Source organism: Strix aluco, chromosome 3, assembly GCF_031877795.1.
Source record: "Strix aluco isolate bStrAlu1 chromosome 3, bStrAlu1.hap1, whole genome shotgun sequence".
NCBI classification, from domain to species: domain Eukaryota; kingdom Metazoa; phylum Chordata; class Aves; order Strigiformes; family Strigidae; genus Strix; species Strix aluco.
In genome coordinates this window covers 21922354-21982289 of record NC_133933.1, presented here as the reverse complement: position 1 = coordinate 21982289, position 59936 = coordinate 21922354, and the positions used below count along the sequence as shown (strand labels likewise).

Genomic DNA, 59936 nt, shown 5'->3' with positions numbered 1-59936 from the left:
TGTGGATGTAGTTTACCTCGACTTCAGTAAGGCCTTTGACACCTTTTCCCACAGCATTCTCCTGGCGAAACTGGCTGCTCGAGGCTTGGATGGGCACACACTTTGCTGGGTAAAAAACTGGCTGGATGGCCGGGCCCAGAGAGTTGTGGTGAACGGAGTTAAATCCAGTTGGCGGCCGGTCACGAGTGGTGTCCCCCAGGGCTCGGTTTTGGGGCCACTCCTGTTTAACATCTTTATTGATGATCTGGACGAGGGGATCGAGTGCACCCTCAGTAAGTTTGCAGACGACACCAAGTTGGGTGGGAGTGTTGATCTGCTCGAGGGTAGAGAGGCTCTGCAGAGAGACCTGGACAGGCTGGAGCGATGGGCTAAGGCCAACTGGATGAGCTTCAATAAGGCCAAATGCCGGGTGCTGCACTTGGGCCACAACAACCCCCAGCAGTGCTACAGGCTTGGGGAGGAGTGGCTGGAGAGCTGCCAGTCAGAGAGGGACCTGGGGGTGTTGATTGACAGCCAGCTGAACATGAGCCAGCAGTGTGCCCAGGTGGCCAAGAGGGCCAGTGGCATCCTGGCTTGTATCAGAAATAGTGTGGCCAGCAGGGACAGGGAAGGGATCTTACCCCTGTACTCGGCACTGGTGAGGCTGCACCTCGATGACTGTGTTCAGTTTTGGGCCCCTCACTACAAAAAGGACATTGAATGACTCGAGCATGTCCAGAGAAGGGCAACGAAGCTGGTGAAGGAGCAGCTGAGGGAACTGGGGTTGTTTAGTCTGGAGAAGAGGAGGCTGAGGGGAGACCTCAGCGCCCTCTACAACTACCTGAAAGGAGGTTGCAGAAAGCTGGGGATGAGCCTCTTTAACAAAGTAATGAGTGATAGGACAAGAGGTAATGGCCTCAAGTTGCGCCAGGGAAGGTTCAGACTGGATATTAGGAAGCATTTCTTTACATAACGGGTAGTCAGGTGTTGGAATGGGCTGCCCAGGTCCCCATCCCTGGAGGTGTTCAAGAGGCAGGTTTACATAGCACTTAGGGATATGGTGTAGTTGGGATCTGTCAGTGCTAGGTTAATGGTTGGACTAGATGATCTTCAAGGTCCCTTCCAACCTAGATGATTCTGTGATCTCCTTGCTGACAGGGTGTGGCTGCCGCAGCCTCGCAGGCCACTTGCCAACATTGAAAAAATTGCAATTGTTGGGAAGCTGTTAATAAGGTTTGTATAATCATGCACACATCATACGGAGTTAATAAATTTGCTGTAAAAATATGCTGAATGACTGAATTAGTATATGGTGATTTTAACCCATATTGTGCTACTGCTAATTTTGCCTCCTTAATCATTTTCCAATCTCAGGCCTCCCACTCATTGCTGTGTGGGGTTACTATTACCAGAAACACCATTGGTCCAAGCTCGTTAAACTGCCCCTCAATTATTGCATCCCGAATAACTCCCTGCCATCAGTGTGCTGGATTACCATTACCACCTGCGCCTCCCAGTGTCCCCCCTCCCATTTGAGCCAGCGGCCCGATTGCCACTGTTTCCCCCTGACCAACCACCCTCCCCACCAGTGTCATGAAAAAAGGTGTTAATAGGAAGAGGGGGTGGCGGCGGTGCCGTAGGAATAGGCTGAGCTGATTCCTTCATTCGCATTTCAAGTTGCTCTAGTTTTCTCGTTAGTTCTCACAAGTGTGGATCTTGTGAACCATAACAAGATTGTTCATGCACCAATCGGGGTGATGGAGGCGAGGACGGGGGCAGGGGTGGGTCGGCGCCTTCCTTTGGCGAGGCGGCGGCGCGCGCGGGGTCGGGCGGGAGGCAGCGGGAGCGGGGTGGGGTGCTCAGGTGATTGTTCCCTTGAGCTTGAAAGGGGGGAATCAAGCGGTGGTGAATCTGTTGATTTTTGCTCTTGACTTTCCTGCCACACGGGTGCTGCGCATGAAGCTTCCCCGCCCCTCCTTTTAGGAGCCGCCTTGGGGAACAGGGATCCCGCGAACGTCACAGCAGTAGCGGAATCCTGAGCGCCAGCGCTTTCTGCCTCTGCTGACAAGGCAGCGAAAGCAGAGGTGGGGGTCTGCCGTTCTGCTTTCAGTTCTGTCAGAGTCTCTAGGATCAATCTCCACAGGGTGGAGAATTTCCCACTGTCTTTAGAGCCTGAGCTAATGTCGTCCCACAGTGCCGTGCCGATCTTTTCCCAAGTAGCTAATTCAAAGGCTGCGCTCACTGAGGGGATTAATCCATGCTGCCGAGCCCATGACAGCAACTTCCTCAGGTTTCCCTCCTCATAAGATGCTCCTCTCTCAGAGACTATGTTGGAGGAGCTTAACCACTGCCACTTCTTCTCTGCTTAGCGTGGACCCCATCTCCTCCCCAGCCGCTCACCTGATCAGGGCGAGATTCCCGACGATTGCGCGTGCGTCTTCCCAGGCGCCGGGGCAGCGCCTGCTACGGCTGCTTCTGCCCCCTCTGGGCTGTCTTCTCTTGCTCGGGCGAGCACCGACAGGAGGGTCCCTGTTCGGGCACCACTTGCTGATGCGGAAGTCCCGGACACAATTTATACAACCAATGTGATCGCGTTAATGCCACTTTATTAAAGGACACACAGCCATTTATACAGTAGAATAAAGTACATGCGTTGCTATTTTATCACTAATAGGCAATTTCCAGCCATTCCACATCTCTCCATCAGCTCCCTGGAGCACACCAAGTCTTCACCTGATATTCAGGCCCAAAACATTCCAGAGGTTCTTCACCACATGCTGAGGCTGAGTGGCGGCGTGGTCCCTCAGGCTCAAGCCCATCACTTGGTTGAGGGTCTTTGCAAGCTTGGCAACCACAGCCCTGACATTGCTGCTTCCGACAGGCAGGGCTCTGTTTCCCAGGAAGAACCAGAGTATGGGCAGGACGTAGTGCTTGACAGCTTGGGGTTTCGAGGGATAAAGAGATGCCACGAGCACTGCCAAGTGAGAGAGACAAGCTTCTTAACAACCTTAATGCAAACAAGAACCTACCTTTATTTTTGGCTCTTGGAAGCCTTTTCTGGCTAATATCAGCAAGCACAAAGAGCCTGATGATCCAGAAACAGGCAACAGTGGCTGATCATCCACTGAACAGAACAACCAACCTCTGAGGACCTTTAATTTTTCCAAATCAGAGGCTTTGCATCCGTGACAGACTTAGTAAAGTGAATCACACACATTTTGTAAATCATTTCACTATCCACTTCTGCATTACAAATGACAAAAATGTCAAATCGCTGTTTCCTTCCATTCAGAAGTTGTCTAAACCAGCTGCTGAAGATTCTGAAATGCAGCTTAGAGAGGTAATTGAAAGATTTCTAATAAAAAGGATGATTACTTTTTTGGTGACCTTTGATGAAAAATGCCAACAGTCTAATCTGGCAGTTCCCTTTGCTCAGTGGCACACAGTAAACGGCAGTGTAATAACACACTTCAGAACTCCAGCCCACAAAAGATGTGTGCCACTTGACAGTTTTATTAGAAACATCAGTGACTAACTGATGTCTTTGGCACAATGGTCTAACCTGAGGTTTTTTCCCTTCATACTTGGTGGCTTCTAATGAACAGCTGTTTCAAACGTCAGGATGTCTTAGATAATTACCCAGACCCCATTGCCATGGCATTTGGACATCTCGCAATTTTAATGGCATTTACCCTCACAATGTTCCCTGAAATAGGGATATAGAGATAGAAAAAAATCTTACGCAGGGAGCTGAAATCTAACAAAACCCAAGCGTTCCCTCTCATTCTCTCTGAAGTCTGCTCTCAGCTCATTTTCTGAACTGAACTATATTGAATACAAACAAAAATTTATGACCAATAGGCTCCTTGCACGGCAGATTTTGCTGAGAGATCAAAATCTGAAATGGTCTGGAGACAGAGTTCTTATTTTCTTTTCAGTGGAAACGTTAATGTGATTCTGTTATAAAGTAACCATTTCTTACTCTGTAGTGGAAGGACCTCAATTTTCTCTATGCTGTTAATCTAGCATAAGTCATCAACTTTTAAACAGCTCCTGAAAGTACCTAAAAACAATTCTGCTAAGAAGGGTTATGGTACCTATTTTAAAATGGGAGTTAATTTGAGTTTAAATGCTATTAAACACAGCGGTCACTATGGAGCTTCAGAAGAGACAGAGCTCTCTGTTTCCAGTAAATCGTAGAGAGAACATCTGCTCCCTCTAAAGCAGTCCCAATTTATGTTCAGATGCTTTATTTGAGAAAAGATTAAAATAACTGTAAAACTAATTCGATGTTTATGGAGATTTACTTTATGCAAATGATCTTTAAAGGCCCTTCTACATTCACTATGGCTAAGCATGCCCTTTTGAGATTCATAATGAAGAAGCAAAGTGTATTAAACCTTGGATTAAAAGATGCTGGCATAATTAGCAGTGGATTCAGCCCTAACTGAAGCAAGGGTATAAATAGTCTTTTCTAGTATATATTGAGATTATCATTTTTTCCATTCCCTGGCTATTGCTGACATAGCAAGCTACTATTCTAAATCAATTATCAGCTGCCTTTGTAGTGTGTCGGGCACCACTGATATAGAAATAGACTGTTTGCACACCCTGAAATGCTCGGAGTCCAATGTCATATCTGCAACACGGGCAGGGAGCCTCAGTGGGTTGGGCTAAATGGGTTGGGCTTCTGCCCCTCCGTCCCCAAATTCTGCCTTGCGCAAAATCCTTGCCTGTAACATGTGTGTTGAGTTTTCACCTACGCTATGACCCCCAGGCTCTGCAGAACTCAGCGTCAAAAGTTTCCGACAGAAAAATGAGAATCCTGTGATGACAAACCAAACTGATTGTCAGAAATACCAGTGACCACAATTTTTTCTGAAGGATGGTTGTTCACGTTAGAAAAGGGACCTCTTCCAGGTCCATGACATTTACGGTACTGTCCTTCAAAGAGAGGAGCCAGCCAGGGTATTTTTAGCCCCTCTTTTTCCTGGAGGCAGCTCCTGAGATGCCCCAGTGAGAGCTCAGCGCCGGAGCCCGAGTGCTGTCCTCATCTCACATGCTGCACACCTCTGCAGCAGCCAGGCAAACCCCTGCCAAATACACCTATTACGTGTATCTCACAGGAGAGACAAGCTCAGAACCTTCCAGTGTTTGATGAGCTACTGCACCGTCTATTCAGAGGCTTTCCCTCTAAATGTTCCCTCTGAAGACTTCTTCATTTAGAAGTGGAGATTAGCTGAAGCAGGCAATACCTGAGAGATGTTCTGTGACATCCAGCAGAGCCTGGCCGCTGAGGAAACGCACTCGGTGGCCAAAAGCTTGCAGCATCAGTCTGTTATCTGAAAGAGAAACATTTCTTTCTGCTCACGCTGCTGAGGTTACAAGAAAAAAAAGAAAGGGGGAGGGGGAACGGCAGAGGTAACTGCATTTTGTAAAATAAAGTAAATTCCAATCATTTTCTGAGTTCTTTTCTTCTTCTCTCCTTCCAGCTTACTTGGGGGGATTTTAAATTCAAAAAGAAAAGCTTTCATTTCACATTTGTAAATACAAAGTTGACCGCTGTACAAGGAGCTATGTTAAACATTTCACATGAGGGCCCTCAAAATTTAAGTCCCAAGTAAGCAGTGAAAAGGTTTTGTGTCCCGGAGCTTTGCAGAAGTGACCTCCTCCCTCCTCTAAGGAGAAGGGTGAGAAGGCTCAGAAGTCCACACATCCATTCACACTTTAAAGATAAGCTGGTGTTAAAGATTTAAGTTACCTGTTGGGATCTATGGACAAGACTCCCAAGTTACTCTTACAACAGAGAATTACTGCTTATTGCCAACACCATCCACTCTCAGGGGCTCCTGTAACATCTCTCAAATCAGATCTTGGCAGAGAGACTGGAAAACAAACTCATTTTCCAATACTTGACTATCATATGTATTTTAGTTTTCCTATGCTGCCTGTTGTTGATTTGGGGTCTTGTTTGAATTTATGAACTGTTGCCCGGATTGGTCTGCAAGCCTCCCGTCTTACTGCTTCGATAAGCCAAGCAAAGCTTTTCTTGGAGGCAGAACGCACGTGGGATGCGCTACGATACCTCGCAGTGTCACCAGGAGTGGCACCGATAAAGCGAGCAACCTACTTCTTTGTGAACCGCTACAGAGACAAATCCCAAAGTGGTTTTAAGTAGCACTGTGCTATTAAGTGCTCCTTTCTGCATGAGATATAAAAAGGAAGACCCTAATGATCTTCTTGCAAGCATGCAGTAAAGAACTGATCCCGCTATCCTAATTAAGCTTCTGCTTTGGTAATTACCCTCTTCTCATTCACCTTTTTAAACACTTCACTTTTTGCTTCACACACTTGCAGCATTGGCAGACACAGTTTCATACTTGCTGTTCCTCCCCAGAAAGTTACCTTACAGCTGCTGCTTTGAAAAAAACACCCTGACATCTGGAGATCTTGAAGGAGCACAAAATGTTAATTAATCATTAATATCAGGATCTACACAGATTTTCAGGGGAACACTTGGGTTTTGGGCGGGTGAGGGGGAACTGTTTGTTTCCTTGGTTTTTAGGAATCTAAGCATATAGGCACTATTGACCTTTCAATTTAAGGGTTTCAAATGCCCCATGCATTTTGAAACAGTAAAGCTCGAGTCAATAACAAATTTACCCAACCATTACTTTCGCTGCCTTGAGAGACCTAAAGACAGAGCAGCTTTTAATGGCTGTTAGAGAAAACAAGGCAGCAGGCAGTTCAATTCTTATTAACTCAGCTTTAATTCTCTGCACTACATAGTAGCTAAACCTGCTGGCTACAGGACAGGCAGCCCAGCATTTGCAATAAAAGCAAAAGAAGAATCTGCTTCTCCACACTCTCACTTTCACTGTGTCCCCCTCTTTGCTACGTTAACACCTACAGGAGAAACATCCTTCCCCTCTTGTAGAGGGCTGGTTCCTCCGGGAGCTACTCAGGCTGCTGGCCTGATTCCGCACCCTGGCGTCAGGCAGTGGCCATCTGAAGGGCATTTCTCTCATGACAGAGAACAGGGTAAGACAGATGTCAGAGCAGAGCAAGATCTACGTCATGGTCCCATTGCAGTTGGGCTTGATTTGCTGATTTGCCCCCATCTACAAGGTGGCTCCCTTGAGTGGGAATAGGTTCCCAAGTCACAGCTAAGGAATGTGTGTGGCCTTCAGCTGCAGACATTCAAGCCAATGTCACAGTCCAGCTAAACAAATTATTCAGGAGTTATTTGGAAGCAAATCAGTTTGTTTGTAGGTAGAATTTTTATCTTGGAGATGGGGGTTTTTGTTTTGGGTTTTTTATTGAGTGTTTGGTTTTGTTTTTACATCAAGTGATCAAGGCATTTTCTAATCAGCTTGCATTTTTGCATGGATGATTAAAGGTGATAAACGAGGAAGCCTCAGAATCTGAGGCATGACAACCCAGTCTCAAAGCAATAGCTGGGCTCTTAGCTATGAAACTCAGTGGAGCAACGGGACAAGACATTGCGCTCACTTATTCTAAGCTACGAGCGCTGCACAATCCTTTAGAGTTCTGGGGGGGGGGTGTTTGTCATTTGCCACTTGATTTTCAATTGTAAAGGCAGACAATTTTAAAGCATGTGGGAAGGTTTCGCTTGTGCATTTTTCCAGTAGAGCCTTCTTTCCACCACTAATTGAATTTTGAATTATTTGAGATTCAGCTGCCTGTTTGAATCTTTGCAAACATTCACAAAAATGAGCAGAACCAAAAAAATCTATCCCACCTTGTTTGCTTGAACGTGTCTCTGGGTAAAGGCAGTGTGATGCGAGACAGATGTGCCTTGCTCCTGTTCTGACATCTACCAGCACGGAAAATTTACAGTGCTCTCTCAGAATTGGTGAGAAGGGAATGACAGAAAGCTCCATACAAAACCCTGAAGGGATCTGTTTGCCACAACCTCTGTTAGCAGGATTCTGCAACTTTTCCCCAACCTTCTACCAGGCACCACAAAAAATGGGTAAGGGCCAAAAGCAGTACAGCTCTCACACCCTTCTCCCCGCTTCATGATTGGGAACAAACCTATACTTGGGACACGGAAAGGCGGTGGGTCAGCAAATTCACTGAGTTCACAAAGCAGCTGGTGTGGAGGAAGTTGTTCATTCCCCTTTAAGACCTGCCTCTTCAACACTAAATTTTTCAGGCATATTCACCCAGTGCTGCATTTTCACAGCTGACATAAATCTGCGTGGCAAGGGAATTTACAGCAGACCTTGGCTATGTAGTTATTGGCTATAGCAATCTTGCCCCATGCAGAACAACATGTGCAACAAGCCATCATTTACAGCTGGATTTATACCTGTTTGTTCTAAAGAAATGAACTTGGCAAATCATAAATTCCCTTTTATAAAAAGAAGACAAAGAAGAAAGGCGGGAAATAGATGGGACCAGCTAATGCCTGTAATGTAAAGCCTTCCAGAAAGCAGTTCTGCAGAAGCTCTGATGGGTCAGTGTCCCTTCACGCCAACAGCAAAGCAATTCATTTGGGAAGTCAAATTGGGGCCAAACAACCTCCAAAAATCCCTTCGTCCCTGAATTCTAGCAAAGCTGTACTCCAGGATTTATTGTTCAGCTCCTTCTGCACCAAAGCAGACAAGCAGCGTAGAGCCGAAGGCTCCTGGGACTTTGGGGAAACGCTGGCACACAGTCAAGCCTGTCTGGGAACTGGTGCATAAGGACTGCATCACCACAGTTGCTGGTTACCCAGCTCACCAGTTACAGCTGGCAGGAATTCAGGTCCTTTGAAATATGGCATAAATGACACGAGTGAGTCGCAAACCTGTCATCAACCATAGAACCCAAACACTTCATGTGGAACCTGCTTGTCTATAGTAGATTTTAATCAGTGTAAAAACACTCCTGGTGAACACTTCTATTGATGGCATTCATCTTTCCAAAACCAAATTCCTTGCATGCCTAGGTATGCACACACCAGCTCTCATCTCACATTTCAACAGAAGTCAGAGCTGGAGTGAACAGCACATGAAGAGCCCCAGGGACCACAAACTTCTGGTCACAGCTGCAGCGATGACAGTGGTAACACAAGTATTGCCAGTGTGCTGCTGAATCTACACCAGAAGATCAAAAGGGAAATTCAGGCCTGGATTCCTCTCACCAAACGTTAAACACTTCACTGGGGTTTCAGTGGGCAGACGTAAACACCTCCAGCAAGCTACACAGAGCAGTCTGAGTCTCCCTACACAATGGAAATGTGTGCAAAAAGAAAACCAGTGAATGTCAACACCTCTCCACTACATCCTTGCAGCTGGATTCTCCAGGGGATCCAGCTGCCTAAAATAAAGTGCCTAAGAATAACCTACGAGTCACAGAGAACACCACTTGCTACACACTTGGGTCTGGTTTTCAACCGTGTCCCCTGGCTGCAACCAACCCCATCAGACCCTTCTGTACTCACTGGTGTGAATCATCAATATCAACCATAAAACTGGTGTGAGAGAAAAAAATCTTAGTATAATCCCGTTCTAGTTTACTCCTGTTCTTTCATTTCTGCTTTTCTGACTCCCTTCTTTTTAGGTTACTGCCTCCAAATCAAGGCAAATTGAAACCTGTGGCAGGTGAGGGAAAGCAGGGAGCTGACTTCAGGACAGCTTCTAAGAAATACATCCTACCCACATGCGTACAATCAGTTTCTAGAGCAGATCACAAGGGAACAATTCCAAATACACTGACCAAAAAGTAGCTGTTAAAAAACTCTTTTGATGAACTATGAAGACACCAACGTAGACTTCTGTAGTACTACCCATGAAGGTGTTACCGAAAATCCAGAATAAAGAACTTATCAACACCAATTTGATGCAGATAAGCAGACACTTCTTTATTGACGGCCGGGCGCGCAGGGGAGTATTCTCACCAACAATGCGCACCAAGCACTGAAATCACACATCTTATATAGAACTTACTCATATACAATTCCCAAGGACACAGTTTCATACACAAACACAATTCCCAAGGACACAGTTTCATACACAAACACAATTCCCAAGGACACGGTTTCCTTGGCAGGTACTTGTAAACTGTTATGGTTGTTTCCCCCAGTTCCTGTTAATCCTAAACTTTGACAACTACTTGTATTCTCCTGGTCCTATATATATATATTATAAATCAACTTACAGATCAGTTTGTATTTGGTTACCTAGGTCCCAAACGTTTCTACTAAATGATTATGACCAATCTCTTCGGCCTTGGTATGGGACTGTATAGGTGATTTTAAAGCAGCAATCAGTTGCTAATACAAACCACAACAAGTAAAAATTTTACTATTTCTTATGATTTTATATTTCTATTAAATCAAACACAATTTCTTCTACTTATTGGTAAATCGATAACATTTCCCCCCTTTGAAAGTGTTGAAAATTATTTCAATACTTTCACATTTTATTCATTTTCATTTTCAAAGTTAGTATTTGTTTCACCATATTTTGGTCGTGGACTGTATTCAGGTGGCATATGTGGTACTTCTCTCATAATCCTTTGGTGTGCTGCAAGTCTATTAATAAACTGTCTTTTAAGACAGGCATAAATTAACATGATCATCACAAAGACAATTAACAGCAAAAACAAGGTCTTGATTAGGGATTTCAGCCAAGAGCTCAGGTTCTATCCTAATCCACTAAAAATCTTTCCCAACCAATCTTCGGACATATCTTCTCGAATTGTTTCTGTTTCTTTTTCAATTTTGCCTAAGAGATCTAAATCATGCTCTACATCCTGAGTGACATTAGGAATATGAATGCAGCAATGATCTAAGCTATCCTTGAGAGATCCACACGCTCCATGCTCCTTTGGCAGAAGCATGTCTAATGCCATCCTATTCTGAAGTGTCATTCGGGAAGTTGCCTGTAATTGAATGTTTAATTCTTTAAATCCTTTCCTTGTGACGTTGGCCAATTTTTCTACTTGTCCTGTTAACTGATAGAGCCATTCCCTGTTTCTATATGAAGCTATTGGGTTCAAAAGGGACTCTAAGGCCCAGCCAATTTTCACTCCTGTTGATGGTTCATTCCATGTGTCATCATCTGTTTCAGACCTCTTGGTTCGTTTTAATCTTAAATCTTCTAAGGGTCCTTTGAATGGTGATTTCTTCCAACTTGGACACAATGTTGGCAGGCCTAAAGTAACTTGTTTCACCTTACCATCTACTGGTAAGTGAGTTGTCCAGGTTCCATCACTTAATGCCCAAACTAAATGTCCTGGACTCTGAATGGTAGATTTCTTACAACTAAAAAGGTATCCTCTCCTGGGTATAAATGTACTTGTCAAAGTGAGGTTATTATGAAAACCTCGACAGTAACAACCAAACTTCAAAGCAGCTGCTAAGGGAGGAATTCTTTGAATTATTGAGTCTGCGTTGCTGCAATCATACACCTTTTCACACTTCCACCATGGTACTACATGTTCCTTTTCTATTTGTGTAGTACCTTTATCTACTATTGAAGGAAGAATTGCGAGTACACCTTTAATCCAAGTACGTCCCAAGTAAAACACCAGGGAGTTCTTATGTTCCAGGTTGGTCAAATTCACAGTTGAAATTCCCCAAGGAATAGATTCACTTACTGCTCTTGGTATTGGTAAACAAGCAGTAATCTGTGTAACATTCTGCAAATTGGCAAATCCCTTAATCAATCCTAACATCAAATTTTCTTCAGACATTTCTTTGGGAATGTTAATCAGTTGTTCTGTGTCTTGTCTTTTGTTTCTCACCACCAAATCAGTCCACACCAGTGTCACCTGCCTAGCTAACACAAAGAGAATAATCACAAACTGGTATAAATAAGTCTTTGGATCACGGCTAATAATCTTCCATGAAGTGGGCGCCTTCTTCACCCGGGTATAGTGTATCCAAGCATCTGATTCTGCAATCTTGATAGCCGTAAAGGTGGTTAACAGTATCTGGAAAGGTCCCTTCCAGCGTTCTTGCAGAGGTTCGGAAGTCCACGTCTTCACATAGACATAGTCTCCTGGTTGAAAGTCATACACAGGGTTTTCCAGGGATAATGGTCTGTTCCACAGTATTGCGCTCCGAATTGCAGTCAAAGTTTTTCCTAAAGAAAGTAAATAGTTATACACATCTTGTTTCCCTTTCACATGCATATTTGGATTTGGTTCTGGGGATTCATAAGGTTTCCCATACAATAATTCATAAGGACTGACTGAGGTTCCACCTTTTGGTTGTACTCTAATTCGTAACAATGCCAGTGGAAGCGCTTGAGGCCATTTTAAATTAGTTTCTTGACAGATTTTGCTTATTTGTCTCTTTAAAGTTTGATTCATTCTTTCTACTTTCCCACTGGATTGTGGCCTCCATGAAGTATGTAAGTCCCAAGTGATACCCAAAATTTTGCTAACATTTTGGACTACTTCTGCAACAAAGTGTGGACCTCTGTCAGAGGTAATTCCAATAGGAACTCCAAATCTTGGAATTATTTCTCGTAGTAACCACTTTACTACTTCTTTTGCTTGTGTGGTGCGACAGGGAAAAGCTTCTGGCCATCCTGTAAAAGTATCAACCCCCACCAAGATGTATCGATACCCATTTTGTCTAGGTAATTCTGAAAAATCTGCTTGCCAATAATCTCCAGGTTCCGTACCAGATTTTAACCTACCCATTTGAACTCTTTTCTTGATCACTGGATTATTTTTCAAACATACTTCACATTTTGCAGTTATTAATTTAGCCATGTCCATCATTTTCACTGATATAACTTGTTTTTGTAAAGATGTTACTAGAGCTTCTGCTCCCCAATGACATTCTTGATGTTTGGTTTGTATTATTTCTCTCATTAATGAAGGTGGAACTACTACTCGTCCATGAGGAGTTATCCACCATCCAGCTAAATTTTTTCTTGGCATCCAAAACTTGACCTAGTTTCTCATCTTCCTCCGAATATTTTGGCTTTTCTCTAGGAAGGGTTACTGTCTTGGAGGGAATTAATGCCATTTGGAATGCTCGTTCCTTTGCTATTTTCTTTGCCATTCAGTCAGCCAAATTATTTCCAACAATTTCTTTTGTGTTCCCAATTTGATGTGCTTTACAGTGCATGATTGCTACTTGATCTGGTGTTTGAACTGCTTGTAATAATTGTAAAATTTCATTTTGATGCTTAATGTTTGATCGCTGGGAGGACAATAATCCTCTTTCTTTCCACAAAGCTCCACGGACATGTACTACCCCAAAAGCATACTTTGAGTCTGTCCAAATATTTACTTTCTTCTTTTCACTTAGTTCTAAGGCTCGAATTAAAGCAATAAGTTCTGCTTTCTGAGCTGATGTGGTACCCGTCAATGCCTTTGCTTCTATAACTGTGGTGTCTGTTCTTACCGCATATCCAGCGTATCGGACCCCTTGCTCCATAAAGCTGCTACCATCTGTATACAGTTCCCAGTCTGGTCGCTCCAATGGTACGTCCTTCAAATCGTCTCGACTGGGATAAACATACTCAATAGTAGCCAAGCAGTCATGTTCCAGTTGTCCTTCTTCCTGTATGGAACTTAAAAGCACTGCAAGATTTACCAGGTTAGTTGTTTTTAGAATCACATCATCTTGTTCAGTCAGTATTACCTGGTACTTCATCATCCGGCTCGGAGACAGCCAATGTCCCCCCTTTTGTTCTAAACCAGTTATCACCATGTGTGGGACATAGACTGTTATTGTTCTTCCCAAAGTCAATTTCCGAGCTTCTTGTATGAGCATCACTGTTGCAGCCACTGCTCGAAGGCAGTTCGGCCACCCTTTACTCACTGTGACCAGTTGTTTGGAGAAGTATCCGACCGGTCGTTTCCAGCTTCCTATTCGCTGAGTCAGCACACCCAACGCCAGACGTTGTCTCTTATGGACAAACAACTGAAAATCTTTGGTTAAATCCGGAAGTCCTAAAGCAGGTGCAGACATTAAGGCGCGTTTTAATGCCATAAAAGCCTTTTGCTGTTGTGGGCCCCATACGAAAGGAAAGTTTTTCTGGGCCTCATACAATGGTTTAGCTATTGGACCGTAGTTCATGATCCAAAGGCGACACCACCCCGCCATTCCCAAGAACGCTCTGAGTTCATGAATATTTTTCGGCTCAGGTATACTACAAATAGTTTCTTTGGGATCTTTTCCTAATTGTCGCTGCCCTTTTGAAATTTCAAAGCCCAGATAAATCACAGTCTGGCAGGCTATTTGGGCTTTCTTCCGAGACACCTTGTACCCATTCAGTCCCAGAAAATTTAAAAGGTCTGTTGTTACCTGTATGCAGGTAAATCTTTCTTCTGTGGCAACCAGTATGTCATCCACATATTGTAAAAGTAAATGTCCAGGCCTTGGTTTATCCTGTTTCCAAATTTCAAGCTCTTTTGCCAGCTGATTTCCAAAAATCGTTGGGCTATTTTTAAATCCTTGGGGTAGTCTTGTCCATGTCAACTGCATTTTTCGTCCCGTTTGTGGATTTTCCCACTCAAAAGCAAGCAATTTTCTGCTTTCCTTTTCCAAAGGTATACAAAAGAAAGCATCTTTTAAATCAAGCACTGTAAACCACTGATGAGTCTCCTTTAACGCTGTTAACAATGTTTAAGGATTTGCCACCACAGGATATATGTCCTTGACTATTTGATTTACTGCTCTCAAGTCTTGCACTAACCTATATTCACCCGAGGGGTTTCTAACTGGTAGAATAAGAGTATTATACTCAAATTCACACTCTCCTAAAATTTTGTACTCCAAAAATTTATCAATTAATTTCTTCAGCTCCTGTCTAACTTCTGGTTTGATTGGATATTGCTTAATTTTTACTGTCCCTGCACCTTCTTTTAAACCTATTTTCACAGGCTCTGCCAATTTTGATTTGCCAGGAATATCTGTTTCCCATACTGTAGGAATCACTGCAGAATCCACCTCTGGTGGAATTTCCTGCTCTTTCACTTTTTCCTGTATCATCAGGATTTCTCCTGTTTTTGATTCAGGTATTTTCAAGAAAAGTTCTCCTTCCTCAAAAACAATCTGTGCATTTAATTTGGATAACAAATCCCTTCCTAACAAGGGTATCGGACCTTCTGGTACATACAAAAATTCATGTGTAATTATTTTATTTCCAAATTTTAAATCCAGGGGTTGCAGAAATGGCCTATTTTCCTCCTTCCCTGTTGCTCCTATTATGTTTGCTGGTTTTGTTCCAATTTTTCCTTTACAAGTATTCAATACCGAAAATGTTGCTCCCGTATCCACTAAAAATTTAACTTCTTTATCTCCCAGCTTAATTACAACCAGAGGCTCAGCTGGGTTCCCCTCCAGTCCCCTTCGGTCATCTAAAACCATCAATTTGGCTATTTCTTGCTGAGCATTCCCGTTTCTTGGGCAGTCTCTCTTCCAATGTCCTTCTTGTTTACAAAAGGCACACTGATTCACTCCTAAGGGGGTATTAAAGTTTTGATTACCATAGTTCATAAATCCTCCCCTTCCACCAATTCCTCGTCCTCTTCCTCTGCCCCTTCCTCTGCCTGCTGTCCCTGTCATTACAGCCAACAATCCACTTTCTCTGGTCTTCCTTTCCTCTTTTTCCCTGTTGTTATATACTTTCCATGCTGCTTCTAGCATTTTATTCAAACTCCTTGAATCCTCCCCTTCAAGTTTCTGGAGTTTCTTTCTTATATCTGGTGCCGATTGTCCCATAAAAATCAAAGCCAATTGTATCTGAGCCGCCTCTGTTTCTACTCTTAAGTCAGTATATTTTCGGGCTGCTTCCTTCAATCTCTCCAGAAACGCTGAGGGAGATTCATTCTTATCTTGTCTCACCTCATATAATTTAGACCAATTCAGAGACTTAGGCATGGCATGTTTAACTCCATACAAAATCCATTTCTGGTATCGATTCAGTCTTTCTCTGTGCTCTACATTATTTGGATCCCACTGCGGATCCCCAGATGGAAAATTCTGCTCTACTGTTCCACCTGTTGTCCCACTCAATACAGCCACTTCTACCTGTGCTTTGCCAGTCTTTAATACCATCTGCTTTTCTGTATCATCCAGTAAATTATCCAAGATCACCTGTAAATCACTCCAGTCCGGATTCTGTGTTCTGATTATAGTATCTACCACTCTGCCTACTCTTTCAGGATCTTCTCTATATATATACCTGCTGCCTGTTTCCAAGCCATCAAATCCGTAACTGAAAACGGCACTTTTACATACACTGGCCCATCATTACCAACGCCCTGCCGTAGAGGAGCTATTGTTTGCACCTGCTGCCGAGTTCTTCGGGAGACAGGAGTATGAATTACAATCTCAGACGGCCCTTCCTCCACATCCTCTATTCCACTACTCTCTGGTTCCTCTACCTGTTCCCTATATTCTCACCCCCGATGTCTTTCTCTCCGCGGAGGGGATATATCTAATTCTGGCCCTTCATCCTTTTCAACAGAAGCAATTCTTTTCTTTAAAGAATCTTTTCCCAACTCACGTGTTGAACAACACTTTTTCACCTTTTTATCGTCAGAAGTCATAGCCATTACTAAATTATCCCTACTAATCAACTTACATTCTTTCTGCCAATCTTTCCTCTGTCTTAAATAGAAAAATAAATCAACATATGGCACTTCACTCCATTTCCCTTCCCTTCTACAGAACAGCATTAACTGCAGAATGGTGTTATAATTCAGTGTCCCATTCATAGGCCATTTTTCCTGATCTTCCAAAATATACAGAGGCCACCACTGATTGCGATATTCAATCATCTGACCCTTTCGCAAATCATCATGCAAATCTCCCCAATGTGCTAACAAACATCCTAACGGAGAAGTTTTCGGAACTTTGTCACTTACGGCCAGATTACCCATGCTTTTACTTTTAAACAAATGAGTCAGCTTAGATGCCATAATAAATCACTTTACAATACAATATACAATCAATCACTCAAATCTGTCGCTTTGTTCTTCTCCGGCTGCACCCCTCGCGGAGTAACAGAAACGCGGATCCGAACTCCGCACTCGCTTCGTGCTCAATTGCACGTCTCACACTTACAAGCACACTCACACTCACACCTTTCCACAACTGTTACTATATACAAAGGTATATAACACAATATTATACAATTCTTAAATTCTTATACAATACTCTACAAAAAAATAAACAATTTTACAATATAACACATGTAAAACTTCTAACTTCTTGTTAGAGGCACTTCCTTTGAGAACGCTATAGCATATAGCTTCTCTTGTTTCCCAATCCACAATTGTCCAACCCTGCAATAGCTTTCGCTTATGTCTTACGGGCAGACGCCTAGGCTTCCAATACACGAGGATCCTCTAGCCCAACCCTGCGCAGCTTTCGCCGCGTCTGACAGGCAGGCTTATACAGTGGGACTCCAACCCACTGTGGGGGACTCTAACCCACTTTCCAAGGGTGAGACTCTAACCCACTCCTAAGTGGGACTCTAACCCACTTTACAGGGTGGGACTCTAACCCACTCCTAATACAAAAGAGAAGTGTCTTACCAAAATCCAGGGAACGTCGCGAAGAGCCTTACGGATCGGGGATTGATGGGTATCCCCGAGAAATCCTTGGTGCCGGCTGGAACCCATCAGGTCCCCGACTCCTCCGGTCTCTCTCAGCGAGGTCCCATCTGGGTCGCCAGAAACTGTTACTGAAAATCCGGAATAAAGAACTTATCAACACCAATTTGATGCAGATAAGCAGACACTTCTTTATTGACGGCCGGGCGCGCAGGGGAGTATTCTCACCAACAACGCGCACCAAGCACTGAAATCACGCATCTTATATAGAACTTACTCATACACAATTTCCAAGGACACAGTTTCATACACAAACACAATTCCCAAGGACACAGTTTCATACACAAACACAATTCCCAAGGACACAGTTTCATACACAAACATAATTCCCAAGGACACGGTTTCCTTGGCAGGTACTTGTAAACTGTTACGGTTGTTTCCCCCAGTTCCTGTTAATCCTAAACTTTGACAACTACTTGTATTCTCCTGGTCCTATATATATATATTATAAATCAACTTACAGATCAGTTTGTATTTGGTTACCTAGGTCCCAAACGTTTCTACTAAATGATTATGACCAATCTCTTCGGCCTTGGTATGGGACTGTATAGGTGATTTTAAAGCAGCAATCGGTTGCTAATACAAACCACAACAAGTAAAAAATTTACTAACTATTTCTTATGATTTTATATTTCTATTAAATCAAACACAATTTCTTCTACTTATTGGTAAATCAATAATGAAGGAACATGCCACTGTATTTACCAGTCCAAGGCATGCAAACACATAGCTTTTGGACAGCGATAGGGGATGGGCTGGAGGTGCACTCTGCAGGGTAGGTGCTCCCAGCCAAAGCAAGCCTGACGATCCCCAAGAGCTTCAGCATGACCCTGGCAGGCAGCAGAAGACATGGTTCAGGACACAGGGCAGATCGGGACCTCACCCTGTCCCTACTGCAGGTACATATTTTACATCAGCAGGTATATATGTGGCCCCATGCTCAAGCATCCTGAAAAGGGGACGATAATGGGCTGCTTACACTTCTGGAAGAAGGAAGTCAAGGCATTTCTAACCCCACACACGTGGAGACCTCCAGGCTGACTATGGAACAAGCATTTCATCCTTCATCTGATCTCTGCTATGATCTTTCATAACAGCATTGTACTAAATTCAAGGTCTCAATCTTTGAATTCCAAAGGACATCTTCATTTGGGCTTTACATGGCTAAACTGCTACCTAAAACTGCAAAATTAGTAACTGAGTTCAAAACTTTTCATATTGAGGTCAGCAGGGGCCAGACGCATCTGCTCAGGAGAGCTGCCACTGCCACGGTGTGGAACAAAGTCCAGCGAGAGGAAAGAGCAAAATGCATGCAGTTTCCCAGGAGGAAGGAAGAAAAATAATCATGACTGATGTTAGTCACTTCCCTCAAGCTCTTCTGGCAGGAACTTAAAATAATCCCTATAATGTCCTCTCTACTGAATTAATAATCAGACACACGATCCAGGTGATAAGCAGCATCCATTCAGCCGCACATCACAACATCATACAACAGATTGGGGTAGAGAGAATGCAGGCAGGACTTCATAATCATCTTGCAGCAGCTGGATACTTCCACAGATGACAACAGCTATCAACAGACTCAGTGTTCACTTAACTCCAAGGTGGAGAAAGCTGCAGTTGAGGAGAGCCAATGTCAGAGGTCAGCCTTACCTAGGTGAGCAATGGCTGCTTCCAGTGCTTTCACAGCTGCAGCATAAATCCCCGAGTGCTTGGAGTTCAGGTTGTCGATGACTGCTGATACCAGAGAGAATAGCACTGGGTGTAAGGCATCTCTGAGCACGGGTATTATCAAAGCCAGCACCTCCAGCGCCTGCTGGTTCACTTTCTTGTTGCAATCCTGAAGTCTCAGGACAAAAACATCAAAAATCTGTTAAGAAAACAAACGACATGAAAGTCTTTGTTTCAAGAAAGGATGTAGAAACAAGTACCCAGCAATGCAAAAGATGAATGTAATCCTTTCTGTCAGGTCAGCGCTTGCCAGCACGATTTCGTTGTTCTCCTGTAGTGGTTGCACAACCTCATGCTGGTTGAAAAGATTTTCATCTTTTATTAAGAGGTTTGCGTGGGGACAGGATAGTTCATATGGTGTTTCTCTTTACCTATAAATCACTAAATTAATCCCATTTTAATAATGCAAAATAGTATCTTTGGTATAGAGGTATGAAACCAGGTATTTCTGATGCCCAGTTTTCTATAAAATTGTCTCAAGTACTGAGGATAGTTTTGATTTTGCCAAAACTGTGGCTGGATGAGATCCCAGTTTTGTTTTACCTGTCTCAGAACCTGCATCTGGAGGAGTGCAGGGCTCTGATGAACTCTTCAGGATCCAGACCATTTGCCTAGCTAACAGGTAGACTTCTGAAGTTTAATGGGCTGTGCAGTTCTCGTTAGAGCAGGTTCAGTCCCTTGGCAGCCACATTATCAGGCACCATTTTCTGAAAAAGGGGAAAAAAGCAGCTGCTAGGAGAAGAAGGAAGAGAAGATCTGTCTCTAGCCATTTTCCTCCTCTTTCCAAAGAGAAAAAAGGACCCCCAGGAAGAATAACAATCCCAAGCAGGAAAGGGATGAGGACAGAACTCAGTAGGCAGAGTTGTGTCTGCACAAGACAAGATAAGGTTTACAGGAGCATCCTTTAAAAACAAATTTTTTTTTTTTTTTTACATCAACCCACCCTGATAGTTCTATCCCCCATCCCAACCCATTTTAGTTCTAGAGAATAATTGCCAAGCTTTCAGAGGCTGGATTTCCTTTATTTCAATCTAACTGGTTGTAGGAGACAGCAGAAGCTACAGCAACAGTACATTCTGTCATCATCTCATGAACAGCACCAATAGGCACCTGCCATCTGGACTGAAATTCATTGCCCTGAAGCCTGGAGTTGAATTAAATTATTCTGGGTAAGAAGGGACCAGCCTGTCCCAAGCAACATGTAGTGCCAAGACACACTGAGCTAACTTTACTGGTACAGTTTGGGAAGGGAGCTAACAGGAAAGGAGCAATAGAGAGGCTCTACATACCTGGAAAATGTTAGTGGAGACGAACCGGGGGCTGCTTTTGCAGTGATCTAGGAGGAGCACCACTCCCTCCCTTCGTGCCTGAAAGTCCTTGGCTGTCAGGAGATTGCAAAGCTCATTGAGCTGGTCAGCTTCTTCCACAGCCCGAAGAGACGTGCGACCTACTGTCTGATGGGGTAAACTGAGTACATCAATTCAGACTTCAAACTGAAAAACAAACACAAGGGAAGACCTTTTGATAATATCTTCAGTTATTTGTGAGGAAAATATCTCAAGAAGACCTCCTAATGATGTGATCTCAGCTACATCCTGACCTGAAAAACAACTTGATCTCATGACAATCATTACGGGAGATAATCTGCAAGTAACATTATTGCTAGTGCTTACTCAGAGAAACCAAGGCACCGAGGATGGGATTCATCTCATTTGTCTTCAGATGTCTTCCCAGGTACTCGTCTAGCATCCCTTTGTGGGGAAAAATAGGCACCACTTCAAAGTTTAAATGCCTCATCTTATGGGAGGTGTCTGTATTATAAGGAAATTAGTTACTCTGGAGAAGTCTCTCTACAACAGGTATGGGAATCTGGATAAACAGCTCAGATGCATCTGAACAGATGAATCCTGCCCTGAGAGATTAAGGGCCATATCTGAAAGGATCCAGAGGATCAGTAAGAGTACGTGCTGGTTTTGGCTGGGATAGAATTAATTTTCTTCATAGTAGCTAGTATGGGGCTGTGTTTTGCATTTGTGCTGAAACCAGTGTTGATAATTCAGGGATGTTTTCGCTATTGCTGAGCAGTGCTTACACAGAGTCAAGGCCTTTTCTGCTTCTCACCCCACCCTGCCAGCGAGCAGGCTGGGGGTACACAAGAAGTGCGGAGGGGACACAGCTGGGACAGCCGACCCCAACTGACCACAGGGATGTCCCACACCATATGGCATCACGCTCAGCATATAAGCCAGTGGGAAGAAGGAGGAAGGAGGGGACGTTTGAAGTGGTGGTGTTTTGTCTTCCCAAGTAACTGTTACACATGATGGAGCCCTGCTTTTCTGGGGATGGCTGAGCACCTGCCTGTCGATGGGAACCAGTGAATGAATTCGGTTTTTTTTACTTTGATTGCACGTGCGGCTTTTGCTTTACCTACTAAACTGTCTGTATCCCAACTCACAAGTTTTCTCTTTTAACCTTCTGATTCTCTTCCCCATCCCACCTGGGGGGGAGTGACTGGATGGCTGTGTGGGGCTTAGTTGGGGTTAAACCACAACACAGAGATAAAAATAGAAGCCAGACATCCCACCACTGCGCTCACATTATTGCTTCCCCAGGTACTGTATCCACAGCTTAACAAACCCAGTGGGAACAATTCTCTTGGATCAACCTCTCTCTGACATGAGCATGGGGAGATCCCAACTATGCTAGTGAGGCATGTGGTCACCTTCCTGCCACCACTGAGCGCAACAGAGCTAAATAAATCCACTCTGTTATCAGAGGAGAACAGGTACAAGTAGATCTCCCTCTGGCATGGGCAGACAGCAAGTACCACATTCCTATCTTGAATGCTGATTGCAGAACAGGGGAAAAAAACATGCTGTCCACCAGACAACTAGTAATGGGTCTGAATGACATGAATAGCTACAGAAAAAGTCCACGTTGAGATGTCTTTTGACCAGAACTACTCAGGAATTGTCTTGCTGGTACTGTTTGAGGGTCACAAAGCCATGATTCAGCCAAGGCAAGCCACATGCATGGAAAGTGCTACTTTGGGGAATGGCATCTTTGTTCTAGACTGGGACTTCTCATGAAACCACCCATCTAAAAAAGACTCCACTCAGGTAAGAATAGCCTGATTGAAATTACTTGTCCCAAGTCAAAGAGGACAGACGTGACCCTCTCACAGCCTCCACAACACTGTGCTGGCCACTGCATTGGATCTTCTGAGCTGCAATCAGTGGCTGTCTCTTCCTCTCTCTCACTTTTTGTGGAAAGCCAGAGAACTTGTGTTCAGCCTAATGCAGAAGTAGACATTTTTTATCCTAGAAGATTGTGAGACTCTGAAATGTCAAATGACTGTCTCAAAGCTTGCTTGAGTCTGTGCAAACCTCAAGGACAAGCTGCGGCCTTTGGATTAGTCTAAGGAACGTCACCCAAGGAAGCAGCAGTGTATCGAAGGATGCACCCCCCCACTCCCTTGCAGTTGCATTGTCAAACTCCTTACATAAGCCTCAAAGGGGGAGACACCAAATGTTTATCACTGACTCCATCCTGTAGCCATTTGTGACTCTATTGTTTACGCCAGACACCATGCATGCATTGCTAACGGACTGATAAGAGGCGAGCATTTCATGCCCGTGAAGCATAAAGTCAGCAAAAACCTGTGGGACCAGAGGAAAAACTAAAGGTGGGCAGATATGCTAATCATCTGAGACGATGAACTTCAAAGGCAACAGAAAACTCTGCTGCGTGCGCACCCACCACCAAAGAACTGAAGACTGAGGACCAACAGGACACCGCTGGGTACACGGTGGTGACTATTCTTGCAACTCTATTCCAGATGCTTGCCTGATTTCTGTCTTTTCCTTCCATTCTGTCCTATCGCTACCACTCTTCACTTTTAATAATAGAAACGGTTTGGGTGTACGGCATGTGACCTCGTTTGTGTCTTAATCTCACTCTTGGGATCATATCGAAACCTCCCCTGACACTGGATTGGGACAAAGATTTGTAGGGCACGGAAGCAATCTCTGGCACAGCTCCTCTCCACCAGATTTTACTGAGGAAGAGACATGTAAAGCTTGTCATGTGCTTTGTCAGATATAACACAAGTGCTCAGTACCTTTCATTAGAAGGCAGGTTTTGCTGGGCCGTCATCAAGCTGCTCTTCCTAGACTTCCTGGGGGCCTTCACAGATGGAAGGTCACATTTATGGTCTTCTCTGCCCTACATATATATAAAAACCCATGAATTTATAGAAGATAAAACAAGAAATTACTTGTTTAAAACACAAGTTATAACCAGGACCACTGCTACCAAGAAAGGCTTAGGAAAACACTTCGTAACTTAGACAGGGAGACAGGTCAGAGATTCGGTGATGTCTACTATTTGTTTTCAATAACCCAAGGCTTTGGTGCTACCATAATGGGCAGCCATGTAAAATCCTGAATTCATGAGTCTTGAGCACAAATGGGAATAATGCGAACTGGTGGGGAACAAGCCTCCGGAAAGGGAATAGCGAGAAACTTTTGGACTGTCTGGAGGGTGGCCCATTGCGTTGCAAGTGGATTTGGTTCTCACTCACTCTCCCTGTTCCTGCACAAAGGCACATTCCTTTCTCAAATGTGAATGGAGAGGAATGGAAAAAAAAGGGTTGATTTTCCACTGGATGCTGAATTCACAAAGCTTCTTCCAGCTCCACAGTGCGTGACAGCAGGGCAGTGTTGCCAGAATACAGACAATAGATGTACTAACTCTGATTGCCTTGTGCATCTTTTGTATATTTGGAAATTTTCTTGGCACTACTACTTCTTTGTTGCTAAGACTATTAGCTTATCAGAAGCACTATTCTCACTTCCTTGCTTCATTTGGGGAGGGTGTAGTGTTGGGTTTTTTATGCTTGAAGGTAAAACCATTTTCTCCTTCTTCCCTTTCCTGTTTGTGGCTGACATTCAAAATACACCCACTTTATTTCTAATGATACTACTTCCTTCACTGTCTGCAGATAAACAGGCTGAGGATCAACAGTTCATTCCCAGGAGCACAATGATTCAGTGGAAGAAGAGTGAGATTGGTATATTTAGATTAGGTACATTTAATCTCATATTAGCGATGTCAGCACTTACATAAAGGAGACATTTCTCCTGCCAAGCACTTACTTTCTGCTTAAGTCTTGCCATAACATCTATCAAGTCACGTGAGGGGACGGACTGTTTCAAATACGTATCAAAATTTTTATGACTCATCAATACAGTCAGCATCTTCCGACCGTAAGACCTAACACAGGAAAGAGAGAAATGAATACAGACTATTACTGTCTTTTCTCCCTTGGGAATAAACAAAGGAAACGTGTTAAGAGAATAAGCTGGTATTTTAAATTCATCATTGCACAATACCTTCATGAGAAGGTTATTACCTATTCAGCAAAGAGAGATTATTTGCCTTCACTTGGAGTCACTGCACAATGCTGCCAGCTGACCACAAGAGGAAAGAGGAGAACACAGGGCAACAGGAAAGTTCAATTTCACTCTGAAATTGTAATTTATCTTCCTTTAACTGGCAGAAAAGCCAGGGCAAATCACCTCATGCTTACTATTTATTATTCTATACTACATGTATGCACACAGGCAACTGGTTGCTCATGTGTTCTTGCCATCTATTAATGGGAATTTAACAATCAAAATAAGGTTTTTTGGTTTGGTTTTGCTACTATGAAACTACACCTATCTTAAAGAAGAAATTTGGAGGTCATTCAGCCACAAGATGACAACATCATACAATGATTGGCAAGAACAATTTGTGACTATCATCGGTAACTAAATCTGCAGAAAGGGGGTAGAAAGACTGAATACGTTGGTTAAAGACAGCTGGAATTTTTCTAGGACAGTCTTAACCTTATCAGAAATAAATGCTTGGGGTCCTTCAGCGATGAACATCAGCCAACGCTTCAGCTTTGCATTGTGCACATAAGACCAAGCAAAATTGTTTGACTGAGTAATCTGAGCTCAGCTGATCTGCATAAAGAATCATTCGAGTCACAGGAATTTGGCAATGGTCCTCCTTGCTGGACAACCTCATCTTATCCAGTACAGTCATTTCCTGACAGATATCAAACAGTTTTCATATTTTAGGAGGTGAAATGAAGATCACCACCTTGTGTCCGGGTGACAGTCCTGAGCAAACCTCACCACTGTGCACACCAGCAGCTCAGTCCTGTCACGTGCACCCGACAGGAGCTTCCCAGCTCCAATTCGCTCCACCGCAGTCAGTAGGTGTTTGGCCGCACACCTCCGCACCAAGACGTTGCAGTGCCTGGAAACAAGAGACCAGACAGTGGAGCAGAGGAAATAGGAGGGCCAGAAGCACAGGCCTCAGCCATAGCATGCTCCCCCTCATTGCTGGGGGAAGGAGCCGTGTGTTCTCCCTGCAATTTTAGCCACCTGTAGAAGATCCTGTCCTCAGATAAAACCAAAATTGGCATTGTACAGAGGGACTACCTGCAAGGAAGAGGGAGGAATTCAATCTCCCTGGACTATCTGATACTCAATTTCTTTCCCAAAATTAACTCTGACAAAGAGGGAAATGAAAGATAATTCATGCTGACTCGTCAGAGGGCTCCCACTACACAGACAGAGCTGCAGCAGGATTGAAGCTTATTCCATCTGTTTATCTCCAAAATCTGAAGACCCTTGAAAAAAAAAAATGGGGCTGAAAACCCTGTGGGGTATGAAGCTGCAGAATATCCAGCAATGCAGCCAGTTTGTTCTTTCAGGCTTGGCAAGAGGTACATTTGAGTGTTCTACCCTTTTCAAAAGGATAGCAGTCATTTTAGCCAGGTTGTCCTTTCTAGAGGGTGCGTGTCTGAAACTATCAAGCACAGCACGAATATTTTAAAGCAGCATTTGCTTCAGCTGTCCCATGGGAGTCGGCCTGTGAAGGCGCCTGTAAAGTGACTCACCATCTCAAGGCTAACATGCAGCGTGAATCTGTATAGAAAGTGGAGCTCTAAGGGCACCACAGTCAGACAGACTCCTCTCATCAGGAGCTGCGCCTGCTGTGCAAACTGTGCCGCACCCAGCAGGTTCTCCCTGATCTGCTCCGTGTCCCAGCAATTAGCCTCCTCATTTCTCAAGTTAATTGCATAATGATGATGCATGGGTTTTCCCAGTGCCTCTGTGGTTAGCGTTGTGAAATATCAAAGGGCGCTCACTGCTGGAATTGCCACTGTCCCTCTTCCCGCAAAGCCACAGGCTACGTCACCACCCTTTGCAGGGACTTTCACTTCCCCATCATTCACCACGTCTAGGCAGTGTTGACTGAGGAAAAATAGGCTGTAGTAGGACAGAAGTAGATGTCAAGAAGAAAGGAGCAAGGTTGATCAGAGAATCTAAGTGCTGAGTTCACAGAAGATGCAGGAGAAAGGACCCTTCCCTCCCATCATTCCCCTTCTGCCTCCCATCCCTTCCCCTTCTGCCTCCCATCCCTTCCCTCTGCCCACACAATTTAAGGGGAAGGATATCACTAAGAGAAGAACAACATACTGGACTCCACTAGCCATGAGAGCAGTCATTGCTCGTGCAGCAGTCACACTCTTCACCATGATATCCAGGGATTGGTCGGCTGCTTTCTGAATGAACTTGCTGGAGTCCCCCATCCTCTGGAGCAAGACCTGAGCAATCCCATCCACCTCGTGGTCCATGTGCTTCTTCATGGTCCTGAAGAGCTCTCCAAGAGTGCTGATGGCAAATTGAGACACCTTCGAGCGGAGGTTGTTCACCTGGGCAAGTCATGAAGGGAAATGTAAGAATCACCTTGTAAAGAAAATATGTTCCCCTAGACAAAGGTCCCAGGAAGCAACAAGACTTCTTGCTGTGTACAGCTGGAACATAAGAGCATGGTAAGCGCAGAAGACCACAAGCACAGAAACACGCTTACTCTGATAGCAACTTCTTCTCTGGCCTCAGGACCACTTCTAAAATACAGATATCAGGAAACACTGGAAAATAAATACCTGCAGTCAATCCCCCAGGATGCTGAGGAGGAGGCAGTGGGAGGAAGCTGGGAGGCAAAAGCTGCCGTGTTTAATTACAGCTTGGGCAGAGACCTGGGCTGTTGCAAATCACCTGATCAGTGTCTCAGACTCTGCATTTGTATATGGCATAGCTCAAAGAGGAGAGAGACAGATGTCCAGTGGATATAGCTGTATGTACAGACAGATCATAGAGATAGGTGACATAACTATTAGAAAAATGAGTAATGAAGGCAGACACTGAGCACACATGTAGATGAACAAGCACACATCTACTCTACAACCCATGTACGAGGTACAAGGGACGCAACTGAACACAACATTCTTACCTCTTTGGTAACTGCCAAGGAAACAGCATGAAGCTTAGAAAGAAGGACTTCTGAGTGGCAGACAGCCAGGCATCTGATGCTGAAGAGTCCCTTTGCCTTCTGCTCCCTGAAAGGCAATTACCAAAAAGATTGATTTTTCTCACCACCCAAGAACTAGGCAGCACCCTCTGAAATTACCAGAGTGTCAGCTCAAACAAACAAAGGGAGGTGCTTCTCATACAGCACTTAATTCAGTCGTGGAACTCGTTGCCACAGGATGCTGTGGCAGTCAAAAGCACACATAAATCCAAAAGGCAAATAGATGCTTTCAGAGGGGATGGGTTAATTTGTGACCGTTAAACAAGACAGCCTTTCTGAAATCCCTGGCACATGAAGTCCCGATGTTGCTGCTTCCTAGAAGCTGGCAGACTACACCGTGTTTCTGCTGCTTGCACCCTCCCTCTATCCCGTCCCTGAGATACAGTCCCATCTGGCTGTTACTGGGGCATTTTCCCTCTCCGCCATCCCCAGAGGGCAGTTCAGGAGTGAGAGTCTGCACTGCCACTCCAGAGATGAGTCTGCACTCTGCAATCTAGTCCACACGCCGTACACACACACCTGCCCCACCCCATCCCATCCCACAAAAAAAAGGCAGTATGTCCTAAAAGATTGCACACCTGGGCAAGAAGAGCCAAAATGCTGGATTTTCCCTGCTTAAAATAACACCCACAACAGCAACATGTTATTTAAAAGTCGTAAAAACCCACCTCTTTCAGCACTTCCTTTGTGAAAGACCTGAGCTGCATGAAGGCACGTGATGCAGTCACTGGTTCACCAGGGCTGCAGGCAAGGACTGGGAACCCATCCCCACCGGGGTCCCTGAGTGTAACCCAGACCCCCCACACCTGCAGCAGCTCTCTGTACCTCACAGGTCACCACACAGGAACAGGGAAGAGAAAGGGGAGAGGGGCAAAACAAAGCAACCATGGAAGATTGTTCATGGTTATCCCAGTATGAACGGAGCCCTAGTGTGTGCTGACCCAGAAATCAAAAAGACAACCAATACTATCTGAAATTTGTAGAGCCTCCTCCTGTCTACGTCTGATTTCAGGACACACTGTGATTATCAACAAAACATCTTTGGCCCATATTAAGCAGTGAGAAGGCAGAAGTTGAATTCTTAAAGTGCAAGATTCTGAAAGGATTGTTTTTTCTTTTGCCTTGTCTTCTGCCATGAGGTCTTCAGAAGAAATGACAGGCTGAGCAACTCTGCACCACATCTAAGTTCATCCCCCAGAAATAGGAACTCCCTGTAAGCACGCCTGGGACTCACATGCAGGAGGTCACAGGCAAGCCCCATCTCCTGCTGCTGCTGCCAACAACAGGAGCAGAGATAAATCCTTACTCGGTCCCACCTGGGCCAGTGACCTGAGGCCCCCAAGACTCTAAACTCAAGACCACTTCTGTCCTGCTTCTGGCTTCAGCCAGCAAATCACATTGTTCCACAACTTTCCCTCTTCCCTGAAGATTTTGTTTGCAGTTACGTGGACCAGAAGGCAAAGCCAGGAAACAGCATGGACCTGCTGCAGCTGTAGCACTGCTATTAGGACCAAGGCAAGTAAAAGGCTGCTCTCGCACCTTCATACTGTGACTGCTTTGGAGTAGTTTCACCAGTTCCCTTTGGACATCTGGGCTCAGAGGCACTAGGAAAAAACCTTTCCAGTTTAGCTTTACACTGAGAGGGAGAAAGAGTGAACAGGGGTCTATCTTACCAATCGTCGCTGCTGAGCCCTGTGAGTGCTTTGAGCAGCTCCTGCTGTGGCTTAGGGACGGGTCTGGCTTCCCAGGTGTCCCCACACTCCGAGTCGTCTCCCCGCTCCAGGAAGTCCAGATCATTGGCCAGCAGCGAGTTTGCTGTAAGGAGAGGGTCAGACATCAGCATCGCATACCCCGAGGCAAGGCACCCCGCCACCGAGCAGATCGCAAGCCAGTCTCCCAGCCAAGACTACAAACGGGTGCAAACTGGCATTGGTTCAGAGACTTCCCTGCTGTCTGGCTCATTGCTTTCCCCAGCACCCAACCATCTCCCAGTCACCCCCAGCTGGGCACCAGCTCCTTGTTTAATCCTGAAAATTGCACACACAGAGCCAGCTCCCAAGTCCATAGAGGTACCACAGACAGCCTGCAGATTCATAGTGCCACAGAGCTCAAGCTCACTGCTGCCCAGTGAAACTTGCTACCCTGGGAGTAAGCTCCTGAGATGTGCACATACCTCCCTGTATCACCTCCCTGTAACCTGGAGCACTGGGAACAGAGACTCGCTGTAACTTTCCGAGGAAGCATCTCCAGACGCCCCCAGTGAGCACCAAGCCTGAACAACTGAGTCCTGTTGGGCTCGGGCGAAACCCCAAGGAGCAACCACCAGGCAACAGTGATACCTGACCCTCTAAATCTGACAGTGCCTCTGTTTCCATTTACTTCAAATATTCTAGACAGAAGGCAGCTGAGTGCACGTACATTTTAGCATACTGTTGGGAAAGTAGTAGTTTATGGATTTTGCTATTTTCTGAGTGTTATGAATATTTACTATTTCAGAGGTACCCACTAGCTGTATTTCGAAGATGCTGAGGTGAAATTTATTTGTTATCAAATGTACTTGTTTGCAAACTGCAGTGCCTAAGCTTTCTCTTGTGGAAAAATGCAATTTCTAGTCGAGATAGTTGTGACAAAAAAGCCTTCCAAATGTGAACTGAGAATAAAAATATGTAAATATAAATGCAAATTGTTGGCAAACACATTCTCTTGATGATAAATATACAAGGTATAAGAAAATTCAGATGACAGATGCATTTGTTATGAAACCTATTTGTCATCAGAAGCACCACAGGTCAAAAATTTCATGTCTTGCACTCAAAAGCTCATTTTCTAAAGTGTAAATGAAAACACCTGAGCTGTCTAAAAGTATTGAGTACAAATATTGCACAGAATCTAGACGAACTGCTATGGACTCTGTAGGGTTTTTATGCTACCTTGCATGTTCTACAAAGTACGGAGGATGGAGAAACTGTAAAATCAAAACTATTCAGGTGGGGCCTAATTTGGGTGTCACCGATATCCCTGTCAATGACATCAGTGATGTCACTGCACAAGTATGTAGATATACACAACTATATTCAATATGAATGGAGAGCCACGTCAGGATAGTTCTGGTCAATTCTGAAAAGCAGAGTAGCATCACTAGAAAAGAACATTCAAAGTATCATTCCTAGCTCCCTTTTTCTTAACTCATGCTACTCAGGATCATAACACAAGGTAGGCTACCCACAAAGGAGAGACAAGAATCACTGCAGACTCACTATCTGCTGTATATTTACTGCACGTAGCAAGAAGCCTGGGACGACCGGACAGCCTCTCCTGTATGTTGTCTGCTACACACAGCCACCGTATTTGGGTGGGGGGACAGAAGAGGCACTGCTTCTTCCCAGCTTGCGTGGCAGGCGGTAGGATGGGAGAGCCTAGAAGCCGTTAGGCACTTGTAGGTCCAACAACAGGATTGTACCAAGTCACTAACTTCCATGCAGAGACAACCCTTGCTGTGACAGCAGAAAAGCTGGCTGGAGAGCCAGACAGCAGCACAGGCAGAGGGCCAAGATGGTGAGTGGCTAATTGATCACAGTGGTACATGTATGTGCACAGTGAGCACCTTGCCAGGCTGCACCGGAGCTCAGCCCTGCAGTTACAGCTGCCTCCTGGCAGCAGTGTTATATTTTGGTATGGACAAAAGCTAGAGCTTAAGGCTTTACCACTACTTCATTCAGCTCAACTTTCCAACGGATCTGTAAGCACCAACTGCTCCAGTATCACTAAGCTGGAATGGATCCAAAGCAGGTTTGCTGTCAATCCTCAGAACAGTCTTTGGACCTAAGATCCTACCTGTGGTTAAAGAATGAGGTAGTTTGTGCTCCTTGTCCTCACCTGAGGATTTGCGCGGGAAGCTGTCACCCTGGCTGATGACAGGGATGCTGGGAAGTGGCGGCCCGTTGACCCGCTTCCTCAAGGCAGTACCAGCGCGCTCTCCGTGTGCGTTGCTCGTGCTGGGAGACATGAAATCTGTCCCATTGACAGGCGGTGGGCCAAAGCCTGCAGAGACCGAAAAGGACCTTGTAAAGTGGAGAGTGACAGCTGTGGGCTGGGAAAGGGCTAGAACTCTTGCTGGAGCGGGGAAACATCCCTTTGTTGTCCCAAACAACTCCCAGCATAACAGTTGCACACTAAAGTGGGACAGTGATCATAGAATGATGGAATCGTGTGGGTTGGAAGGGATCCTTAGAGGTCATCTAGTCCAATCCCCCTGCAATGAGCAACAAGATCAGGTTGCTCAGAGCCCCATGCAACGTGACACTGAATGCCTCCAATGATGGGGCATCGACAGCTTCTCTGGGCAACCTGTTCCGGTGTTTCATCACCCTTATTGTAAAAATATCTAGTCTAAATCTACCCTCGTTTAGTTTAAAAGCGAATGCAGTGATGCTTTCCCTAAGAAATGAGGAAAACTCAGTACTGCTTTTCTTTTGCTTTCCTGTTTCAGAGGCTGGATAGGGAAGTTACATTTCCGGGGCTCCCACCTCAGCACTCCTCACCAGTATACAAAATAATAGCAAGAAAAAGGGCAGGGAACCTCGTCCAATGCCCTTGGGCTGAGTGCTGACTCTTAAGTTCCCTGCTGCTGCACTCATGGTAGCACATGCAGCAGTCCAGTCAGAGCCCATCAGCTGTGATGAAGTCAGTAACACTGCTGGCTCATGGGGGTAAGACATAAGCACTGCCTAAGGGCTCCAGCGCATCTCTGCAACGTGAGATCCTCAGCAGGGAGTGGTGTGAGCAGCATAATCTGTCCTATCATGTGATCAAGATCGTTTGTGGTTTAATTAGAAATAGTTTAATTTGTTTCTTCCACCTTGGTGTGCACCTTGGTTGAAAAGCATTCTTTTGGACTCACCCATTCACCTTTCCCGGAGGCTAGACTCAGAGAGTCTGAAGCCCCGATGTAGTTTGCAATACAGGATTATCTAGTCTGAAAGACAGGAGAAGGGGGGAAGGTGATATTCTGTGACTGCCTCAGTGTGGGCCCTGGGCAAGATGCTTCATGCCTCTGTATTTTTCTTTGGAAAATGGAAATAAATCCTATTCTAACTTTCACTCAGATGCAACTGTAACAGCCTTCCAGTGTGATTTCATAGACATTTGCAACACTATTTAAAGAGCAAGCAAGTGAACAAAAAGGCCCACAACTATAGTAACCACTTACTTTCTTTGGCTGTATCCCCAGGGTCAACACTCTGTGTAGGAAGCTGCAAGGACTTCTCCTTTTCTCTCTCTTTCTCCCTCTCTCTACGCAAAATCTCCATCTGTCTCATTCGCTTCTCGTCTATTTTCTTTTGAACTGACTTGGACAAGGTAACATGGATCTAGTTGCAATGAAAATACATCATGGAGCATAAAGATTGATACACGAACCATATAAAACACCTCATCAGGAACACGGTGGTAGAGTGTCATAGTCTTTAATGCAGCTCCATATACATCCCCATAGTTTCAGAAGAATTTCTCCTGTCCTCACCTTGGCATACAGTTACACCCAGTGATGTATAACACTTCATTGCCATAACCTTCCACTGGTCCAAGGTACTGTTTCTCAATCTATGTCAGGAAGCCCTGCTTGAACCCAGAGCGTCAGAGGAGTGCTTCCAGACATATGAAGAGCTCACGTTACCAGTGAACAGGCAGTTCAGTTCCTACAGGCCAGGGCCGGGGAATAAAAACCATCTGCAATAACCAGCAGTGAGAGGTAATTTGCTGTTTCTTAACACTCACAGACAGTAATTGCAGCTGCTTCTCACGGACTCAAACGCTCTCTGAGAACATGAGTCCAAAAACGGAGTCATGTGAAAACAAGTTGGAGAAACATTGGTCTTAATGAATACAAAAATGAGAATGAGAGAGCTGTGAGATACAGCAAGAAGGTAACCAAGAAAAAGCAAGCTCTTCCATTTTAGTTTGCAGCCTTGCTTATTACACTCAACATTATAATCTTTGCTTCGGTGCTTCCGAGCATGCACTTTGCACATGTTCACTGATGTGTAACTTGCTCTGCCGTTCAGATCTGCTCTAAATTGGCCTTCGTACATAAAGAATACTTCTCATGTAACTTCACCACCATGTCCCAACCAGTGACTTCTGCACCAGTGAAAATACTCAAGCAATTGCTCTGTAGCTGTCAAATGTATTCCCAAGAGAAGCTGCTCCCCAAGAGGGGAAGATACTGATTTTCAGTGACATTTTGTGCTAAGCACTGAGCAGTCACTGAAGAGGAAGGCTGCTCACCCCTGTCCTTAGCCCTTACCCTTCCATTGCTGTACTTCAAGTTGTCATCACTCAGAAGGGAAGGGTTCATGAGATGATCCACCTCCTTGATCTGGCTGAGTGCGGGGCCTGTTAACGGGGACAACACAGTTTCACATAAATGTCCAGAAGACTTCAGGCCACCATCAACACGATGCTGGAGAACAGGCAGGATGGGTTCCAGAGTCTGGAGCTCTGATAAGACATGGATATAGATTGTGTGTGAGAACAGCAAGGTACATGTAACCTCTCCAAAGAGATGGGGTACTACCATGGTGCACTGGCAGCAGAAATGACATTACTTTGTTGGCCATCAGACTCAGAACTACTGCATGATACAGGCCTCAGCCCTTGGCTTCTGGTGAGCAGCTTTGCTTGACAGAGAAGAGCAAAAAGATGGAGATTGCTCTTGACAAAAGGGTTCTTATCTGTTCCTGTCCATTTTGATTTTAGTAAACATCCTCATTTTCCCAGTTACCCCTGTTTTTTAATAGCTATATGCCTTTGTAGAGAGGAAGAATCAACATTCCCTCTTCTTTGCTGGAATATTTTAGAGGGCATTTAAAGAAAAGCTTAGGATTGCTAGAGTGTTACCAAAACCAGAATTGTGTTCTTGAAGCTAGCGAATTTGTTTTCCCCAAGGAGTTTCATTCTAAAATGTAGCAGATCAGCCCACCTTCCAGGCAGCCTGACTAAAGGCTGATTTTCTTAATGGGAATAGCACAATGCAGCTCATTCTGAAATACTTTCCAACACTGCTGTTAAAACTCAGAGAACTAATCATTCCTTACATGGCTTCACAGATGATAAAATCATGTGATAGCCAAGCAGTAAAAAAGGAATAACTTTCTTAAATCGGGAGGTTTTATCCCTGCAGAATGGTCAGGTCAATAAGAAGAGAGAAAAATGGTTTCATGATATAGCTCATTTCTAGTCCAGAATGTATCCAGCAAAAATGTCACCTTACTTACTCAGCAATAATTCTCCCTAGTTGTACTCAGCTTCCTAGCTGCACATCAGCAATAAAGGAATCATTCCTATGGGGCGTGCCCAGTATTTGGCAGAACTAACACTGAGCTCAGGGACCAGTGGATCTTATCCCTTTTTTCACATCAGCAAAATTATTTGTTAAATTCTCATCTTTCCTATTGCTACAAACCCACAGATGACAAAGGAACAGCAACGGTGTCACTGAGGTTTTCAGCTTACAAGTACTGGCTGACACAGATCCACCAGACACTGCATTTTGCCTTGCAGAACTCTTATCGCTAGTGATAATGTGAGGCGGGGAGGGGAGAGAAGCCAGTAGGCATCTCCTACCCCAGCCTCAGTTTGCAATACTGACATATGCAGACAGAGTAGGGGAAGAGATTGGTAATCATAAAACTAGCAGATGTGGTTTGAGGCAGATGAGTTGCACAAAGGAAACCTCGGTTCATTACTCAGCATTTAATTTAGGCTTGTGCTTTAAGAGGATGGAAAGCTCAGATCCTGCATAGGCTGGATCCTTTTTTAAGTCTCTTTCTCTGTAAATGGAAAATTCACAAGGACTTCCTATCACGCAAGGTTTCACTATTTCTCCCAGAGCAAAACCAGGCAATGTTGATTAATCTACCTCATATCTCAAAGAACTTGGTTCAGAAACTGCACCAAGGGAAGGTTTTCTCCTTCAAGTGTAGGAGGAAGGAGTGGGAACATTTCTCATTTCATGTGAAATGCCTTGTTTTTCTCTAATCTTTGTGACATTAGAGACTGTGCAGGGACGTTTTCTTTTCCTGCTGTGCATTTCCAGGGCCTCAAGGTACCCCCTCCAGCTCCTGCCATTCATAACCCCATGCTGGAGTCATTTTCACTGAATCACCAGAGCACATTTCCCAGTGACTGGGTTCTGGGGGAGCCATCTGAGCATATGAAGGAATTGAAAAAAGTGACAAGATGGTATTCAACCAAACTTTCACAGTGCCACCCATGGGTCAGGACTCCTATGGTCATTTTAGGACAGCCATGCCCTGTACCTACCTTGAAATTTAACGGTCTTCTCTTCAATTCTGCTGCCTGATCTTGGCCTTAAGAAAAACAATAAAAGAATATATGAGGAGATAGAAAGAGAAGGAGGGGTAGCGTTAAAGGCGGCAAACTTTCTTAGCGTGGTCGTCCTGATGAAGGAGGAATTGCAACTCATAAACCCAAGAATATGCAAAGCTGATTAATTGTTATTAAACTTTCGGTTGCTGGAGTCACACAGAGCTCATCAAGCTCTAGTTGAAACACAGAAGTCATTCTTCAGTTTGGGCCAATTCTATCCAATTCTGCTGTCTCTCCTTGTGGAGCTACGTGGCTCTCACTGTTACATACGTCCTTTCTGAATCAGCAAGAGAGGTTAAGCCGGCTGCCTTTACTCTGCTGCAGAAGCCTAACTTTGCCCGGTCATGACTTCAGCTGATGACAGTATCTTGCTATACATGGTAATAGCACTGCTGTCTCCTTAGAATAATATTACACCTCCCTGCTCTCCCAAGAAAAAGAAAGGTTTTTCCCACTCAACTGGGAGGTAAGTATATTCAGATTGCATTTTAAAAGTCATGCTGAAGCATGGAACTATATTTCTATGTCTCCTTATTTATTGGAGATAAACCAAGATTTATCTGGGCTCTCATTTCACAGTGAAGACCCAGACACAGAGAAGCTACAACTGGCATTTACAGAAGCAGCATCTGAATTTGCAGACAGCTATACAACAGCCAATACTTGCCCTAACATACTCTTGCAGGTACAGAAAGATCACACACAAAACCAGATGCTGTATTCAGATCTATGCAATACAGTTGCCAAATGGCACACAAAGATTACAGGATGAATCAGTAGCAGAGTTCAGCAGAGGACCTGCTTTTAAGGTTCTCTTAAGTCTTGCCTCCTCCTCCCCACCACCACTCTTAGAGTGTATGATGTCAGTTTTGATATTGTGCTGGATCATCACAGACACACAAAATGGTGAATGCACAGAAGTTTGCCTAAATATATTGGAGAGCTGACTGTGCAAAATAACCTCATGAGACAAGAAGTGCAAGGTGAATGGCATATTGGAGAAGCAGACACCTTGGCTTACCTCATTTCCAGGGCCTTTTGGAAAACCAGGTGCGGAGAGCTTGGGGGAGGCACTGCGCTTCTGCCAGGAGCCTCATCAGATGGTTTTGCAGTCTTGGGGATAGGGGGAATCAAAGCCAATCCCAGTGACTTCACTGCGCTTCTGCCAGGAGCCTCATCAGATGGTTTTGCAGTCTTGGGGATAGGGGGAATCAAAGCCAATCCCAGTGACTTCACTGCGCTTCTGCCAGGAGCCTCATCAGATGGTTTTGCAGTCTTGGGGATAGGGGGAATCAAAGCCAATCCCAGTGACTTCTTCCTATCCCCACCATTGCAATACAAGGGCAGCAGGGAAGCCTGGAAATAGAAGAACACAGTGCTCAGCTTGAGCATCCAACCTTCCCCCTCTGATGCCACAAGAAGTTTAGCCATGCTCTCAGCTAGGACTTGGCAGGAAAAGTCAAGCGGATGGAGTAGCTTGGCCTAGAATGGGCAATGGAAAGGGAAGTGGTGAGGGAGAGACTGTGTCCCACACTGTTGCCAACTCTCTTCCCCTCTCTCACCTCTCTGGTAGTGGCTGCATTACCACCTGGCATCCATCTGCTTGGCATAAGGATGTTCTAGGGTGCCATTGCCTCTGTTAGCCTTTCTGAGGGTACGGGAACGGGTTTAGATCACTGTCCTCTCACAGTCCCTAAAGCGCCTACCAGCCATTACTGAGCTCTGGCCAAGGCCCCACAAAGTCATTTTGCATGCTGTCAAAACCTGCTTTTCTCAAGCCCCTAATTTTTGTCTGCTTCTACCCTTCCTACAGTCCCCCACCAGCCTTCAGCCCAGATGCTAATGTGCTTTCTGGATGCTCAGTGCTCTCCAGCTCCCACACAATTCATCATCTCAGGCTCACTGTCATTTACGAAGTTCAGCAGAGCTCCCTACCCTGCTGTTCTGCGTAAGGTCTCTCTGCCTGCTGAAATTACTTCAGGCTCCCCAATGACATGGCTAGGAAGGGGGATGGAGGGAGCGGGGGCAGACACACACCCTTTCTTAGTATCCCATCATTCTTGTCACAGCTAAAGAGCCAGATCAAGACCTGTTCAAACTCCAGTGAAACCAACAGAGTTAATGTCAAGCATACATTCCCCCCTGTATCTGTAAGACTGAAATAAAGTACACTATAGCCTTTTATTGGTTAGCCTGTTCACAAAAGCTGTTATTCATCTGCCTTCTCCTGTCCACCACGGCAAAACCAAAACAACTGCAGCTTCTGCCCCTCCTGCAAAGGCAATCGAGTGGATGGGGTCTGGACTTCATTCCCCATGGCCAGAATTGCCAGTTTCCATCACTTACCCATGGGCAGACCCATGGGGGAGGATGAAGCTGCACAGAAGCCCCTGAACTCCAGAAATATTGGTAGAGATAACTGTGCAGGAGAACATGACTGTACAACTCAAAAGCTGAGACAACCTCAAGTTGAGTTTACAGGACTGCCTGCTCCAGCAATGATACCTTTTTCTATCTAAACCAGACAGAGCTGAATTAAAAAGCCACCAGGACACTGGTGTGTCTGCACTGGTGTCACAGACACCTGTATTTTACTAACTGTAGAAGGATATGCTTGACCAGATTAGACACATTTAGTTGCTCCAACTGGTTGCTGGAGTTTTCTCAGTCATAAAACACAGCAGGAGCCACCAGAGAGCACAGAAACTATTTAGACACCTCTTCTCCTATTGATGTACACTGAGGACATGAAGTCTGTGGTATGCATGTTGCAAAGACATCTTGCAGCACAATGTCCAGCTGAGCTCTTCCTTGGATCAGCTGCTTCCCTGGACTCGCACCACAGGGAAAGAAGATCTCAGAGCTCTGCCTATGGGCAATAAACTGAGGAGGCACCACATGTGATCTGGCTTGGTTTCCTTACTTGAGCTCCTTTTGCCTCCGACGTCAGCTTCTTGTTATCCCCATCACTGTCGTCACAGCCTGTGCCATTTTCCCCATGCTCCTGCTCTCCGTTGCTCATACTGCTGAGCTCAGAGGGAGGAAGGCTGTTCTGGATGGGAGGCAGGGGCTTGGAGGTTGCCAGGAACCTCTGGGAAGCTGACATGGAAACTAGTGGCTTCAGGGGAACCCCCCCAGGGTCACTGCCGTTAGTCAGGCCTGCAAAGTAGAGACACAAAGTGTAATAGAAACAGCACTGCAAACCTAAAGCACTCACCGCTAGATATTTCATTGGACAGATTTCCTGGAAACTTCTAAATAACTGCACAGGGAAACATGCTCATGCTGGCAGCCACTTGAAGCAGGCCAGTGGACAACACTTACCCACTTCCACAGAGCCATCAGAGAAACACCTGTTAGACAACAGGGAGCCCACGGACCTGTGCTTACCCTGAATGTCACCTGCACACACAACCTCCCACTCCTCTCCCTGCCCCCCAGTTATGCACTCCTACAGCAACAGGAGGGCTACACAGGGAACTGAGAGCAGGGCAGGTTATTTCAGGGGGGCACATGCAGGGGAGAACTGTTCAGTGGGAATGGCAGCTAGCTCTCTAGGCTGGGAAAAGACCCTTCTTCCCACAAGAGAGTGGGCAGGCTCCCGCCTTACCTCTATGTGAGGCTAAGAGATCCTCAGACATCCTCCTCATCTTCAGCTTGTCCTTGATCTGAACAGTTTCATCTCAGTGAGCAGGCAGACCATGCCAGCATTTCTACAGCATCTGAGGGGCAAGCAGAGGAAGAACTGGGAATTTACCTACGGTGAGACCATACATCAATAGCAAGAATAGAAACAGAACTCACATCTCATTACCATGCCTGATTCACGGCCAGTTGGGCCACAGTCTCTGTACTGTACACAGTGATCTGGCTACTGTTGATAAAGGAGAAAGCATAATGAACTAGTAGAGAGATGTGATGCCATGCACACCACTGGAGGAGGGCAAGATCATCTGCAGCTCTCTGTCAGCCACCTACTCTGACACAGAGTCAGCACATGAGGACTGACTTCCAATGAACATTTCTCTCTGAAATCAGCTTTTTTTTCATTTGGCTGAGGACACCTATGCACATTCAACCCCTTTCCATCCTCACCTTCTTCTTCAGTGGTCCACTTGCTGCCACAAAACTGCAAGTTTGAATCAATGCTTCCGCCTCGCAGAGCTATGTATCTGGGTTTGAATTTGGGAATGCTCCCACAGTAGACAGCAACCGGGGTGTGGTACTTAGCTTTAAAAGAAGGACAGTACAAATTACTCAAATTTGCAATACAGAATCGTAGAGTCATAGAATGGTTTGGGTTGGAAGGGACCTTAAAGATCATCTAGTTCCAACCCCCCTGCCATGGGCAGGGACACCTTCCACTAGACCAGGCTGCTCCAAGCCCCGTCCAACCTGGCCTTGAACACTGCCAGGGAGAGGGCAGCCACAGCTTCTCTGGGCAACCTGTTCCAGTGTCTCACCACCCTCTCAGTAAAGAATTTCTTCTCATAGCTAATCCAAATCTATCCTCTTTCAGTTTAAAATCATCACCCCTTGTCCTATCACTATACTCCCTTATAAAAAAACCCCTCACCATCTGCCCTGTAGGCCCCCTTTTGTGGCTTGGCCACTTCATCTGACAGTTCCCTCACGACCCATAGATGCATCTCATCAGATCCCAGGGACCTGTGCACCTTCAGGTTCCTTAGATGGTCTCAAACCTGATCTCCTCCTACAGTGGGCAGTTATTCATTCTCCCAGTCTCCACCTTTGCCTTTTTTGACTTGGGCAGCGTGGCGGCAGCCCTTGCCACTGAAGACTGAGGCAAAACTGTCGCTGTGTACCTCTGCCCTCTCCGTATCCATGGGAACCAGGTGTCCCATTTCCTTCCAAAGAGGGCCCACATTTTCCCTAGTCTTCCTTTTATCACCAAGGTATTTATAGAAGCTTTTCTTGTTGCCCTTGATGTCTCTGGCCAGATTTAATTCTGTCAGGGCTTTGGCCTTCCTAACCTGATCCCTGGCTGCTTGGACAGTTCCTCTGTATTCCTCCCAGGCTACCTGTCCTTGCTTCCACCCTCTGTAGGTTTCCTTTTTGTGTTTGATTTTGCATTTGATATGGAGAGGAAAAAACAGACACCCCTTCTCCATAGAAGACTAACACACTGTGATGGTTTTGGCTGGGATAGAATTAATTTTTTTTTATAGTAGCTAGTATGGGGCTGTGTTTTGGTTTTGTGCTGAAACCAGTGTTGATAATTCAGGGATGTTTTCGCTATTGCTGAGCAGTGCTTACACAGAGTCAAGGCCTTTTCTGCTTCTCACTCCACCCCACCAGTGAGCACAAGAAGAGCACAAGGCTGGGAGCGCACAAGAAGTTTGGAGGGGACACAGCTGGCACAGCTGACCCCAACTGACCACAGGAATATCCCACACCAATGGCATCACGCTCAGCATATAAACTAGGGCGAAGATAAGAAAGAGGGGGATGTTCAGAGTGATGGTGTTTTGTCTTCTCAAGTCACCGTTACGCGTGATGGAGCCCTGCTTTGCTGGAGATGGCTGAGCACCTGCCTGTCAATGGGAACCAGTGAATGAATTCCTTGCTTTGCTTTGCTTGCATGAGCGGCTTTTGCTTTACCTAGTAAACTGTCTTTATCTCAACCCACAAGTTTTCTTACTTTTACCCTTCCGATTCCCTCCCCATCCCACCAGGAGGGAGTGAGCGAGCGGCTGTGTGGAGCTTAGTTACCATCTGGGGTTAAACTACAAGACATACCAAGTAGCGACCTGCAGTCCTGGCGTCCACAGCGATCTGTTTGCCCTCATGCTATTCTGCTTTGTGATGCGCTTGCATTCCAGCACTGTGACAGACAGCTGAACATTCTATAAATTTGCATATGTCTGGCAGTTGTGTATCCATGGCTACGGGATTCCTTCCCTCTCCTTTTAAAGGGTAGGCAACACACCATGGTCTCTAGAATTTGACAATGTCTAGTCAGTAGATGTTTTCAAAAGCTAGTTTGAAAGTCCTTTGTTTCTTTAATTTCCACTCAATTTTGAGTTGGGTTTTGTTGGTTTTCTTATTTCCCTTCACAACACAGAAAGTACGAGGACACAGTTAATCACCAGGTGTTATAACTAAAAGGTTTGCCCTCTGCATTACATGTCCCCAATATTCAGTGGGCTAATTTGATTACTCTATATGTAGGATCAGATTGTCCATCCAACCATTCTCCTTTGTTCTGCGTCACTGTTACAGGGGTTTATTCTGTGCTTTCTTCACTGCAGAGACACACAACCCCAACATAAACAGGGCCTGCCTCAAAAAATTTCTAATCTTGGCTGTTCCTGAAAATTCAAAATTGTACACAGCTTGTTTCCCTGCCCCTTGTCCTGGCCAATATCTTGCCCATTACCCAGCCCCTAAGGCTGGGCCCTCACTTGTACAGCATGAAGAATAGTTGCTGCACTGGCCAGCATCTCCAGGCTCTCATGATCAGCACTTTGAATGCAGCTTTTGTACACGCTCTGCCTCCCTGAGCTGAGCAGCATTCCTGGGCACTGTCACTGCTGCTGCAGGCGAACATCCTCCAGGACAAGGCTGCAGGAACAGGATTGCAACAAGCCCTGGCTGAAGAAGTCTCCAGTCTGCTGCAGTCCTTTACCTGCTGCAAAATCATCTTGCGTTGCCATGGTGGGGGGGGGGGCATTGGGCTCTCTGCAGAGGAGAGTCTGCTCGATGTGCTGCTGGTCGCTGGGCCTGATACAGCTGCTGGTGGGTTCCTCTGCAGCATCGAGAGCCTACATGGAAAAATAACACAGCTAGTGCAAGTCACAGCCACCAATCCCTGGCATTACCCTGCCTACTGAGGTTCCTGTGTACGAAACTGCTCAAGTCAGGTGGTGTTAAAACAACATAAAAATACATTCAAGCTATGTGTTTTCAGCATTCTGTCAAAACCATGGCCATAAATTCCAAATGCCGGAGGAAGATCGCTGTTGACATAATGGGGGAAACATAACTCCACCCCAGCAGCTGCTCTCCCCATGGCTGTATGAGCACGGCAGTAGAGGCACGTCTCTCACCGTGGCCGCTGCTGTTGGGCCCAGCGCAGCACACTGGAGTGGTTCCCGCTGAACTCAGCGCTGCCGCTGCAGCAGGAGCATCGTTTCACATATTTGACAACAAAGAGCTGTAACGCCACTCTGGACTTGCCCCAACAACAACTGAAAAAATGAGGGATATAATAGTTTGCTCATTTTTAATACAAATGTACAGGGATTTAAGGGGGGGGGGGGGGGCACTGGGCTAACAATACTGGAAACTGGTTGGTGTAACCCCTATGTCTAGCACTTTCTACCAGTCTGTAAGATTTTTTCTGTAGAAAGGGATAGATAAGATTTTCTGACACATCCATGAGTAATTCTGAGCCACAACTCAAACCACAAGCCAAATACTTCAAATGTGCCACCCATTGGGAAAGGAGGGAGAAAAGCAGTTGAAAAAAACTGCTGTTGTAGATAAATTGCCTACATTTATAGTGTTGCTGAGGTACCTATAGCACTTGCAGCACCTCAGAAAGCCTGAGGCTGCAGCATAACCCTTATTTAGGGATGCCAGCTACCCAGAAACTATCCACCATGCTCACATCAGCAAATGCACATCCCACAGGACTAGTGGAGATGTAGACAGCGTTATAGTTCGCAGGGCATATGAGGGTAAAGGAGGTTTATGCTTAGCCCTTCAGGTTAGGGCTATAGCAAAACGTGACACTTTTCAGCTTCAGTCCCTGCAGTTCGTTTCCTTACCAGTTTGGTTGCTTTCACTTCAAAACTCTATAGAAATTTGTTTTCACCTTCTGACTGACTTGCAGAAAACAGACTCTACAACTCAAATAGAGTTATAAGGCAGGTATGTTTACTCCGGTGCCGGGGTGCAAGGGGATTTCTCCACAAAGCTTGCACACCCACCGCACATTTTACCAAAAACTTATAGAGTGTGGATACACATATTCACTGGATTACATAACACAAACATACACATGCATGAGTAAGGCTGGGTTAGTTCGAAAGGCTGATGTCAACAGTTTATGTTCTCTTTGCACCTGTGCACTCCCTCCTGGGGGGCGTCTTCGGGGTCTTTGGGAGGAAGGCTCGTAGTCTTTCTCACCTTGTTTCTTCCCCGGAGCATGCGCAGATTCTCTTAGCCAATTTCTTGAACAACAAAAATGTTTTTCAGCTGGTTTACTCATCCTATCTTATTTAAGGGAACCAATGAAACTTCTACAACCCGTATATGGCTATCTTTACTCATTACCGAGGCCCAACTAGTTAGAGCACACCTGTTCCTCAAGGACAAAGCCATGATATTTTGCTGAACACTGCAGTTCTGGGTAGATTTTCACAGTAAACTGCTTTGTTTTGACGGACACAGTAGTCCTTGGTAAAATTCCACAGAACAGTCTGGGCAAGCAGGATTATTAGTAATATTAAAAAAATACTATAAGTAATACTATAACTTGCTAGAAGTAAGTAAATACATTGCTAAGCAGTTTTCTATAAGTAAATAAGTCTTAAAACAAGTAATCATTTCTCTGTATCAATTCCCCCCTTTTCTTTTCCCTAAGCAAATTCTTTTGCAGTCAAAAGGGTTTCATTATATTTTATTACTGTCTGTAAAGTCCATATTTGTTTTGTTAGGTTCTTCAATTTACACCAAAAGATAAGGTTTACTGCTGTTAATATTGTCGTAATTATTAGTGATATCAATATCGGATGAGTCAGTCTATTTAAGATTTTGGTAGCTGATGGGGAATAGCCTGTAAATACATCCCACCAATAGTGTTCTCCATCTGATTTCACTCGTTTCATGATTTGGTGTATTCTCTCTGTATTTTGCTGGACAGTAATTAAAGTCTTCTGTCCACTTTCTTGGACCTGTTTTATCAATCTTTTTAAATTTTCATGATGCATAAGTTTTCTTAGTAGGGTCAGATCCATTTCAATAGGCGTGGGCTGCCAATCTTGAGCTAATTTGTAATTGGATCATAACAATTGATAAGTTGTGACAGGAGCAGTATAATTGAAATCACATCCTGTCAGACTAACGAAATTGCAGATACAGGTGTTTGAATGATTACTTGTATCTATTATAAGGTCACCTACTTGTACAAAGTCACACAGGGTTCTTAAACAAACACATCCCACACCCATGTAAATTATAATAGTCCCTGGAGTTTCATTAGGGTGAATCTCGAATTGGCAGACGTTTTGTTCAGTGTCCAGACAAATGTCATGAGCTTTGATGGTGTTATCTTCACAAATGAATCCTTGCTGGTCTCACACAGTACAGGCCTCAACATCAATAGTTTGCCATTGCTTCTTATTTTTTATAGCCCATACCCTGTGCTCTAAGGGATAAATCACAGTTCCATGATGATTCAATCCTAATGCAACAATCAGATATATTTTATATACCCGAGCTCGATATATCGTTAATACAAAAGCTGTGGCTGTGTTCTTAAGGGAGTCAAAGGTAAAATTAACTAAGTGCCACCATGATTGAAATCTTCTTTCAAATTCTGTTGCATTATGCTATGTTACCTTTCAGAATTCTCTTGGCAGGATTCTGTCCCCACCTTCCCCAATGATTGCAGCTGCTGTTGATTGTATCCAGAATTGAGCTTGGACACAACTAAGGGCTGTAGAAACGTTAGTTTGAATTATGTCTAATGCGTCTACAATTATCTTATTATCTTTTTCATTAGGTTCTCCCGTTGTGGAAATGCACTTGGCATAAGCCACTGATTGTTGCCCAAAGTTAGGAGGGAGGATTTTAGAGGATATTGTATTCTGTTCAGGTCACTGGTTACTGTGGCGAGTTTGTTCATTATTATTTCCGAATCAATACTATTTAAAACTCCCAATCATGTCCCTAGAGCACCAATTAGGTCTCTTTTTGTTCGCCCTGTATGAAGTGTTCGTCTTTGCATCCAGGTTGTCCATCCTTCGTAAGAGGTCTTTAAGAAAGATGAACAGGCTGGCTGGATCTCTGAAATATTGCTTTGCATCAGTAGCTCAACCCGCTTAAGAGACCATGTTGGGTTAGATATTAACTGTTGTTGACCAACATTTTTAATTACATATGGGCCTATCGGATACACATATGGTGCTCTCAATCGTTTAAGTTCTATGTGGTTTGAATTAGTAATCTGAGGTGGAATAGTATAAACAGGAGTGGTTGTGGTTTCCTCCTGCGTTATATTTAATCTGAATTTGAAAGATACTGCTCGGTCCCCTAGTTTGGTTCCTCCTAAACAAATAATGGATACTGGTTGGATTGCAGTAAATACATACCAACAAACCTCAGCCACACAATGGGTTTGGCCTATTCTGGATCCCATTCTCCCATTGGAAATTTTCTCGATAGTAATTTGAGTCAGGGGAGGCAGATCTTTTACATCACTCACATTGAAGATTCTACAACCGATCTGTACCTCTTTTCCTCTTTTAACTGTCCAGGTAAGGATCAAATTCGTCTTTTCCCATTTGTCTGGTTGAAAGGTCATGTTGTCATATATTATAATGGTTGCAAAATTCATCCCCAATAAATTCTTTCCCATAATGTCCAAAATAAGCATCTGTCCAAGGCCATTCCCAAGCACTTGTTAAATTACAGTTCAGCAAAATTATAAGCACTTATACCCATATCACCATTTTTGGATGCAAAGCTTTAGCAGTCCCACAGGTGTCGATTCCCATTTTGGCTTAGGGGCCTTCTTCACCCTAGTGTGGTGTATCCACGATGTCTGTTCCATAATCTTGATTGCTGTATGGGAAGTTAATAACACCTGACACGGACCTTCCCATTTTGGTTCCAGAGGTGAATCTGAAAAAGATCTGATATATACATAATCACCAGGTTTAATGTTGTGTACAGGCTCGTCCAGACCTCGAGCCCTGGTCCCCAGGACCAATTTCTGTCTTTCTCACAGCTGCTTTTGTAGACTTGTAACATAACCTGTTAGTATTTCATCTCCAACCTGGGTTGATATTCCTGCTTGTATCATATATGGTCTCCCATATACTATTTCAAAAGGACTTAATCCCTCCTTAGTTCTGGGTTTGGTTCTGATTCTTAGAAGGCCTAAGGGCAATGCTTGAGGCCAGGACAATCCAGCTTCCTGGCCTAGTTTTACTATTTGTTGTTTAATTAAATGATTCATTTTTCTACTTGACCACTGGTTTGTGGATTATACAGGGTATGTAATTATGTAATTGCCAGTCTATTCCTAAAAGTTTACTAACCTGCTGGACAATTTTTGCCAGAAAATGTGATCCCCGATCTGAGGATATTGTTGCTGGAACCCCAAACCTTGGTATTATTTCTTGTAACAATGCCTTAGTTACTTCTCTGGCTTTATTAGTTCAGCAAGGCAATGCTTCTGGCCACCTGGAAAAGGTATCTGTCAAGACCAAAAGGTACTGAAACCCCCCTTTTCCTGGGAGTTCAGAAAAATCAATTTGTATTTTACTGTCTGGAACCAAAGACTGCACTTCTACTTTACCTTCTTTAGCCACTCTTTTGGCCTCATGATCTGCCATAGCGTTGCCAAGTTCATGGGTGGAACTTCCTCTTTGGTGAGCCTTACAATGCATTATAGCCACCTTTTCAGGTAGCTGCACTGCTTCCAGGAGTTTGAGGATTTCTTTGGCATGCTTTATATGTTTTCTCTGTACAGACAGGAGTCCTCTTTCTTTCCACACTGCCCCATGAGCATGGACCACTTTGAAAGCGTATTTAGAGATCGTCCATATATTAATTTTCATACCCTTGGCCATCTCCAGTGCCCATGTTAGAGCTATTATTTCTGCCTTTTGTGCTGAGGTATTTGGAGGAAGAGCTTTAGATTCTATTACCTGATCTTTGGTGGTCACCGCGTATCCTGCCTTGCGGATACCTCGTCGAACAAAACTGCTCCCGTCTGTATACCAGGATTCATCAGCGTCCTCTAATGGTTCCTCCTTGAGGTCTGGCCGGCTGGAATAAACTGCTTCAATCGTTTCCAGGTAGTCATGTGTCACTGGTTCTCCTGTGTTTCCACTGAGGAAAGAAGCTGGGTTGACAATATTAGTAACCTCTATTTCTAGATCATCCTGTTCCACTAGGAGGGCTTGGTATTTCAGGTACCTTTGAGGTGAAAGTCAGTGTTCTCCCTTCATGTTGAGTACTGCAGACACGGTGTGGGATACTAGCACTGTGATTTTTTTGGCCCAGTGTGAATTTTTGTGTTTCTTGGATATTTAGAACTACTGCTGCTACTGCCCTCAGGCAATTAGGCCATCCCTTGCTTACTTCATCAAGTTGTTTAGAGAAGTATGCCACTGCCCTTCTATCTGGTCCCAAATTTTGGGCTAGGACCCCTAGGGCTGTTCCCTGTTTCTCGTGGGAGGATCTCGTGATGTCTGATCAACCCAAAGCAGTGGCATCCACCAGCTTCTTTTTTTTAGCTGACAGAATGCTCTGTTCGCCTCTCCATTCTAAGTGAGGGTTTTAATAGTTCATAAAGGGGTTTCACCATGAGTCCATAGTTATATATTCACAGGTGACACCATCCGGTCATTCTTAGGAGTGGAGCTCTTTAACTGTCTGTGGCCGAGGGGTCTGACAGATGGCCTCCTTCCTTCCAGTTCTAGGGTCCGTTGACCAGCTGTGACCTCATATCCCAGGTAGGTTACTTGCTGCTGAGCTACTTGAGCTTTCTGTGGAGAGACTCGATAACCATTAAGTCCCAAAAAACTTAATAAACTAATAGTCCATGTTATGCACATTTCTTTAGTCTCTGTGGCTATTAATAAATCCTCTACATACTGCAGAATTTCCCTGATTCCATGCGGTCGCTCCCATTGCTCCAGATCTTTAGCTAGTTGGTTTCCAAAAAGAGTGGGGCTATTTTTAAACCCCTGGGGTGGCACAGTCCATGTTAATTGCATCTTCCTTCTGGATTCCGTGTTTTCTCACTCAAATGCAAACAATAACTGAGTTTCGGAGCTCAAAGGCAAGTAAAGAAGGCGTCTTTTAGGTCCAGTATGGTAAACCAAGCCAATTCTGGTACTAATCTAATTAATAGTGTATATGGGTTTTCTACAACAGGATGCAGATCTCCTCCTCTCTTACTGCTATATACTCTCTATGCTCTGTCCAACAAGGTCTCCAAATTCCTACTCTCTGACAGTTTCAGCTTTTGCAACTTCTTTTGAATGTCACATGCTGATTGCCTATAAATAATGACACTAACTGTTGTATTCCCACCTCTGATCCTGGATCTAAGGGTGTGTGTCGCCTCACGGTATCCCAGAGCTTCTCCAGGAATTCTGATGGAGTATCTTTGGGTCCCTGCATATAGGGGTGCACAGTTAATTGCTTTCAGTACAGCCCGCTCCATGTCCCTTACAATCCAATCTCTATATGCATTTAGCAATCTCATATGGGCTCCTCTGTTGGGGTCCCAGCGTGGGTGTTTTATTAGAAACTGAAAGTGCTTGGTCACCCCAACAGAGTCGCCTCGATACCCCTTTGCTGCACTTTTCCAAGTTGCAAGATCAAAGGAAGTGAACAGGACTTTATTCTGGCAGGGCCCCCCCCATCCGGCCCTGCGGCCTCTCTCAGAGCAGCGGGCACCACCGCTCGCTTCTCCCGTCCCCGTCTCTGATACGGGGCTGTGAGGTGGGGAGCCTGGCTCTGGCTCCTCCAAACTTTCACTCTCCTCCTGCCGGCTTCCTTCTGGTAAATCCTTTCTTTCAGCCCTTTTCTCTTTCCCTTCTTATTTTCTTTTTCTGGTGCCAGCACTAGTGGATCTCATGGGGGTGCCAGGCCACAGTCTATTTGATATTCAGGGTGGTCCTGGAGGGTGAAAAAAGTGTCTGCGTAGGAGACTTCATCCCAATTCCTTTGCTCCTTAAAACAGCATCACTTGTAGCAGGGTGTTATAATTCAAGGACCCATTAAGGGGTCATTTTCCCCCTCATCCAATTTATATAGGGGCCACCACTGATTGCAATATTTTATTAGAGTCTTTTTATTCACACTTGGGCCTGGAGGTCCCCCTATCTTCTTCCAGTGTTTTAAAATACAGCCGAGGGGACACTTTTTGACTATTCCCCTACTCTGGCTGCTTCCCATCTCGTCTACTTTACCTTAAAACGCTACCCGATTAAGCTGACAATATCCCCTGCAGGCAGATGGTACAAGGGTGCACTCTCCCCACGGAGTATGCACCTAAATTCAAGACAACAATTAACACAGAATTACTGCCTCCCGCTAGAGGAGATATTTCACCTATGACACTTAAAACACTGAGCACGAACAACAGGCTGTACCGGTGACCCAGCGGGCGGGCACTAGGGCGCTCTGTACTAAGGAATGTTCACTGGTCCTGCACTACCCCCCCACTGGTACAGAGTCTGCCCTGCGCTTCGTTCCTCTGCGGCCGCTTCCCTCGCGGGATAACGGAACTGCCGGTCAGAGAACTCCGCACTCCGCAGCTGCAGCTGGGCTGCGTCTCACACACGCAGAACAGTCACACAACCACACAAAGGGGCCCTTACAATTATTACTCACACAACATCAAATGACAAGTACTGCAAACATCAAAACACTAATTACAACAATTGCTAAATCATAAAAGTCATAAATCAAAGCCAAAAGCATAAATCATATACCATGAGCCGTTTGCTGTTTATCATTTACCACAAATCCACACCTGATCAATATTGACTAAATTATTATAAATGGTACCAGATTTTACATTTGATGGTAGCACGGCAATGTCACCCACTCACACAACTCACACCACTGCTGTACCGCCGTACTAGGGCTACCCAGGTCGACCCAGGATACCAATGTGGTCAGAGTGTCGAAACCACCTGTCCTGGTTTAACCAGGATAGGGTTAAGTTTCCCCAGCAGTGGGGGGGAGCTCCAGCCGGGTTATTCAGATACCATGCGGATGTCACATCCTGGCGCGTCACATTTCCTGGCGCGGGAGCGCGGTGCACTCGTGGTTTTGTACATACTGCTCCTCTCACTGCTGTTATTGGTAGATATTTTGCTCTGTTCATTGCTATCACTATTACTGTTATTGTTATTGCTGTTGTTTGTTGTGTTGCTATTGCACTGTTGTATTAAACCTTTCCTTATTTCAGTCTTGGGGCTTTGTATTTCACTCCCTTTGTGGGGGAGGGGCAGCGGCTGCGTGGTCTCAGACCCTGGCAGGGGCTAAACCACCACAACTTTGGCTCTCCAACATGGGGCTGGAGAAGACTGAAATAAGGACAAAAGGAGAAGGTGTGTTAGAGCAATCTGTTAGGTGTAATTTTTTTTCTGTTTTTATTTGTATTTGTTTAATAAGAAACATTTGCAATGCTGGCCAACTTGCTTGCGTGGTGGGGCTGGATTAATCCTTATATCCCCTGTGTGTTCCCAGTGCTGGTGTTTGTTATCGGTGGAAAATGTATCAAGGGTCTTGTTCTGCTCTACTGGTTACTGTCTGCTTATAATGGGCTCATTTCACTGCTTGTGGGGGTGAACCAATACCTGTTTGCTGCCTGGGCTTTTGTTTGGGGTCTCACCCCCTCTGTGGGTGAGCCAGGGGAAGAGATTCTCTCGGTTTTTGAGAGTTTTAGCTATCCCTGGAGCACCCAGACCAGTGTGCTTGTGGCTCTGTGCTTTCTAAATGTCTGCCAGATCTTGTTTTGGGCCATGCGGTACTTCTCCAACAATAGCACCACCCGGAAATCTGCCCCGAGGGCAGATAGTTATAAATGGCAAGGTGTGTGGGAAAAGATGGGCAAGTGCCTGAGTCAGTGGTCACCCCCAGTGCTTTGGGATCTCACTCCCAAACAAGTGCAGAGTCCTGATAAACTGGTGGAGTGTTTGGAAAAGGTGTGTTGCCAATCTGACAAACCCCAGGAGACACAAATCCTTGAGATGTGCTGGGGGCTTGCCCATGCTTACCACATCGCCCTTAACACTGATCACTGCCCTCAAGGGGGAGAAAGAGCTGCAGGGTCTGAAAGTGAACTTACTGGTGCAGCAGCTGGGCCAGAGGGACAGGCAGTGCCAGTACCAGTGGCTCCAATACGGAAAACCAAATATACCAAAAAATCCCCTCGCAGTGTACAGGGTGATAATGAACCAGGCCCATCACGAGAGCAGGAGGAAGAGCCGGAGGTAACCATCCGATCTCTATCCCTCAGTGAGTTGCGAGATATGCGGAAGGATTACAGCCGCATTGCAGGCGAGCAAATTTGCACCTGGCTGCTCCGGTGCTGGGATAGTGGAGCTGGTGTTTTGGAACTGGAGGGGAGAGAGGCCAAGCAGGTGGGACCTTTAGCCAAGCAGGCTGGTATTGACAAGGCCATAGGGAAACAGGCTCAAACCCTCAGCCTTTGGAGGCGACTCCTGCTCAGTGTAAGGGAGAGGTGCCCCTACAAGGATGATTCTCTATGTCGGTTAGGCAAGTGGACCAACATGGAGAAAGGCATTCAGAACCTCAGGGAAATGGCTGTGTTTGACATGATCTATGGTGATCTGAATGATGAGCAGTCACCAATGGATCCAGATCAGGTCCTTGTACACAGCTGATGTGGCGGAAGTTCCTGCAAAGTGGACCAGAGGCACATTCCAAAGCATTAGCAGCAGCATCCTGGCGGCGAGACACTCAGACAGTGGATGAAGTGACTATGCAGCTCCGGCAATATGAGGGAAGTCTCCCTTCCTCCCAACATGCCTGGGTTTCAGCCATAGAGGAACTGTCTCAGAGGCTCCAGAAAGTGGAAGAGGACATGTCCTATGTTCCACCTGCACGGGCCGATGTCTCAGCCATTAGAAGCAGGCGTTTCCCCACCCAAGAGAAGGGCGGTAGAAGGTACACACCACGGGGTACCCTATGGTTCTTCCTCCGCGACAATGGAGAAAACATGAGAAGGTGGCATGGACAGCCCACTCCCACCCTAGCTGCACGAGTACAGCAACTGAAAGGGAAGACCAGCATGAAAGGGGAGTCTTCCAAGAGAGATGCAGCTCCAGTGTCTAGTCAGAAATCCCCCAGACAGAATAGAATGGCCAACAGTATGCTTGACCCTCTTGAGGGGACCAGGAAGTCATTCCTGCAGGAGTCACTCTTAGATCAAGTGAGTGATGCTGAGCAGGATTAGAGGGGCCCTGCCTCCAGCCAGGTGGAGGAAAGGGATAATCGGATTTACTGGAAGGTGTGGATCCGATGGCCTGGCACATCAGAACCACAAGAATATAAGGCCTTGGTAGATACTGGCGCACAGTGCACCCTGGTGCCATCAAGCCACAGTGGGGTTGAACCCATCTGTATCTCCGGAGTGACAGGGGGGTCCCAACAGCTGACCCTATTAGAAGCTGAAGTAAGCTTAACTGGGAAGGACTGGCATAAGCACCCCATTGTGACTGGCCCAGATGCCCCGTGCATCCTAGGTACAGATTACCTGAGGAGAGGGTACTTTAAAGACCCAAAAGGGTACTGGTGGGCCTTTGGTATAGCTGCCCTGGAGGAGGTTGAGCAATTGTCCACCTTACCCGGCCTCTCAGAGAACCCCTCGGTGGTGGGGTCACTTAAGGTTGAAGAGCAGTGAGTGCCAGTTGCCACCAAGACGGTGCACCGGCGACAGTACCGTACTAACCGAGATTCCCTGGTTCCCATCCATCAGCTGATCCGTCAACTAGAAAGCCAGGAGGTGATCAGCAAGACTCATTCACCTTTCAACAGCTCTGTATGGCCAGTGAGAAAACCTAATGGCGAATGGATACTGACCGTGGACTACCGTGGCCTGAATGAAGTTACGCCAGCGATGAGTGCTGCAGTGCCGGACATGCTAGAGCTCCAGTATGAGCTGGAGTCGAAGGCAGCCAAGTGGTACGCCACGATTGACATCGCTAACGCGTTTTTCTCCATTCCAATAGCACCAGAGTGCAGGCCACAGTTTGCGTTCACTTGGAGGGGTATCCAGTACACCTGGAATCGATTGCCCCAGGGGTGGAAACACAGCTCCACCATTTGCCAAAGACTGGTCCATACTGCACTGGAGAAAGGTGGGGCTCCAGAACACCTGCAGTTCATTGATGATATCATTGTATGGGGGGACACAGCTGAGGAAGTCTTTGAGAAAGGAAAGAAGGTAATTGAAATCCTTCTGAAGGCTGGTTTTGCCATCAAGCGACAGAAGGTTAAGGGGCCTGGAAGGGAGATTCAATTCCTAGGAATAAAATGGCAAGATGGGCGTCGCCACATCCCAATGGAGGTGATAAACAAGATAACAGCCATGGCCCCACCAACCACCAAAAAAGAGACTCAATCTTTCCTGGGCGCTGTGGGGTTCTGGAGGATGCACATCCCAAACTACAGCCTGATTGTGAGCCCTCTCTACCACGTAACCCGCAAGAAGAACGATTTTAAATGGGGCCCAGAGCAACAACAAGCCTTTGAAGATATTAAGCAGGAGATTACCCAGGCAGTGGCTCTCGGGCCAGTCCGGACAGGGCAGGAGATTAAGAACGTGCTCTACACCGCAGCTGGGGAGAATGGCCCTTCCTGGAGCCTTTGGCAGAGAGCAGATGGGGAATCCCAAGGCCAACCTCTAGGCTTTTGGAGCCGGGGATACAAAGGCTCTGAAGCTAACTATACCCTGACTGAGCTGACATTTGTGAAGCATTCAGGTGTGCAACCCTCTCCTGGGACACAGCAAGGGGACGAAGACCGTGGTCAAAAGAAGACGCACTTGTGACAAAACATGGCTGGGCTCCATGCAAACCCGTACCCAAAGATACAGGGGCTCCTGCCAACAGCGTGTGGCAATAGCACATCCTGCTGCTTCCAAGTTAGGAGTCCGTGTTGGTAAAGGTGTACATACAGCTGGAGCTTCTTTCAAGCATCTCAGCTACCTGATGCTGCCTCCTCTGTTCTAAAACTTAAGGCTATTCAAGAGGGACTTTAGCTCAGGTCAGTGCCTCTTGTATCAGTTCAGAGAGCAGTGTAAGACATGTAGTTCTTTCTTTCTTGACTCTTCCCTGGAGGAAATGGGGATCTTGTAGTGAAATGCAGGTCTTCCATTAAGACAGGGAAAGTATGTGGCCAATTTTCAGCTAAGAGCGTGTTTTATCTCTGAGATACCTTTGCTGCTCCTTTTAAACAGGAAAGTTAGGGAACTATGGAGCCTTTTCACCCAAGCATCATTTCCTGAGTTTTCACATCCCCAGGCAGCCCAAAGAGGGAGTTCAGGTTAGTAATGGCTCTCTTAGGCCGAGTAAACACAACACAGGTGCAATTACATGATACAGATGGTTCTTCAGAGGCAGTAAGCTGTTGGTTACTACAAGTGGCAGGACAGAGAAATAATGCAGCAGTTCCTATTATCTGTAGTAGGAGGATCTTTATTTTTAGGTTTGATAGCTTTAATTTTTGAAATTAAAATGGCAAAAGATAACGTCCCTAGCGAGCTGGCGCTATTCCTGTTTTGCAGCGATTAAAATGCAAAGCGCTGGATACGAAGGATGGGGGCATTACACCCGGATACACACTGGCCTTCTGAGGAGGAAGAGATGAATGAAGTAATGTCTGTCAGTGTTGATAGGTACTACTTCACCCTTGTTTCTGCCATTTTCTCCTATCCCCATGTGTGTGTAGCTGTGGTCCTGATGCCATTCGGCCTGAGGAAGGACAGCCAAGCTCTCTGGGTGCCCACCAGCCACCCCCGGCGAGTGGGAGCACCACCCCTCCATAGAGCACTGGGAAATCAACGTTCACTTGTGCAGCAGCTCTTCTTCAAAACCGTAATGAATTGTGAAAATTCACCTCTTGCCAAGCAGCACAGGGCAGTAGAATGGAAGATGGTGATGAGAGCTGCAGGGCTGGGGGGGGGTGGTCCCCAGCGGGTGAAGGAATTTGGTGGGCATCCCTGTCAGACAAGAGCAGGGAAGGGCTCCCGCAGCCCAGGAAAGGCCAGACTGAGTGAGGAGCAGCAAGAGGTGGAGGAGGATGGAGCCTGAGGCAAGCCCGACTGCAGAGAGGCAGAGGGGAAGGAGCTGCTCCGCTTCGGCTTGGACTTTGTTTCTGGAAGGGGTAGGTTGCCTGAAGGGCTACAACAGCTCAGTGACCAAAACTGACACCTGTAAGCAACTTCTGTGCATCCTCCTGAGCTGAAGTGGGGCCAGAGCAGCGATCAACAGACTGGACCTGAAGCTCTGAGTTGCTGTTACACAGCACAGACTGTAAAACACAGGAGGGTTTGTCCCCTGACAATTCCCCTCAGTGTTTCACAGTCACAGATTTTGTGATTTTTGTGCCGTCCCACACTTGGTTGCCCCTCCACTATTTATTTTAAGCAAGTTTACAGCTGTGTCTCAAACCTGTAGGGACTAACCCTGAATTGTCTCCAGTGGGGATAACACCTCAGCAGTGCTGGTGCAGATGGGCTGGAAACGAGTCAGAGAGACGACGTGACATTTTTTTCCTCCGTATGTCCTCACAGAGCTGCCTCCATCTCCCTGCACTGCCACTGCAGCTAAGTAAGGTAGTAGCCATCCCCCAGAACAAAGATGACAAGCGCCAGCGCTCATCTGCGCCCAACAGAAGCAGGTTGCTGTTGTTCGGGCACATAAACATCGAGGCAGTGCTGGTAGCAGGGGGAGATCTCCACTTCCTCGCAGCAGGTCATAGGTGCTGCCATGTGGTGAGAGGCGTTTCTGGCCGGCTTCACCCTTGTCAGAGGGAGAGGGCTTCAGCTGCCCCCACCCGGTGCACACAGCAGGGTCCTGCCTGCTTCTAGCAAGTGTAGGGTGGGCATCCCAGCTCGATTCTGGCTGTCTGTGGGCTCACAGCTGATCTTCTCCCAGAGCTTCACAATCTTCTTCATGAGTAAAACATTGTGTGTATATATGAAGTTATAGGATCTTATTTTTATCTTGCCATACACACTCATCTATTTCCTTCTCTTATTTATACCTTCCCATGTGCACTCATTTATTCAATTATCTTATTCTGAGATCCATACTGGATAGAAGGCTAGATTGAAAAATGCAGCTAAATGCATCCAGCCCAAAAAGTGGTCCCTCACTCCAAGGCAGGTGACAAGAGCAGTGACATTGACTCTGCTCAGGACTGGAGAACATGAAGACCATGCCCACACCACACAGACCCATTTGACCCTGGGTCCTTAAGACAATATAATAATTTTCTCTGTGTGTGAAGGTGTAGAAAGTGCTGTCCAAAGCATCCAAGGCAATGCAAGAGCCTGTGCCATCGCCACTCCGAGTGCTGCTCTTGCGGTGTGAACCTGATGGTCAGTGTCGCACGGCTGCGGCCACAGCACGGGAAAGTGCTTGAGGATGCCCAAGGATGCAAAGCCAGGACAAAAGGGGGACAGCAGGAGCCAAACCTGGTGTAGTCTTGTTCACACTGCTTACTGGGAGGGTGTCTGGACTAAATTATTTCCAGAACTGCATACAGGTATTGTCTCAAAGGGAACAAAAAAGAGCTGGGGAATGAATTAACATGACTGCAGAGCGGACAATGTGGAACCAAGACCTGTGAGTGAAAATAGGGCAGACACACGCGAATAGCTGCTCAGCATCTAAGGTAGGAGTCAGATGGAAGGGAGGCTTTTAAGTCCAAATTTGCAATACGGCTCTCCTCCCGTAGCTGAAACAGCTATTTCTTGGCCTGGGATATGCCCAAATTCATTTGGTTCGTCCCTTTGTACCTGAAGCCATTGGACACCCACTGCAGTTCTTCCACCAGCGTCCCATGCTCGGCGGCTCAAGCGCCTGAGCCTGCCCAGGACCAGGAGACACACATGGGGCTGCGAGTGACCTGCCCCATCAGGGCACTCCTTGATGCCAACCAGCTTGGGCTTTCTACGGAGCAGACTCTGCCAACTAGGTCAGAGTAATGTGGTTCTGCCCACGTTTGCTGGACACCATAGCAGTTAGAGCTCTCATCAAGGAACTGGGAAACCAAATTCCTTGCTCTGAAGGAGCTCAAGCCGGTATCTCTTTGCTTTTGCCAGTGTACAGACACTACAGACGCTGCAGCTACATCTACATAAGTATATTAAACAGTTCTAGGACACCACATCTCATTGCTCTGTATTGTGAAATTATGACAGCATTAGCTTCGGCTACCTAACATTCCGGTTGGCCTCAGTGCATGAGAGTGGTCGTGGGCACCTTTCATTTGCTGGCAAAAATCTAACCCAAAACGTTGCGTACTGTGCCTTTGTGTGATTAAGTGTTTGGGGTTTTTAATAATCTCATTAAGATACTCCTTCTCCATGTTTTACCTGCTCAAAAACAAGGTCAGAAGCAATTGTCCTAATGATGTGGCTGTTGGGTAGGTGAGTTTTGTCCTTTAGTTAGATTCCAGCAAGGGTGAAAGGATGTAGCCATGGTTAATAGCTGAGGGGAATGAGGGAATTTATTTGTGGCTGTGTGAGACTGTGAAAAAGACACCGGGGCAGGTTAGTTGCAGTTGAATGAGTATAGGGGTGGTCAGTCCATGGGGAGAAGGACAGCTTAATGCAGAAGTCTGCAATTAATTATTTTAAAATATAAAATGGCAATGACTAGCATTGAGATTTGGCTGACAGAACATCATTCCAGGCTGTAAGCCGATATTGTGGCAATCCATCCTCCAGACCTCCTGGCCACAGACCAGCTTCTTTTTTCATCAGCCACAAGGCAGAACTATTGCTTCCCAGCCCCCCAGCCCACAGGCATCATGTCATGAAACACAATTCTGCATGTAAAATTAAGAAAAATAATTCAAGCGTCATCCAACAAAATGCAGGGGGGTGCTAAAGGGAATTCTGAATGCCTTGTAAGGCACAAAACTATTAAGGGCAAAGATTTAATAATGACCTTGTCATGTCCTTATGGCAGATAAGAGCCAAAGATATGTGGCATTTCTTGTATTCTTAACAGGCTCCAGTTTTCAAGCATTTTCAAATAAACATGTGACTGCTGATTTTACTCATTTGTTAAACCCCCTTATAAATCAGATGAGACATTCAGGCAATTTCCTTCATACCTGGAGTATGCTATATTCCTTTTTTAACTTAGAAATATTAATGAGCCAGGTTTTCACAAAAATAACTTGTGCCTGGGTGACCTGGGAAGGCGTGCATTATAAACCAGAGATACCTGCTCTAACATACTGCTTGTGCAGTGCTATGTACTGATGGGCGTTCCTTCTTGCTGTCCACCATGCCTCTCCTCAGGCTCTCTCTGACAAAGCTGCAAGGACAGCCTATTTCCATCTGCCACTCAGCTCAGATCTGGCCCCTTTTAAAAACCAGTCTGGACTTACTGGGAACATGCCCATAGTGCTAAAAAGACTACGCCTTCCTCTTCTACCAGTTTCTACCACAAGTTTTCAGGAGGTTTTCATCATCAATCCTTATTTCTGAGGAACAATGAAAATGGAAAGAGTTGATCAGCTCAGAGTTTACAAAAAAACATGTTGCTAACTTTAAACTCACAGTAAAGGGCTACCAAGATGTATTTATTGATCACATTACAGGCATAAACTGCAAACTACAGACATTAAATTAGGAAGCTTTACTAAGCATACTACTGCAAGGGATTATGAACACAGAAACAAATGTTTAATGCATTGCAGACAAACTCTTATTAAACAAATTCAATCCATTTCTCTTCTATACTTGCCATTTTTAATAGAGGACAACATATTGTGTGGTTGCTATGGATATTTAATCAAAAGTTTAGCAAAAAAGTCTAATA

General features: G+C 45.4%; 1 protein-coding gene across 1 annotated transcript; it reads right to left on the bottom strand.

Annotated features, from left to right (window-relative positions):
- Positions 1–2637: 2637 nt before the first annotated feature.
- On the bottom strand, positions 2638–46118 carry LOC141921589 (TOG array regulator of axonemal microtubules protein 2-like). Its single transcript, XM_074820512.1, is given in 21 exon segments — positions 2638–2953; positions 5235–5321; positions 19231–19447; positions 20598–20756; positions 20759–20801; positions 23429–23532; positions 24465–24582; positions 25459–25617; positions 26847–27082; positions 27664–27769; positions 29415–29556; positions 31618–31782; positions 32951–33110; positions 34046–34239; positions 39740–39811; positions 40225–40359; positions 42779–42821; positions 42824–42961; positions 43040–43109; positions 43200–43340; positions 46024–46118. Coding segments are annotated over 21 exon segments (2829 nt in total). The 3' UTR covers positions 2638–2708.
- Between the last annotated feature and the right edge of the window lie 13818 nt (positions 46119–59936).